The sequence below is a fragment of the Scyliorhinus canicula genome, chromosome 2, assembly GCF_902713615.1.
Source record: "Scyliorhinus canicula chromosome 2, sScyCan1.1, whole genome shotgun sequence".
NCBI classification, from domain to species: domain Eukaryota; kingdom Metazoa; phylum Chordata; class Chondrichthyes; order Carcharhiniformes; family Scyliorhinidae; genus Scyliorhinus; species Scyliorhinus canicula.
This window is the reverse complement of record NC_052147.1, coordinates 236,234,173-236,306,261: the sequence shown is the minus strand read 5'-3', so window position 1 is coordinate 236,306,261 and position 72,089 is coordinate 236,234,173.

Genomic DNA, 72,089 nt, shown 5'->3' with positions numbered 1-72,089 from the left:
CAGCTGCACTATATACATCCCCTCAAGAGGGCGGCGCCTGGGGAGGAGCCCACAAGGGCACCAACATGACATAAGCTGTGTAATACAGTACAATGGTCGATAGTTGGAGCCCATATGGGCAACAGCATAGTACAATGTAATACAGTGGTGAATGGTTACCATAATACGTTCACCACATTCACCCCCTATTAAAAAATTGAAGTCCAGCAGGGGTAATGGGCTCACAGGTTGAGTCTGCCCGGTGCCCTGATTGTGCGCGCTGCGATCGCCTGAGCTCTGGTTTCGCGGCGGGCATGGGTGTCGAACTCGTCGGTATGGGCACAGGTGTGGACATGGCAACAGCATAGTACAATGTAATACAGTGGTGAATGGTTACCATAATACATTCACCAGAATGGCATTAAGGGTAAAGCAGTAGCATGGATAGAGGATTGGTTAATTAATAGAAAGCAAAGAGTGGGGATTAATGGATGTTTCGCTGGTTTGCAATTAGTAGCTAGTGATTTCCCTCAGGGATCAGTGTTGGGTCCACAATTGTTCACAATTTACATAGATGATTTGGAGTTGGGGACCAAGTGCAATGTGTCCAAGTTTGCAGATGACACTAAGATGAGTGGTAAAACAAAAAGTGCAGAGGATACCGGAAGTCTCCAGAGGGATTTAGATAGGTTAAGTGAATGGGCTAGGGCCTGGCAGATTGAATACAATGTTGACAAATGGAGGTTATCCATTTTGGTCGGAATAACAGAAAAAGGGATTATTATTTAAATGATAAAATATTAAAACATGCTGCTGTGCAGAGAGACCTGGGTGTGCTAGTGCATGAGTCGCAAAACGTTGGTTTACAGGTGCAACAGATGATTAAGAAGGCAAATGGAGTTTTGTCCTTCATTGCTAGAGGGATGGAGTTTAAGACTAGGAGGTTATGCTTCAATTGTATAGTGTGTTAGTGAGGCCACACCTGGAGTATTGTGTCAGTTTTGGTCTCCTTACCTGGGAAAGGACATACTGGCACTGGAGGGTGTGCAGAGGAGGTTCACTAGGTTAGTTCCAAAGTTGAGGAGATTGGATTACGAGGAGAGGTTGAGTAGACTGGGACTAGACTCATTGGAATTTAGAAGGATGCGGGGGGGGATATTATAGAAACATATAAAATTATGAAGGGAATAGATAGGATAGATGTGGGCAGGTTGTTTCCACTGGTGGGTGAAAGCAGAACTAGGGGGCATAGCCTCAAAATAAGGGGAAGTAGATTTAGGACTGAGTTTAGGAGGAACTTCTTCACCCAAAGAGTTGTGAATCTATGTAATTCCTTGCCCAGTGAAGCAGTTGAGGCTCCTTCATTCAATGTTTTTAAGATAAAGATAGATAGTTTTTTGAAAGTGGAGCTGAGTCCACAAAAGATCAGCGATGATCTCATTGAATGGCGGAGCAGGCTCGAGGGGCCAGATGGCCTACTCCTGCTCCTAGTTCTTATGTTCTTATGAATACGGGCCACAGTCTCACCTATGCGGCCGTCGTGAAGCTCCCCGCCAAATGCTCCCAAAACCGGACTTTAATTTGAGTCTGCTGAATCACACCTGATATTTCTCTTCTCTGTGATCTCTGCGCCATGGATATTTTCATTTATTGTGTTAATTCAAAGGAGGCAATGTCATGACCCTACTCCCATGTATTCAGTGTGTGCAAATATACTTGATGACCAGCAATTCAGTTGAGACCGTTTGTACCAAAGAACAGTGGCTTTAATCAACTAGATGTGTGCCAACCTGTAGCTTCTCCCGCACCGAGAGCCTGTCTCAGATCGACCTGTTATATACCTCCTCAGAGGGGCGGAGCCAACAGCAGCATCGACACAACAATTCAACAGTAACAGCAACAACGGTAAGTATACACAATAGCCATACGTGGTTTACCACAATACTAACCCTTGAGTTCATCTCAAATTTGCATTGAGATTATTAATAAAAAATTGGTTCCCACCAAAGCTGGGGGTGGGGGGGGGGGGGGGGGGGGGGGGGGGGGGGGGTTGGGAAAAACGCCACAGCTTATAAAAGGAGAAGCAAATACACCTTTCTGTTCATGGATGGACGGTGGGAGAAGAAATTAACCCTCTCCTAGCTGCGAAACAAATCTTATGTTTCTGTAATTAGCTCATCGACCCCTTGAATGAGACAAATATAGAAATGTGCCTCCTAACAAAAAAGGTTGGAAGGCAATCTCATAGGCCCATTCAGGACTCTTCCATCCAACATGCTGAAATGGACACACATTTGCACAACACTGACACCAGCCTTTTGGTCCCTGATTTTCTTAATTGGACTGAATGTCCACACCCCACCCCCTCACGCACACATCCCCCCCACCCCCACCCCTACCCCCACCCCCGCTCCCCCTCCCACCCACCCCCCACCCACACACCGACCCCCCCCCCCACACCCACACGCCCACTCCCCCCCAGGACTCCAGACACTTCCCACTTCACTCCTCCATGCTCTTGACCCCTCTCCACAGCCCACTTCCTCACCACAAGCTGCCATTCTTCTCATCCTCTCCCCTGTGCCCGAGAGTTAAACAAAGAAAGCTGCTGACCTTACACGCAACTATACAAAGCTGACTGGTGTACGACACTTTAAACAATCATAAACCAGGTGCCACGAGATTCTCATGTGTGCTAACTTTATCTTGAGTGTGGAGCTTGAAAACTATTTCACTTTAATGAGTAATTCATGGTATGCAAATATATTGCAAGTATGAAGCTGCCACAGGCCAGTGTAATGCTTTACACTCTGCAAACACACTGCTGATTTTATCTCTGTAACTCAAGTCGCCATCGGGAAATTGAAATTTCACATACTACCTAATTAAGTCACCCATATGCCACATTTCCCGCTCTTGTGGGCTCCACAAAACACCCCTTCGCAATCAAACTAAAATAGTTACAAACCTCAATAAATTAGCAGAAGTGCAACTCAATAAATAATAAATGCAATTAGGTGACGAATGCAACACAGTATTAAAAAGAAAAAAACTAAATCAGACATGTCCTTCAATTATAAATGCTTTGGCTGTGATATCAATGCAAAAAATATGGGTTAAAAACGATTAAGCTTGTTAGAGGGTGGATGAATCACAATGTATTGTTACTTTATGCAAAGTTCATATGATGCTGGCAATATGTAAACTTCCTTCTGCCCCTTAATCACTGTGATTTGGTGTAAGCGGCTAATGTTATGACTGGTCCCCAGGCAAGGTTTTCCCAAGTTGTTATTCCTGGGTGAGGAGGGATGAACTGGCACCCCTTCTTTATTCAACCCCCTTGGTTGGTCAAACAAGGCCAATTTAAAATGAATCCCTTCCTTTCTGTATACATTTACTCAATCCAAATGGATTTATATTTTAAAAGGAGTCAATTCAACCAGGTTTTCCTGAGTTAAAGAAAAAGTGAATCTATTAGTTACTAAAATCTGAGGAAAAAAATAATAAAATGGGCCCAAAATGAAACCTACAAAAGATATATAAAAAATCCAAGGCTGAATTCTCCGCCATGGGGGTTCTCCATTTTGCTGCAGACTGGGTGCTTCCCGATGGCATGGGGCTGCCCCACAATGGGAAATCCCATTGACCAGCCAGCGAGATGGAGAATCCCAACGGTGTGCCAGGGACGGAGAAACTCGCCCCCAGTCTTTAGCTTGACCATGAGGGTTAGGTGGTGAAATGTTGCGGCCGTTAAGTTGGGTGATTCTGATAGTGCTGATTTCAGCAGTTGAGCAGTTGGTTTGGAGATTTTTGGCTCTGCAAGTTAACTGAAAGTGATTATCCTGTTTCCTTTTCAACTGTGGTTTTGCTGACCTGTTGACTTGCTTCCAGCGATCAGAGCGAGAAACTTTTTTACCTGCAAATTCAGGGAATACCTAGCAGATGTTCTTCAGCTGTGACTTTCACAGTGCATACCAGCACAGTAGAACTACATCACCAGACTAACACACAAGGCCAGGGTTGCAGTTGGCTTTTAACCCCATTTACTGTGTATTTCTGGAAGGGAAACAAAACATCTTTCGCACAAAATCTGCTTTCTTTCAACTCACATCATGTCCGCAGTCTGGTATGAAACTCACAGGAGATAGTTTCTGTGGATACGGTAATCAGCTTTCATTATCTCCGTAATCACAGGAGATTATAGTTCAGTTTTTGCATTGCATCTCTTCCTTTGAAATGTCTCTATCTGGAATTCTACTGGACTTCTTTGAGGATGTAACTGGTAGAATTGCTGAAGGGGAGCCAGTGGATGTGATGTATTTGGACTTTCATAAGGCTTTTGAAAAGACCCGGATAAAAAACTATTGTGTAAAATTAAAGCCCACGGGATTGGGGGTAGTGTATTATGATGGATAGAAAACTGGTTTGCAGACAGGAAAAAAAAAGTATGAATTAACATGCCTTTTTCAAATTGGTAGGAAGTGACTAGTGCGGTACTGCAGGGATTGGTACTAGGACGCCAGCTATTCACAATATCTATATTAATGATTTAGATGAGGGAACAAAATGTAATATCTTCAAATTTGCAGATGACATCAAGTTGGGTGGGAGGGTGAGCTGTGAGGAGGATGCAGAGATCCTTCAGTGGGATTTGGGCAAGTTGAGTGAGTGGGCAAATACATGGCAGATGCAGTATAATTTGGATAAATGCGAGGTTGTCCACTTTGTTAGCAAAAACAAGAATGCAGACTATTATCTGAATGGCCATAAAGTAGGAGAGGGGAAAGTGCAACGAGGCCTGGGTGTCCTCGTACACCAGTCACTGAAGATAAGCATGCAGATGCAGGAGGTGATAAAGAAGGCAAACGGTATGCTGGACTTCATTGCGAAAAGATTCGAGTAGAGGAGCAGGGATGTCTTGCTGCAATTATACAGGGTCTTGGTGAGGCCACACCTGGAATACTGTGTGCATAGAACATAGAACAATACAGCACAGAACAGGCCGTTCGGCCCTCGATGTTGTGCCGAGCCATCACCCTACTCAAACCCACGTAACCACCCTATACCCGTAACCCAATAACCCTCCCTTAACCTTACTTTTTAGAACACCACGGGCAATTTAGCATGGCCAACCCACCTAACCCGCACATCTTTGGACTGTGGGAGGAAACCGGAGCACCCGGAGGAAACCCACGCACACACGGGGAGGACGTGCAGACTCCGCACAGACAGTGACCCAGCCGGGAATCGAACCTGGGACCCTGGAGCTGTGAAGCATTTATGCTAACCACCATGCTACCGTGCTGCCCATACCGTGTGCAGTTTTTGTTTCCTTATCTGAGGAAGGATGTTCCAGCTATAGAGGGAGAGCAGCAAACGTTTATCAGACTGATTCCTGGGATGGCAGGACTGACGTATGAGGAGTGATTGAATCGGTTAGGATTGTATTCGCTGGAGTTCATAAGAATGAGGGAGGATCTCATAGAAATCTATAAAATTCAAACAGGACTGGGCAGGGTAGATGTAGGAAGGATGTTCCCGATGGTGGGCGTGTCCAGAACCAGGGGTCACAGTCTGAGGATAGGGGTAGATCCTTTAGGACAGAGATGAGGAGAAATTTCTTCACCCAGAGAGTGGTGAGCTTATGGAATTCATTACTACCGGAAGTAGTTCAAACTAAAACATTGTATGCTTTCAAGAAGCAGTTAGATAAAGCACTTAGGGCAAAGGGGATCAAAGGAAATGGGGGAAAGCGAGATTAGGCTATTGAATTGTATGATCAGCCATGACCATAAAGAATGGTGGAGCAGGCTTGAAGGGTTGAATGGTCTCCTCCTGCTCCTATTTTTTCTATGTCTGAAAAATGTGTGACATTCCCTTCGCTCTGGAACAGTTAGTCGATTGTAATCCGCATCGGAATTTTTCAGGAGATGGCTACTTTACTGTCTCAGCCAGTTTCTGCTTATGTGTCTTTTTAAAAAACACTTGAAAACACTGTCTTTCTTAGAAATTCAAAATATTCGTAAGTAATTCAAGGCTATTATTCATTGTCTTGACACTGCAGCTAAATGGCACTTTTCCAAAGACAACCTGCACCTCTTAAAGGGGCGGTGCATGCATCCTGCAGAAGTTGTTGAAATGAAAATCGCTTATTGTCACAAGTAGGCTTCAAATGAAGTTACTGTGAAAAGCCGCTAGTCGCCACATTCCGGCGCCTGTTCAGGGAGGCTGGTACGTGAATTGAACCATGTTGCTGGCCTGCCTTGGTCTGCTTTAAAAGCCAGCTATTTCGCTCAGTGTGCTCAACCAGCCCTTCCAAAAGTTGAAACGCTTTGTGAAAGACTTTCAGGAAAGGTAGAGGACTACCAAGGGAGCAACTGGCCAGGGAGACAGCTCCCGGATTCTCTGATGCTGCACCGGAGGCCTTAGATCAAGAAGCCAAATGGAAGAGGGAGGTGATGATTTTGCAGTGATTCAGGAGGCACTCATACCCTGAAAAGAGAAGGGGACTAGCTGCTCAGGAAGATGAATCTGGCCCCGAAGATCTGGCTGTGGTGCTGGAAAAAGTTGTTACCTCACATCAGTGGTTGGCGTCAGTCAATACACCTGCCAGTTCCATATCCTATCCTTTGCACCACCAACCTCACATACAACTCAATGCACCACAGCTCCATCACGCACCAATCAGCAAACAGGACTCATCCTGAACATTCAGAAGTTCCACTTCACCCTGACTCATTTACCAAGCTTCATACCTATATCATTTAGTTTCCGCATTGAAGTTAAAACTCACCACTATTCTTAGAATTCCCCCTATACCAAAAAAAAGGTTGATATTCTAAATGGTGAACAGGGATTCTCACTCCCTGACTCTGATGCAGGCTTCTGTGGGTGCTATTCAGGTCAAACTATCTTTTCAAGTTATCCCCCGGTATAACCCATACCTTCACCGAAGAATTTTACCTACTTACCCCTTAATAGCATTGATGTCCTGGGTCCTGCGTTATTAAGGAAGTGAAATAAGCTAATAACCACTTTTTCAGGTTGTTATTTTTATTATTATATTTTTTCTTTTAAAAGCTGCAAACACTTTCTTTACAGAAAGGAAAAAAGATCTTGCTTCTGGCTGCTGCTGGTTGGTTGTACAGACCTTCAGGGCCACCTTGTCAATCAATCTTCTTAAAATCTGGTCTTCTTGAGTTGTATTCGCTGGTGAACTCGGTTGCGGTGTCCTGTCTTTCCCATGCACCGAGCTGTGAGAGCTGGCTCTGGCTCTGCTCCTGTTTAAATTCTAGTCTTCCTTAGATGTATAACTGTTTAAACTCGGCTGCTTGCCTTGTCTTTCCCATGACCGAGCTCTCTCTCTCTCTCTGAGTTCTCCTCCCCTTCTCTCCTGTTGCTGGTTTCCTCTGTCCTCTGTCCTTGTTGCTGCTGCTCCCTGGGTTTATATTCTCTTTCTGAGAGTTATTAAGTTTTAACGACTTTATTGTAAATGAGCTTGTTTCACTTTGATAGTTTAAAAGTATCTTTGATGTAAACATCTTACTACAACTAATTATTCATTTTGGGCATATCGTCTCCTCTCAGATCTGATTAAAAAATGCTTTGGTTTCAATAGTTAACTTTTATTTCTGTGATTTCGAATCGTTTAATTTTCCAATTGTCCCCAGCTCATAACTTTGCCTTTGATTTTGACTTAAATGATGTTTCTCGTAGACAGGTCGTCTCCAATTTTCTTTTAATTGACTTGATGTTCGTAGAATTTTACACTTTAAAATTGACACCAAATTCGACTGAGCATCTTCCATCCTTTCCAGCTGTTTACTAAGAGAGTTTATTTCAATTAAGGTGTGAAACTTTGCTTTTAGCTGTATGCTAAAATTTAACTTGGTTATGACTTGAAAGACTTGCCTGTTTTAAACATTCGTCACTTAATGCAATTGAAACTCTCATCCATGCTTTTTCAGATGCTTCCTGAGATAGTTACATTCCATGAAGGTGTGAGCCATTGTTTTAGCTTACCACATGAAACCTGTGTTTGCTAAACCTGCTTGTGAGCAAGAATCTGCATTTTATAACCCTGCTCTTTGCAGCTGCTATTAACCTTTTGTGGGATCTTTCCCTGTATCCTCTCAAACCAGATATTGCCAGACTTCCATGTTTCAAATGACACATTTTTCTGTATTTTCAAGAACAGCATTCTCACAGTAATTCATCTATTATATGCACTTCACCGAAACATTCTCCCTGGCACCCTCCTTTCTATCTTGCAGGACAAGGCCACAACCAGAAGGCTGAAGGCACGTTGCATTTCCTGATTCCATAAGAAGAGATGGTGCTGTGCATGACAGGAACAGCAGTGGCTGAGGCTATACCTGATGCCTTCCTGCATTAGTCGACAAGGGCATTCAGGATGAAAGTGCCTTCCTGCATTAGTCACCTTCTCAATTCTACGTCGTCATTAAGTGCAAGCTGCAGATGGTACGACCATGGATTTTTGCTTTTCGAATAACCCCAGTAGCCTCTCCCAACCCCTCCCTCTGCATTTTTGTCTCAGACAACCACGTCCCGTTGCTTGGCCAGCCAGTCCAACAACACCATGAATAAGAGCATGCGTTTGATGAAGAAGCCCCATCACTTAGTGTGACAGTGACAGTCACGGCCACCAGTTCAAGAAATGGCCATTTTAGAAGCACAGAAGGAGACCATTCGGCCCATTTTGTCCATGCCAGCCCAAGGACACCCAGATGCCCTTACTAATCCCACCATCCTTCAACCGGTCCATAGCCCTGTAGCTTACAATACTTAAGATGCAGATAATTGTTTTGAAGAGTTTAGGGTCTCTGCCACTACTACCAACTCGGACAGCGAATTCCAGAAATCCACTACTCTCTGCGTAAAATGGTTCTTCCTCTGCACCTTCTGCCTCTTATCTTGAATCTATGTCCCCTGATTCTAGAATTCTCAACCAGGGAAACAATTTTATCCTGTCCACTGTATCTCTTCCCCTCATTAATTTGTCCATCTCAATTAAATTACGCCTCAGCCTTCTTTGTTCCAAGGAAAATAACCCCAACCTATCCAATCTCTCCTCGTAGCCACACTTTTCTAGCCCTGGCAACATTCTTGAAAACCTCCTCTGAACTCTCTCCAGAGCAATTATGTCCTTCCTGCAATGTGATGATCAGAAATGCACACAATATTCCAGTTGTAGCCTCAAAAGTGTTTTATACAATCCCAACATTATATCCTTACTTTTATATTCTATATTGAAGGAGAGCTTTCCATATGCTTTTTGTACAACCTTGTCTACTTGAACTGCTGCCTTTAGGGACCTGCAAACTTGTACACCAAGATTGGCCATGATAAATTGCCCTTAGTGCCCAAAATTGCCCTTAGTGGGGTTACTGGGTTATGGGGATAGGGTGGAGGTGTTAACCTTGGGTAAGGTGCTCTTTCCAGGAGCCGGTGTAGACTCGATGGGCCGAATGGCCTCCTTCTGCACTGTAAATTCTATGTATCTCTCACTTCATCCATTTAGTATATTCCCGTTTATTGTGTACTCCCTATAACTGTTTGACCTCCCTGAATGAATGACCTCATACTTCTCTGTGTTAAATTCCACCTGCCACTTTATCAACCACTCCACCAGCCCATCTATATCATTTTGGAGATTATAGCTATCCTCTACACTATCCATCACCCGGCCAATCTTTGTGCTGTCTGCAAATTTCCCAATCGTGCCCGACACGTTCACGTCCAAACTGTTAATATATAAACAGTAAGGCTCCTAACACCGAGCCCTGTGGAACACCACTTGAAACAACTTTCCATTTGCAAGGGCAGCCATCGACCATTACCTTTTGTTTCCTATTACTAAGCCAACTTTTGCTCCAGTTTGGTACATTGATCATTCCCATTTTGACCAATCTGCCATGTGGGACCTTGTCAAACACAACATACACTGCACTACCTTCATCGCCCTACTTGTCACTTCCTCAAAGAATTTAATCAAATTTGTGAGGCAAGATCTTCCTTTAACAAGTCCATGCTGATTATCCCTGACTGCAGTAAGAAGTATTACAACACCAGGTTAAAGTCCAACAGGTTTGTTTCAAATCTCTAGCTTTCGGAGCACTGCTCCTTCCTCAGGTGAATGAAGAGGTGGGTTACAGAAACATATGTACAGACAAAGATGCAAGACTATACGTCGAATGCGAGTCTTTTCAGGGAATTAAGTCTGCGGAACAAGTTGCTCTGTCTGGTCCTGTAAAGACTTAATTACCTGCAAAGATTCGCATTCAAAGTATAGTCTTGCATCTTTGACTTTGTCTACATATATGTTTCTGGAACCCACCTCTTAATTCACCTGAGGAAGGAGCAGTGCTCCGAAGGCATGCGATTCGAAAAAACACCAGTTGGACTATAACCTGGTGTTGCAAGACTTCTTACAGTGCTCACCCCAGTCCAATGCTGGCATCTCCACATCATATCCCTGACTAGTCCATGCCTTTCTATGTGACAGTTAATCCTATCTCTCAGGATTGATTCTACTAATTTTCCCACCACTGACATAAGACTAACTGGCCTATAATTGTTCGGCATTTCCTTCGATCCCTTTTTAAACAATGGAACCACGTTTGCATTTCTCCAGTCCTACAGCACCTCCCTGTATATAGGGAGAATCCTCCCTGACCTCCTTCAGTCGCCTCGGATACTATCCATCTGACCCTGGTGACTTATCAAATTTCAAGGATTCCAACCCTTCGAGTACTTCCTTTCTCTTTATGATTATACCATCCACTATGTCAAAGTATTCCTCCTGGACTACTATATCTGTATCATCCACTTCCTTTGTAAACAGGAAGACAAAATATTAATTTAAATTCCTTCCCACAGCCTCTGTATCTACCCACAATTTCCCTTCTTCATCTCTGCTAGGCCCCACTTTTTCCTTAACTAACCTTTTACCATTAATATATTGGTAAAACATCTTTGGGATTTCTTTAACTTTACTTGCTAACCTTTTTTCTTGGCCATTCTTTGATTTCCTTTTCTACTTCATCCTGCACTCCCTATAGTCTTTGTGACTATTGTATGCTTTTATCTATTTTAGACAGTAGAGACAGGGGAATCTGCATGTGGTGAGTCTCTGGGTCTGAGTGAGCTGAAGTCAGGCCAGGAGGAAAGCATAGAATGTGTGCCACCTCCCTCAAGGGTGAGGCCGCACATGAGTTCTGCTGCAGAGGACTCAGCTGAGGATTGCGATGGAGTGGCTCAGTGGTGAACACTGATGGGGTTGCACATAGAAATGCCTGGTGCATTGGAAGCCCTGTCAAAAATCCTAAGGCCCCTGTCAAGACACTTGGAGGAGTCTGGCTCCAACGTGTCACTGGGTTTCATGCAGAGCTTGGATCCGGTCCTTTCCAGCATGGAAGTGGTGGCCAACTCCATGACAACAATTGTGGACTCCAATGTGATGCAACATCTGGTAACTGATGTCTGAGCTTCTATTACGGCAGAGGCAGAAGCCACTGAGTGTCTGAGTGCTGCATGGAAGCTCAGATTGAAGTTATGCTTGTTGCCATGCAGGACTAACTTGTTGCCATGCAGGCTCAGACTTCTGCTATCATAGCTGTGGGGATCGTGCTCAAAGGGGCCTGCAGGGTTTCACAAAAGCCTGAAAATCTGTAGGATTGCTGAGGTGTTGGCCAGGGACAGTGGCGGCGGCTCCATGATGCACAAACTCTCTGCCTCTCTCAGGCAGGCAGTAGTCACCCTCCTGTCACCGTCACTCTGCCAGTGCTCTATATGGTGCCTTGCAGCCATGTAACCCACATTGTTGCTTTTCATGTGGAGGTGGGCCAGTCCGAAGCTGTGTTCTCAAAACCCAGAGTTGCTGAAGGGAATCCTGGAAGGCCATATGTACACTCCCCGACTGAAAATCAGCAGCATTCCCCCAGGCATGCTGTAGCCATTGGGATAGTACTGCATTGGAGCACTGGACCAGTGAAGGCAATTAAAAGGCAATGCACAAGGTTGAATAGTTAAATTTTATATATTATTGGAAGTGTTGTTGGATAAAGTTGTTTTGCAAAGCATTTTCTTGTTTTATTTTGCTTCAGGATTTTATCATGGTGATGCTGTGCTGGTCCATAGAAGAGTAATGGGAAGGTGGAAAATTTGTATGCATCAGTAATGTGAGAATGAGATTTCACTAGACCCAGCGTCTGATTATCCCCGCATGGATAGCCCCTTCCAGGATGTAAGGTGTCCAGGATGCTGCCTTCCTTTTTCCTCCCCCTCCTAGTAAGGTATTAATATGGGAAATGATAAACAGACTGTGACAGGAAGGGACATAGTAAATCAGTAGATAAGGCTAGATGCTTAAGGCTAGACTAGACAATAAAACGATGGCTGGCAGCTTCAAATTCCTTGGTGTAAACATCACCAACAATCTGTCTAGTCTACCCACATCGACGGTACACCAAGAAAGCACAACAGCATCTAAACGTCCTCAGCATTCAACACTGGTTGGCACGATGGCTAACACTGCTGCCTCACAGCGGCAGGGATCCGGGTTCAATTACAGCTTGGGTCACTATGTGTGTGGAGTTTGTACGTTCTCCCCATGTCTGCATGAGTTTCCTCCGGGTGCTCCAGTTTCCTCCCACAGGCCAAAGATGTGTAGATTGGCCGTACTAAATTGCCCCTTAGTATTCAAAGGGTTGGTGGGGTTATTGGGTTAGAGGGATAAAGTGTGTCATGGGCCTAGGTAGGGTGTTCTTTCAGAGGGGTGCTGCAGCCTCAATGGGCCAAATGGCCTCCTCTGCACTGTAGTGATTCTATGATTCTATGTCCACAAAGAGCCTTATCAATTTCTATAGATGTACCATAGAAAGCATCCTTTCTGGCTGTATCACATCCTGGTATGGCAACTGCTCAGCCCAAGACATTAAGAAACTACAGAGTCATGAACACAGCCCAGTCCATCCCAAGCCCGCCTCCCACTCATTGACTCTGGCTACACCCCCCGCTGACTTGGGAAAATGGGTGGCATAATTAAGGACCCCTCCCACCCGGGTCATTATCTCTTGCAACTTCTTCCTCCGGGCAGAGGATACAAAAGTTTGACAACACACACCAATAGATTCAAAAACAGCTTCATCCCTGCTGGTACCAGACTCCTGAATGGCGCTGTTTGGTGCTGGTCTCCACAAACGGGAACCAGATGGAACGGCACTCGTGGGGGTCTCCAAGGGGATTGGAAGACCCCAGCTGCATGCCCTCTAGGTTGGGTGGTGCCCTGTCACTGCTCGTGCCACCTGTGTACCCTGGCAGTGCCAGCTGGGTGCCATCCTTACACCGCCAATGTGCCAGCTGGCAGGGGCACTGCCAAGATGACAAGATGTCATTTTTTGCACACGCATGATTGGGCTGGTGTTGCCCACCATGGGTGTTGGGGGTGCGGGGTCCCGCCCATGTTGCGTTCGGGTGGGTGGGAGGTCGGGGTTATTTTTTTTGTGGGCCTCGGAGATCTGGACACCCAATGGCATCCCAATCTCTCGCTACAACAGGGAGCTTTGACAAGCGGTGCTTCCCGTTGTAAAAAACAGGGCTATGTGCAGCCTTGGCCATGCGTTTCCCGTTTAGGCCCCTTATTCAACACGGGTAGCAGCGTTGAATAGCCGCGTGTTTCTCGGCACTGCGAGTGCCTGCAAAAACATGGCTAAACATGCTCGCTAGGAACTTTGTTCCCTTTTGTGAAGATCACATCCGAAGTATTTATGCCGGAGCAGAATTCGTGGAGTTCTGGAAAACAGGAAAACTGGACTGATTCTGCGGAATCTAAGGTTTTGACAGGCGGATGTGGAGAGGATTTTCATTTAAGACAGAGGTGAGGAGAATTTTTTACCCTTGAGGGTTGTGAGTCTCTGGAATTCTCTTCCTCAAAAGGCAGTGGAAGCTGAGTCTTTGAATATTTTTATGGCAGAGCTGGATAGATTCTTGATTAACAAGGGGATGAAAGGTTATCGGGAGTAGGCAGGAATGTGAGGTTGAGGTTATTAACAGCTGAGCTATGGTCTTATTGAATGGCAGAGCAGGCTCAGGGAGACCAAATGGCCTACTTTTCCTGATTTGTATGCTGTAACAATCCCATTTCTCTCAACCCTAACTTTCTTTATCGCCTGATACTCTAACTCTGGCCTTCACTATTCCAGGCAAATCTTTGCTAGGGTAGGTTGGTTTGATTAAGGTTCTGTTTCTTCAGCCTGTTCTGAATTTGGAATGAGGCTCAAATGCTCGGCCAGCATCTTTATTACCTCGGGTCTCAGCACTTTATTAAATATATTAAATTTGGTCTGCCTCGCAGTGGCCTTTAGCTGTTTTATGTTTAGGAACTCTAGTTTTTTCCAGTTAAGCCCTTCTTCTGCATAAATACTTTCACATCAAAAGTAGCCATCTTACTGATATTGTTAGTAATCACCAGGTTTCCTGCTCTAATCCCTTGTGTTTTCTTCAACAATTTTGGCTTGATGATACTTTTCCCTCCTACTTCCAATTTCTTCAAATTCAGATTTTCCTAATTTGCAATTGATTAATCTTAGGCGAGCCCCCTGTTTTTCCCAGCAGGGTTTATTATGTTATTTATGCCTGTGATCAAGGTGCTTTTATGTGTGCAAATAGTGTGTTTCATACTTCAGAGTAGTTTCTCCCAATTTCAATGAATCCAGCGGCAAGCTTTTTGTGAATTTAAAAAGAAAGATTATTTATTAGCAAGCACTTGTCCCACAGTTTGAATAAGATGTGTCACATAGTATCACACACAAAAGATTAGAGACAGATGAGGAAAAAAAGCAATATGGCCAGAAGAAGTAATTATTTCAGTCCCTTTTGTGGTTGGCGTATAGTTTCTTAGATGAATTGACGCTTTGTCTGGAGTGGGAGCCAACCTGGCAATTCAACTACAAGAAGCCTTGCATCTTGCTGTAAATCTTCCGCTTCACAAGACCTCCACTCCAGCCAAAGCATTAATCCATTTAAAAATAACTACAGGCGTGCTATACATGAGACTGAAATAATTTATCCTTGCAATCATATTGCTCTTTTTCTTCATCGCTTTCCAATATTTGAGTGTGTGATACTGTGTGTGAATCATTGCATTAAACCTCTGGGGAAAATATGTGCAAATAAATAATCTTATTTACATTTAAATTAATAAAATAGTTTGTTGCTGGAATAATTTAAGTTAGGAGAAATCACTCTAACTAAACTAATCACACACATTAAAACACATTAGGATCATGAACAATAAGTCTGTGACACAACTTAAATGTATCATGTTGTAAATATTTCATAAATTATGGCACTGTAGAATCCCAGGTTTACATTTTCTTGCTGCTCAGCCTCTGCTGCAGAGTAACTCTGCAGTTAAGTCTCTCTGTGCAGAATATCCTACATACTCATTAAACCAAGCCTTGCTCAATTATCAGAGGGCAGTATGGTGACATAGTGGTTAACACTGTTGCCTCACAGCTCTAGGGTCCCGGGTTCAATTCCGGCCTTGGGTGACTATCTGTATAGAGTTTGCACTTTCTCCCTGTGTCTGTGTGGGTTTCCCCTCTCTGCTCCAGTTTCCTCCCACATTCCAAAGATGTGCCGGTTAGGTGCTAAATTGACCCATAGTGTTCAAAAGTTTAGGCGGGGTTACTGGGTTATGGGGATAGGGTGGAGGCATGGGCTTAAGTAGTGTGCTCTTTCCAAGGCAGATTCGATGGGCCGAATGGCCTCCTTCTGCACTGTAAATTCTATCTGGGCAGCACGGTAGCACAAGTGGCTAGCACTGTGGCACCAGGGTCCCAGATTCGATTCCCCGCTGGGTCACTATCTGTGCGGAGTCTGTGCATTCTCCCTGCGTCTGTGTGGGTTTCCTCCAGGTGTTCCGGTTTCCTCCCACAGTTCAAAGATGGTCATATTAGGTGGATTGGCCATGCTAAATTGCCCTTAGTGCCCAAAAAGGTTAGGAGGGGTTATTGGGTTACGGGGATAGGAGGGAAGTGAGGGCTTAAGTGGATCTGTGCAGACTCAATGGGCCGAATGGCCTCCTTCTGCACTATATGTTCTATGTACCTGCCCTCCAGGAAATCTATTTCAAGACCCTTGTCTATATCTTCAATCCAATTTTCAAATCCCTCCAAGGTCTTCAGGCACCTAGTTCAGAAAATCTTTTTCAGCCCCTTATCCCATACGCCTCTGTTCTTCCCACTCAGGATTTCGCAGTAGACTCTTGCTCTCATCAGTCCACAATCAGAGGAGGATCTCTCAGCTGTTAAGCATCCCAACATTTGAAATTTTCCTGTGAAAGCACCTCACTGACGTATCAATTTCTCTGCTTAACAGATTCAGAGAAGGAATATCTTTGTTAATGAAAGCTTGTACTTCGGAAAACCTAGTTTCAATCCTGATAACCTTCAATAAATTGAACTCTTCCCCTGCCTTCTGGATTTTCCTTATGGTGGACTGGCACCCTGATGTAGTTGGAGTCTACAGATGGCATGTCGGTGGCTTGGGGAAGGCAGGCCCAAAGGTACAACCTGCAAAGGAGAACAGCATCGATTTGCTTGGCTACAAGGACCACATCTATAACGACAGGCAACCTATTAAATGGGTCCCATTATGATGGCCTGGCACCTGCGGTCACAATATATTTTGTATCATTTATACGTCTTACAAGGGTCCGTTTTAAGGCAACCTCACGGTTTCCCACTTATAGCAGCAGCGTGCAACTTTCCTGTTGAGGTTGATGGCCTCCCAGAGTGACACTCCCATTGACCCTCCCGACAACAGAGGCCACCTGCCATTCTTAATTAGACCTTGCATCTGAAGTTGGCCAATTAATTGGCCCCTCCTCAAAAATCTCCTCACCAGGGCCTTACTCCAGCTACTTCCAGTTTCCTAATCTTCAATCCAAACCTATTGGGATCAAAAACCCTCAACTAAAATTAAGGCCACAGAAAGTGTAAAGTAGTTGGATGTACCCACTGAATATCCACTAAATTTGTCAGAAAAAGTTACGGTTTGCCCATTCTGTTATGAGTGTATTTTTAATGGTATGACATGTCTTAATTGCTGCCAAACCCTGGTCTTTGGCATTCAAAAATAACTTTTGTAAGTGTGGAGTTAATTATTGTTGGGGATTAAAATACATAAAAATGTGAATAAAACTCCTTGTCTAAAATTTATCATCCTGCCTCTTATATTTCACTTTTAATTCAATTTTCTTTCCATATCTATATTGTGCTCTTTACCTGATTTGACATTGAATTAACTATTCTAACTGACACATTCTTATGTGCTTAGAACCAAAATATTAGGCCTCTTGATTATTTGCCAATTCCCATTGTATTATAAGCCTGTTTAAGCATGGAGATGTCTAATAATCAAAATGAGAGGAACATTTAAATTTGATCATAGATATGGTCAATTGAATAGCTTTCTTCAATTTTTTTGTCAAAACACACAGTAATAGAAAATAGATTTTACATTATATCATAAATTCCTAAGGTACTTCTCATACTGTTGAAGTACCTAATCACACACAAAGCTCTAACAAGGGTTTTTGCAGTGTGTAATGTCATTGATATAGGCCCTAGATTTGAGGACATTTTACTGTGACTCATTAATGAGCTAATGAACCTTGAGACATATGTAGCAGAAGGCATATGGCTTGAGGTTCATTATTGCTAAGCATTCACGCTCAGGTTCAACCGTAGTAAGAATGGAGAAATAAAAGTTACCCATCAAGCATGACCTTTTCAGCGGCATGCACTTTTCATACTAAGTGCTGGTGCTATCTATTGTATATAATTCTGTACAAAATAGTGTAACCTTTACTGAAAAATACACACACATAGGGTAGTAAAAATAAAAGAAGTGTTTGAAAATGACAACTAGAAATACATAATATAAATTTCTTTGACCGTGATTAACTACTAATAGTGGCTGTAAAACCTAATGAGATTTTTATGTAGTTAACAATCATTCAACAAATCCATTGTTTTGCCTTATAGTTGAAAAATATTACATTGACAAAGATATTATTGAAACAAGGGCATTGGCTTCAGAAAATCCAGATAGTGAGATAAGAACATAAGAACTAGGAGCAGGAGTAGGCCATCTGGCCCCTCGAGCCTGCTCCGCCATTCAATGAGATCATGGCTGATCTTTTGTGGACTCAGCTCCACTTTCCGGCCCGAACACCATAACCCTTAATCCCTTTATTCTTCAAAACATTTAATGAATGAGCCTCAACTGCTTCATTGGGCAAGGAATTCCACAGATTCACAACCCTTTGGGTGAAGAAGTTCCTCCTAAACTCAGTCCTAAATCTACTTCCCCTTATTTTGAGGCTATGCCTCCTAGTTCTGCTGTCACCCGCCAGTGGAAACAACCTGCCCACATCTATCCTATCTATTCCCTTCATAATTTTAAATGTTTCTATAAGATCCCCCCTCATCTTTCTAAATTCCAAGGAGTACAGTCCCAGTCTACTCAACCTCTTCTCATAATCCAACTCCTTCAGCTCTGGGATTAACCTAGTGAATCTCCTCTGCACACCCTCCAGCGCCAGTATGTCCTTTCTCAAGTAAAGAGACCAAAACTGAACACAATACTCCAGGTGTGGCCTCACTAACACCTTATACAATTGCAATATAACCTCCCTAGTCTTAAACTCCATCCCTCTAGCAATGAAGGACAAAATTCCATTTGCCTTCTTAATCATCTGTTGCACCTGTAAACCAACTTTGTTACTCATGCACTAGCACACCCAGGTCTCTCTGCACAGCGGCATGCTTTAATATTTTATCGTTTAAGTAATAATCCCGTTTGCTGTTATTCCTACCAAAATGGATAACCTCACATTTGTCAACATTATATTCCATCTGCCAGACCCTAGCCCATTCACTTAAACTATCCAAATCACTCTGCAGGCTTCCAGTATCCACTGCACTTTTTGCTTTACCACTCATCTTAGTGTCATCTGCAAACTTGGACACATTGCCCTTGGTCCCCAACTCCAAATCATCTATGTAACTCCAAATCATCTATATATCATCTTGCATTATTGGCTTTGTCTATATATGCTATGTTTGTGTAACCTACCTCTTCACTCACTTGATGAAGGAGCTATGCTCCGAAAGCTCGTGGTACCAAATAAACCTGTTGGACTTTAACCTGGTGTTGTAAGGCTTCTTACTGTGCCCACCCCAGTCCAACGCCGGCATCTCCACATCATGTAGTCACATGGACAAAGAACAGTCTTGAAGAACCCTGTAAGCAGCTAGCCTACATGCTGGAAGCTACACCATGCAAGACCATACTTGGAACTTTAAATATTTAAAGGCTACCAATGAAGGTGCTTATTTTTGAACACTCCAGCCTCAAGAGCTCAACAATAAGTCACCATCATGGCAACTGGGCAGCACATTAGCACAGTGGTTAGCACTGCTGCTTGACAGCGCGAGAGACCCAGGTTCGATCTCTGCTTGGGTCACTGTCTTTGCGGAGTCTGCACATTGTTTCCATGTCTGCGTGGGTTTCCTCAATGTGCTCCGGTTTCCTCCCACAAGTCCCGAAAGACTTTGCAGATGTGTGTAAAAACAATAATCGGACAACTTTATTAGGTGATTTTAACTTTCCCAACATTAATTGAAATAGCCATTGTGTTAAGGGCTTAGAACATAGAACATAGAACACTACAGCGCAGTACGGGCCCTTCGGCCCTCGATGTTGCGCCGACCTGTGAAACCATCTGAAGCCTATCTGACCTACACTATTCCATTTTCATCCATCTGTCTATCCAGTGACCACTTAAATGCCCTTAAAGTTGGCGAGTCTACTACTATTGCAGGCAGGGCGTTCCACACCCCTACTACTCTCTGAGTAAAGAAACTGCCTCTGACATCTGTCCTATATCTATCACCCCTCAATTTAAAGCTATGTCCCCTCATGTTGGTCATGACCATCCGAGGAAAAAGACTCTCACTGTCCACCCTATCTAACCCTCTGAGTATCTTATATGTCTCTATTAAGTCACCTCTCAGCCTTCTCCTCTCTAACGAAAACAACCTCAATTCCCTGAGCCTTTCCTCGTAAGACCTTCCCTCCATACCAGGCAACATCCTAGTAAATCTCCTCTGAACCCTTTCCAAAGCATCCACATCCTTCCTATAATGTGGTGACCAGAACTGCACGCAGTACTCCAGGTGTGGCCGCACCAGAGTTATGTACAGCTGCAGCATGACCTTGTGGTTCCGAAACTCAATCCCCCTGCTTATAAAGGCTAGCACACCATATGCCTTCTTAACAGCCCTATTAACCTGTGTGGCAACTTTCAGGGATTTATGTACCTGGATGCCGAGATCTCTCTGTTCATCTACACTACCAAGAATCTTGCCATTAGCCCAGTACTCTGCATTCCTGTTACTCCTTCCAAAGTGAACCACCTCACACTTTTCCGCATTAAACTCCATCTGCCACCTCTCAGCCCAGCTCTGCAGCTTATCTATGTCCCTCTGTAACTTGTAACATCCTTCAGCACTATCCACAACTCCACCGACCTTCGTGTCATCTGCAAATTTACTAACCCATCCTTCTACACCCTCTTCCAGGTCATTTATAAAAATGACAAACAGCAGTGGCCCCAAAACAGATCCTTGCGGTACACCACTAGTAACTGAACTCCAGGATGAACATTTGCCATCAACCACCACCCTCTGTCTTCTTTCAGCTAGCCAATTACTGATCCAAACCGCTAAATCACCTTCAATTCCATACTTCCTTATTTTCTGCAATAGCCTACCGTGGGGAACCTTATCAAACGCCTTACTGAAATCCATATACACCACATCAACAGCTTTACCCTGATCCACCTGTTTGGTCACCTTCTCAAAAAACTCAATAAGGTTTGTGAGACATGACCTACCCTTCACAAAACCGTGTTGAGTATCGCTAATCAACTTGTTCTTTTCAAGATGATTATAAACCCTATCTCTTATAACCTTTTCCAACATTTTACCCACAACCGAAGTAAGGCTCACAGGTCTATAATTACCAGGGTTGTCTCTAATCCCCTTCTTGAACAAGGGGACAACATTTGCTATCCTCCAGTCTTCCGGCACTATTCCTGTCGACAAAGATGACATAAAGATCAAGGACAAAGGCTCTGCAATCTCCTCCCTGGCTTCCCAGAGAATCCTAGGATAAATCCCATCTGGCCCAGGGGACTTATCTATTTTGACATTTTCTAAAATTGCTAACACCTCCTCCTTTTGAACCTGAATTCCATCTAGCCTGGTCGACTGAACCCGAGTGTTCTCCTCGACAACATTGTCTTTCTCCAGTGTAAACACTGACGAAAAATATCCATTTAATGCTTCCCCTATCCCCTCTGATTCCACACACAACTTTCCACTACTATCCTTGATTGGCCCTAATCTTACTCTAGTCATTCTTTTGTTCCTGATATATCTATAGAAAGCCTTAGGGTTTTCCTTGATCCTATCCGCCAACGACTTTTCGTGTCCTCTCCTCGCTCTTCTTAACTCTCCCTTTAGGTCCTTCCTGGCTAACTTGTAACTCTCAAGTGCCCTAACTGAGCCTTCATGTCTCATCCTAACATAAGCCTTCTTCTTTCTCTTGACAAGTGCTTCAACTTCCTTAGTAAACCACGGTTCCCTTGCTCGACAACTTCCTCCCTGCCTGACAGGTACATACTTATCAAGGACACGCAGTAGCTGTTCCTTGAAAAAGCTCCACATTTCGATTGTACCCATCCCCTGCAGTTTCCTTCCCCATCCTATACATCCTAAATCTTGCCGAATAGCATCATAATTGCCTTTCCCCCAGCTATAATTCTTGCCTTGCGGTATATACCTATCCCTGCCCATAGCTAAAGTAAACATAACCGAGTTGTGATCACTATCACCAAAGTGCTCACCTACATCTAAATCTAACACCTGGCCGGGTTCATTACCCAGTACCAAATCCAATGTGGCCTCGCCCCTTGTTGGCCTGTCTACATACTGTGTCAGAAAACCCTCCTGCACACACTGCACAAAAACTGACCCATCTATAGTACTCGAACTATAGTATTTCCAGTCAATATTTGGAAAGTTAAAGTCCCCCATAACAACTACCCTGTTACTCTCGCTCCTGTCAAGAATCATCTTTGCAATCCTTTCCTCTACATCTCTGGAACTATTCGGAGGTCTATAGATAACTCCCAACAGGGTGACCTCTCCTCTACTGTTCCTCACCTCGGCCCATACTGCCTCAGTAGACGAGTCCTCAAGCGTCCTTTCTACCGCCGTAATACTTTCCTTGATTAACAATGCCACACCCCCCCCTCTTTTACCATCTTCTCTGTTCTTACTGAAACATCTAAATCCTGGAACCTGCAACAACCATTCCTGTCCCTGCTCTACCCATGTCTCTGAAATCGCCACAACATCGAGATCCCAGGTACCAACCCATGCTGCAAGCTCACCCACCTTATTCCGGATGCTCCTGGCGTTGAAGTAGACACACTTCAAACCAGCGTCCTGCTTGCCGGTGCCCTCTTTCGAACTTTTAACCCTATCCCTGACCTCACTACTCTCAACATCCTGTACACTGGGACTACAATTTAGGTTCCCATCCCCCTGCTGAATTAGTTTAAACCCCCCCGAAGATGGAGTGGAGTTCTGAAAATGTATTCAGACCCTTTTTGCTCAAGATGTAGAGGGTCCAACAAGGAACGGTGAAGTGCTGGACCTAATTCTGGGGAATGAAGCAGGGCAGGTGGTTGATCTGTTGTTGGGGAGCATTTGAGTGATAGCAACCACAATATGATACATTTTAAGTTTTGTACGGACAAAGCAATAGACAAGTTTTTTAAAAAAGGTATTGGATTAGGGGAGAGTGACTTTAGTAAAATAAGGCAGGATCTGGCCAGGTAGACTGGAAGGAGTTACTTGTGGGGAAATCTCCAGAAGAGCGGGGGGGGGGGGGGGGGGGGGGGGGGGGGGGGGGGGGGGGGGTTCACAAAGGAAATGAGGCGGGTACAGGCCCAACATGTTCCCACAAGAGTAATAGGAAGGAGTAACAAGCCCAGTGAACCATGGGTGACCAGAGATATTCAGGATACGATGAGAAGGAGAGAGGCTTTTCGCAAGTACAAGGGGAACAAATGAGAGAAGGCATCAGTGGAGTACAGAAAGTGTAGGGTGGAGTTTTTGAAAGCAATTGGGAGAGCAAAGAGGGGATATGAGAAAGCTCTGGCTGGTAAAAGTAGGGTAAATCCCAAGATATTCTATAAGTATATCAATTAGAAGAGGATAATCAAGGAACGAGTAATCGGGACCAAGGGGGAAACCTGTGGGTGGAACCAGAGGAAATTGGTAGGGTGTTGAATGAATACTCCACATCTGTTTTCACCTAAGAGAATGAAGAGGTAGATATGGAACCCAGGGAGAGAGACTTTGAAGTTCTTGAGAAAATTATTACAGGGAGTGACAAGATATTGGAGGTGTTGGTAGGCTTAGAAGTAGACAAATCTCTGGGTCTGGATGAATTGTGTCCCAGGATGCAGTGGGAGGCAAGGGAGGAGATTGCAGGGGTTCTGACCCAAATTTATAATTATGTCTGGCCACAGGGTAGGTGCCAGAGGACTAGAACAGCTAATGTGGTCCCAGTATTTAAGAAAGGTTATAGAGATAAGTGAGGGAGCTAGAGACCAGTGAGTCTCACATCAGTGGTCGGGATACTATTCAAGAAAACTCTGAAGGAGAGAATCTATCTCCACTTGGAGAGGAATAGTCAGCATGACTTTGTCAGAGGGAGGTCATGACAAACAAAGTTGATTTACTTTTTTGAGCATGTGACCATGTGTGGATGAGGGTAGTGCAGTTGATGTAGTTTACATGGATTTCAGTAACGCCTTTGACAAGGTCCCACATGGTGGCACAGTAGCACACTGAGTAGCACTGTTGCTTCACAGCTGCAGTGTCCTAGGTTCGATTCCCAGCTTGGGTCACTGTCTGCATGGAGTCTGCATGTTCTCCCTGTTTCTACATGGGTTTTCTCCACGTGTTCTGGTTTCCTCCCACAAGTCCCAAAAGACGTGCTGTTAGGTGAATTGGATATTCTGAATTATGCCTCTGCGTACCCAAACAGGTGCCGGAATGTGGCAACTAGGGGCTTTTCACAGTAACTTCATTGCAGTGTTAACGTAAGCCTATTTGTGACAATAAAGATTATTATTATTATAAAGAAGACAATTGCACATGGGATACAGGGTGGCTTGATAAGGTGGATTTGAAATTGGTTAGTTGTAGGAGACAGAGGATGATGACAGACGGCAGCTTTAGTGACTGGAAGCTAGTGTCCAGTGGCATACTGCAGGGATCTGTGCTGGGTCCCCTATTATTTGTCATTTATATAAACTAAATAGATGACTGTGTGGGGGAGAATCAGTAAATTTGCAGATGACACAAAGATTGGACGGGTGGTTAACAGTGAGGTTGAGTGTCTTGGATTACAGATATAGACAGAATGCTCATGCCAATGCTTATGTAGTTACATTGTATATCTTGTGTTGCCCTATTATGTATTCTCATGTATTTTCTTGAATTTAGTTTAATTCCCTTTTCTAATGATCTGTTGAGCTGCTTGCAGAAAAGTACTTTTCACTGTACCTCGGTACACGTGACAATAAACAAATCCAATCCAATCCAATCCAATCCGAATGGTCAAATGGGCAAAAAAGAGGGTGATGGAATTTCACCCTGAAATGTGAAAGGTGGTGCACTTTGAAAGGTGTAATGTGACAAGGCAGTTTCAATGAAGGACCTGTCACTGAGAAGTTTAGAGGAACAAAGGTACCTTGGCATGTTTCTCCATAGATCTCTGGAGGCAGAAGGACAGGTTAATAGGGTGGTGGAAAAGGCAGAAGGGATACTTGCCTTTATTATTTGGGGCATAGATTACAAAAACAGGGGGGTCATGTTGGAGTTGCATAGAACTTTGGTGAGGGAACAGCTGGAGTACTGTGTGCAATTCTGGTCGCCACATTATAGGAAGGATGTAATTACAATGGAGGGGTACAGAGGTGATTCATCAGGATGTTGCCTGGGATGGAAAAGGTTTCATTGGAGCAGAGAAGACACGATCGAGTTGTACAAAATTCTGAGGGGCATGAACAGGATGGATAGGGTGCAGCTGTTCCCCTTAGTTGAAGGGTTAGTTACAAGGTGACACAAGTTCAAAGTGAGAGGCAGGAGATTTAGCGGGGATTTGCAGAAGAACACTTTTACCCTGAGGGTGGTGACGGTCCGCAATGCACTGCCTGGGAGGGTCTTAGAGGCGGGCTGCCTCACATCTTTTAAGAATTACCTGGACGAGTACTTAGCACACCATAACATTCAAGGCCATAGGCCAAGTGCTGACAAGTGGGATTAGGTGGGAGATCAGGGGCGGGATTCTCCCCTACCCGGAGGGGCGCGGAGTCCCGGCGTAGCGCCAACCACTCCGGCGTCGGGCCTCCACAAAGGTGCGGAATTCTCCGCACCTTTGGGGGCCAAGCCCTCACATTGAGGGGCTAGACACGTGCCAGAGCGCTTGGCACCACGCCGACTGGCGCCAAAACTGGCACCAGTGGTCTTTGACATCTGTCGCCTGGGCTGGCCTAAAGGCCTTTGCCGGTTCGCACATGCTACCGCTGACGTCACCATCGGCGCATGCGCGCTGGGGGATTCTCTTCCGTGTCCGCCATGGTGGAGGCCGTGGCGGCGGCATAAGGGAAAGAGTGCCCCCACGGCACTGGCCTGCCCTCCGATCGGTGGGCCCCGATCGCGGGCCTGTCCACCGTGGAGGCACCCCCCGGGATCCGATCACCCCGCGCCCCCCCCAGGACCCGGGGGGCCCGCTCGCGCCGCCGATCCCGCCGCCACCAGAGGCGGTTCAAACCTCGGCGGCGGGAGAGGCCTTCCAGCAGCGGGACTTCGGCCCATCGCGGGCCGGAGAATCGCCGCAGGGGGCTTGCCCCTTGGTGCGGCGCGTTTCCCGCCCCCGCCAATTCCCGGGTGGCGAAGAATTTCTGCCACGGCGGGGGTGGAATTTTTGGCGGCCCCGGGCGATTCTCCGACCCTGCATGGGGTCGGAGAATTTCGCCCCAGATGTCTTTCATCTGTCGGTGCAGACTTGATGGGCTGAAGGGCCTCTTCTTCACTGTATTATTCTGTGATTCTGTGACAATTTCTTTGGTTTTCCCAAAATTTTGCTGAAACAAAATCTGCATCTCTGCTCGTTGGATAATTTAGAGATGATAAGCCTTGATTTCTTCATTCATTTCCTAAACTCCATCCTCCATAAGCGCCAAATCATTAGATTGCTGTCACTTACATTCTATTTTGTACCAAGTTATGAATATCTTAAAAGCTACCACATCAATTACACCTTTAGTCACTTGCTGGAACTTCCCCCTCCATCTCTGCTTGGTCTATAATTTTCCTTTAAATTATTTTGGGATATTTGTTACCTGAAAAGTGTTCTATAGGCTGTTGTGTTTGTCATTTAGAAGGAGCAATGCAGCTTGAAGTGAGAACAGTCAGTTTTATTTGGAATGAATAAGCACATACAAAGGCAGTAATTGCAAAACCCAGTAGCATCCGACAAATGTCATCACTGACTGCTCCATAGATGTTGTTAAACAGGATTTATTGATACTGCAGTTAAAATCCCCTTCTTCTATTTCATTGTACTGCACATGGTTAAAATAGAAAAACAAGCAAATTAATCGTAGTATTCACAGCTACTTCTTGAGAATAAAGTTTGCCATTGATATATGTACATAGAACATTACAGCGCAGTACAGGCCCTTCGGCCCTCGATGTTGCGCCGTCCTGTGAAACCTCTCTAAACTCCCTCTACATTATTCCCTTCTCGTCCATATGCCTATCCAATGACCATTTGAATGTGTTTAGTGTTGGCTAGTCCACTACTGTTGCAGGCAGGGCATTCCACGCCCTTACTACTCTCTGAGTAAAGAACCTACCTCTGACATCTGTCCTACATCTATCTCCCCTCAATTTAAAACTATGTCCCCTCGTGCTGGACATCACCATTCGAGGAAAAAGGCTCTCAATGTCCACCCTATCTAATCCTCTGATCATCTTGTATGCCTCAATTAAGTCACCTCTTAACCTTCTCTCTAACGAAAACAGCCTCAAGCCCTTCAGCCTTTCCTCAAATGATCTTCCCTCCATACCAGGCAACATCCTTGTAAATCTCCTCTGGACCCTTGCCAATGCTTCCACATCCTTCTTATAATGTGGCGACCAGAACTGCATGCAATACTCCAAATGCGGCCGCACCAGAGTTTTGGACAACTGCAACATGACCTCATGGCTCCGAAACTCAATTCCTCTACCAATAAAAGCTAACACACCGTACGCCTTCTTAACAACCCTCTCAACCTGGGTGGCAACTTTCAGGGATCTGTGGACATGGACACCGAGATCTCTGCTCATCCACACTACCAAGAATCTTACCATTAGCCCAGTACTCTGTCTTCCTGTTATTCCTTCCAAAATGAATCACCTCACACTTTTCTGCATTAAACTCCATTTGCCACGTGTCAGCCCAGCTCTGCAGCTTATCTATGTCCCTCTGTAACTTGTAACATCCTTCTGCACTGTCCACAACTCCACCGACTTTAGTGTCATCTGCAAATTTACTCACCCATCCTTCTACGCCCTCCTCCAGGTCATTTATAAAAATTACAAACAGCAGCGGGTCCAAAACAGATCCTTGTGGTACACCACTAGTAACTGGACACCAGTCAGAACATTTCCCATCAACCACCACCCTTCGTCTTCTATCAGCTAGCCAATTTCTGATCCAAACTGCTAAATCATCCTGAATCCCATGCCTCTGTATTTTCTGCAATAGCCTACCTTGGGGAACCTTATCAAACGCTTTACTGAAATCCATGTACACCACATCAACTGCTTTACCCTCATCCACCTGTTTGGTCACCTTCTCGAAGAACTCAATGAGGTTTGTGAGGCATGACCTACCCTTCACAAAACCATGTTGACTATCTCTAATCAAATTATTCCTTTCCAGATGATTATACATCCTATCTCTTATAAATCTTTCTAAGACTTTTCCCACAACAGAAGTAAGGCTCACTTGTCTATAGTTAGTGAAGTTATCTCTACTCCTCTTCTTGAACAATGGGACAACATTTGCTATCCTCCAGTCTTCTGGCACTATTCCTGTAGACAAAGATGACTTAAAGATCAAAGCCAAAGGCTCAGCAATCTCCTCCCTAGCTTCCCAGAGAACCCTAGGATAAATCCCATCCGGCACAGGGGACTTATCTATTTTCACACTTTCCAGAATCGCTAACACCTCCTCCTTATAAACCTCAAGCCCTTCTAGTCTAGTAGACTGTATCTCAGTATTCTCCTCGACAACTTTGTCTTTTTCCTGTGTGAATACAGACGAAAAATACTGTGGAAAGTTAAAGTCCCCCATAACAACTACCCTGTTACTTTCGCTCCTATCCAGAATCATCTTTGCAATCCTTTCCTCTACATCTCTGGAACTTTTCGGAGGCCTATAGAAAAGCCCTAACAGGGTGAACTCTCCTTTCCTGTTTCTTAACTCAGCTCATACTACCTCAGTATTCGGGTCTTCATCAAATGTCCTCTCAGCCACCGTACTACTGTCCTTGACTAACAATGCCACCCCTCCCCCTCTCTTAACACCTTCCCTGAGCTTACTGAAATATCTAAACCCCGGTACCTGCAACAACCATTCCTCGCCCTGCTCTATCCATGTCTCCGAAATGGCCACAACATCGAAGTCCCAGGTACTAACCCATGCCGCAAGCTCCCCCACCTTATCCCGGGCTCCTGGCATTGAAGTAGACGCACTTTAAACCACCTTCCTTCCTGCCGGTACACTCCTGCAACTTTGAAAACTTACTCATGACCTCACTACTCTCAGCTTCTTGTGTACTGGAGCTACAACTCAGGTTCCCAATCCCCTGCTGAACTAGTTTAAACCCTCCCGAAGAGCATTAGCAAACCTCCCCCTCAGGATATTAGTACCCCTCTGGTCCAGGTGTAGACCACCCCGTTTGTAGAGGTCCCACCTACCCCAGAATGAGCCCCAATTGTCCAGGAATCTGAAACCCTCCCTCCTGCACCACCCCTGCAGCCATGTGTTCAATTGCTCTCTCTCCCTATTCCTCGGCTCGCTAGCATGTGGCACAGGTAACAACCCAGAGATAATAACTCTGTTTGTCCTGAATCTAAGTTTCCACCCTAGCTCCCTGAATTCCTGCTTTACATCCCTATCCCTTTTCCTACCTATGTCATTGGTACTTATGTGGACCACGACTTGGGGCTGCTCCCTCTCCCCTTAAGGATCCCCGAAAACACGATCCGAGACATCGCAGACCCTGGCACCTGGGAGGCAACGCACCAACCGCGAGTCTCTCTCGTTCCCACAGAATCTCCTATCTATCCCCCTAACTATGGAGTCTCCAATGACTAATGTTCTTCTCCTCTCCCCCCTTCCCTTCTGAGCAACAGGGACAGACTCTGTGCCAGAGACCTGTACCCCATGGCTGACCCCTGGTAAGTCGTCCCACCCAACAGTATCCAAAGCGGTATACCTGTTACTAAGGGGAATGACCACAAGGGATCCCTGTACTGACTGCTTCCCCCCAACCCCTCTCACCATCACCCATCTATCTTTATTCTTTGGTGTAACTACCTCCCTGAAGCTTCTTTCTTATGACCACCTCTGCCTCCTAAATGATCCGAAGTTCATCCAGCTCCAGCTCCCTAACACGGTTTTTGAGGAGCTGGAGTTGGGTGCACTTCCCACAGATGAAATCAGCAGGGACACTGACGGCGTCCCTCACCTCAAACATTCTGCAGGAGGAGCATTGTTCTGCCATCCCTGCCATCCCCTCTAGATAAGGGGATTATCTAGTCAGTCTTATTGACTGACCTCATTAACACTACACCCTGTATGCTTCAACCGAAGCATTGGAGGCTACAGTAATGTAGTCAATTCAGATGACCTTTTCATCCTATTTAGGCAAAGATAACTATACTGAATGATGCGGATAGATTATGGTTGTTATTTGCGTTATATTCTCTTGTGTGTGGTACTTCAAGCAGCCTTTGCTCCTTGACCCTATCTCCAGATATGAATTAATATTTGAAATGCCTACCTTTAGTGGCGAGTTTCTCTTGACAGCAAATTAACATAAATGTGTTTTAACTGCAGTCAAGGCAAAATCTTGATCTAATTTTTTTAAATGAAATATTTCCTGTTCACATTGCAAACTACCTCTGAAACCTCTGGAGGAAGCTTGCAGTATGGCTTTTCAATAATTTTAAAGCAATATCCTTTAGGTTAAAATGTCAACTACATCAATAAGAATACAGACAACAAGTACATGCAGTATGGTTGGAGGATCATTGAATGCCTCTTTCAAAAATACTTAAGGTCACTTGCAGACACTGGCTCTGATCTGATGGTGGTAAGGGTTGTTTTTAATCCTATTAAGAGGTCAGCCTGTCACCTGCTGAGCCAGTGGAATGGGAAAGAGAAATTTGAAACAAAAACCAAACCCAGTCCATTTCAGCATTTTATCATTGAGATATGGATGGTAGTAGTGTCATTCTTATCAGCTTTACAAGCATTATCTTTAGATTTTGATAAAGTAGGAGATCGGACGTATGACCGGTGATGCATTTTGGGACCCATCGGACGTTCTGACGAACTGACTCCATGGGAATTTCCCGGGTTAAGGGGGGGTTGTTGGGTTGCGGGTATGGGGTGGATACGTGGGTTTGAGTAGGGTGATCATTGCTCGGCACAACATCGAGGGCCGAGGGGCCTGTTCTGTGCTGTACTGTTCTATGTTCTATGTTCTATGGTAGTTGGAAACGTCTGATGGTCAAATTTTCTGATCCTTGGGGCCCTCCGAAAAGATCTCTCCAACTTTGAGTTGTAGTCGGAGACTTTGGATGGTTCCAAATTACTCAATTACTTGGATAGTCACCCAGAAAAAGTTATAGACAGAAAAATCTCCTGGGGTGCAATTCTCTGGCGGTGTTGTGCTCTCCCTCGAACACAATGGGCGCAATTCTACGCACGCACGACGGTGCGGAGAATAGCGGGGGTCGTAAATTTTTACGGCCACGCTAGTCCGACGCCCTCCCGCTATTCTCCCCCTCCCCCACGCCCGACTCCCGACACGAATCGCTGCCGCCGTTTTTTTACGGCGAGCAGCGATTCTCAGTGGCCGATGGGCCGAAGTCCAAGCCTTTTACGGCCGTTTTTACGAACGGCAAACACACCTGGTCTGGCCGTTCGTAAAAACGGCCATAAAGTCCCGATCTTGGCAACCATGGCACCGATTGGCACGGCAGTACCACGGCCGTGCCAAGGGTGCCATGGGCCCGCGATCGGTGGGCACCGATTCCCGGGTCCGATTCCCGCGCACTCTTTGTCCTTCCGCCGCCCCGCTGTATCAATTCGCGGGGCAGCTGAGGGGCTTTCTGGCCCCTGTGCGGGTTTCGCGCAAATGCACGATGACGTCATCCGCACATGCGCGGGTTGGAGTCTTCTAATCCGCGCATGCGCGGCTGACGTCATGCGACGCGTCAGCCGTCGCAAACTCTGGCAAACGGGCTTAACGAAATTCGTTAAGCCCGCGATGCCGGAGTTCACGGCCGCGGCATGCTAGCCCCGACCAAAAACCCGCCCGTTTTTGACGCCAGCCTTACGATTTCTCCCTGTTTGGGAGAATCGCGCCCAATGTGGCTGGCAAAAGCCGGGAAAGGCTTCCAGCGAGCTCTCCGACAGTCATCCAAGATTCTCTGGAGTCCTGCAAGACGTCGGAGCCAGAACCCCACCCCAAATGGGTGGGACCAAAAGACGCATGCAGACGTAGGTCGTAAACCTACTTACGACCTACCTGTGCGCGATCCATTGGCCTCCTTCGATTCTCCGGCCTCCCCAGAGAGGCTGCAGCTGGGTGCCAATCAGTGCTGATTCACACAAACATGGACCAGGCTGAACGGCACCCGCGGGTTTTACCAGGCCACCCGAGGCGCCTGGGTAGTCAGGGTAAGTGCAGCATAGTCCACTGGTCCGGGGGGGGCGGGGGGGGGGGGGGGGGATTCCTTCCCATCCTAGTATTCATGCTTAGATCAAAGGTTGGAGCTTTTACTGCTGCAGGGAGGGGCTTACACTCTCCACCTCATTATTTATGCATGCACATGGTTTGCATTGAGTCTAGTGATGGGATGGGTCACATGTCAGGCTCCACGCTGCCATTCTGGGCAACGTACTTAAAAGGCATCTGGACAACACCTGACTAACAGCAACAGAATGCCACTACAGCATTGCATCCTTGGAGTATCTCCACAGGCTGCTCGGGAAAGGCAGGACGTCCTCTTCCTCAAGAATGGCAGCAAGAGGTCCACCTAACTGACCACACCAGCTTGGAAGGAGGTCAACAAGCTGCTCAGTATCCGTGGGATTCAGAGGAGGACTGCCCTTCAGTGTAGAATATGGATTAATTATCTCATCCGCGCTGTGAGGGTGAGTGCCCCTAATCATTTAGAGTTTCTGTTATATGATATGGACATGACTGGCAAGGCTGACATTCCTGTTGCCCATCCCTAAATGCCCTTAGAAGGTGGTGGGCTGCTACCTTATTGAACTCCTACAGTCCATGTGCTGTGCTGTTAGCGATGTTACAGCAGGATTTTCACCCAGTCACAGTGAAGGCACAGCCATGGGGTGGAGTGTGGAGTAACCTTGTCCTTCTAGCTGGTGGAGCTTGCAGATTGGAGGGTGCTATTGAAGGAGACTTTCTGCAATGCAACTTGTACATAAGCACACCCTGCTGACACTCTGCCTTCGTGCAGGAGTCTGTTCGCATGCTCTCTGATGTTCTGGCTTTGACATGAGCTCATAAATGTCTCCGTGAGGAGTTTGGCAGATGCCATGGAGAACTTGGTCCAGTAGAAGTCCCAGTTTCTACTCGGATGAGTACTTCATCGCTCCAGCCACGGGTCAGTTTCTGCAGTGTCTAAGCGAGAGGGGCTGGGGCACCTCGACCTCCCCCAGGTGCCCTCCTCCTCAAGGAATGGACACACCTGGAATCTCCCAATCCCCTATGCCTGTGACCCCATTAACTCCAGCTGCTCAGACCGAGAAGGGTGTACCTTCCCCTGAACAGCAGACCTTCAGCAGGCCGGGACCCACCAAGCCTTAGATCTCCAGAGGATCCCTCCAGATGCATAAATGTGGCAGACTGCTTCGACCTCTACTACAGGCGTTGGGGATGCACCCAGATGTAGCAGTAGAATTAGGAAAAGTAAGAAGCATTGAATTAACACCAGTGACATGGTGTACAGTTATTGTGTATGAGTTTGCATTTCTTTTCTTTTATAAATTTAGAGTACCCAATTAATTTTTTCCAATTAAGGGGCAATTTAGCATGGTTAATCCACCTACCCTGCACATCTTTGGTTTGTGGGGCGAAACACACGTAAACACGGGGAGAATGTGCAAACACCACAGGGACAATGACCTAGAGCTGGGATCGAACCTGGGACCTCGGTGCTGTGAGGGAGCAGTGCTAACCACTATGCCGCCATGCTGCCTTGAGTTTGTATCTCTAAGTATATATTAGCTTGCACTGATTGGACGTCTCTTGAATTAATTCTTGCTGCTAGTTTTAATTGTCACACAGACTCCACTCTTTCCAGGTGGACCAAGGATGGGTCTTACACCCCCTAATACATGGCTGTGCATGGAGACTTTGCTCATGTGATATCTGTCATATGTGAGACGCCTCTCAATCACACTATTCCGCTTGTTCCACTGCCCTTGAGACTCTATGGAGAGATCTTGGCACAATGGAAAGACAAACCACATGAGTCAGGCAGCTCCATTCCCCGGGGATGGAAGTTTGCAGTTGTGACTTGGCTCCCATTCACCTGCATACCCCTTGTAGGCAACCCCATCCCTCCTGGCCCCTCGAACTCTGCCTGTTGCCAAACCAGTGACTCAAAGTGAACTGCTGCCCAAAACCTTTCTGGGATCTCTTTGTAGTGAGGACCCTCTGAGCCAGACCCTCTGCTGTAATGTGGCCTTCACCAGACCGTGAGGATTTGCAAAACAAAAAGCTCTCATACAGTCTCCATATGATTATTAGAGTTTCTCTTTAGTTGTCCAGTTGTGAAGACCTTCAACTCCACCAACCTGAAAAGACCCTAACCTGCTTCTCAACGTTTTGCTGTTGGACATTGAGATTGTTGCCTTGGGCTGGAGATGCTTCTGCCTCAGGATTGTGTGTGTCTCGCTTCAGACTGTCTGCACCACCTTTTATCCTCCTCCTGTCACCCACAATGTATCCCCATCACCATCAACCCCCCCACTCATGTCATCTTTAGTCTCCACTCCCCCCCCCCCCCCCCCCCCCCCCCCCCCCCCTGCCCATTGCCCTGGACATATTCTCCCTCCATGCTGAGCCCACTTTAGTGTCACCATTCCTCTGCCCACCCCAATATTCCCCACTCCTGTAATCCATACCGCCGCCCTTGTCCCCTTCAATGACTTCCTGCATGAAAAGTATACCTGTCATATCCTAGACCTGACTCTTGAACCCTAGCTCCTCCCACTTCCCCCTCTCACAGTCATCGTCTGCTCTTATCACCAGCATCCCCAAATCTCCCGCAGGATTCCAATGTTGATTCAACTGACCACACACTCTGAAACGCTATGGCCCACTTGACCACCACCCCCCAACCCCGCCCCATTACCTCCTCCTTCCCCTTCATGTCTTCCTCTCTTACCCTTCTGCCTCATGATTTCCATCCCCCTCCTCACTCCACCCACATTCCCCCTTCTCAGTGGGACACGCCCTCCCACTTTCTATTTCCACTACCCTGTCTTTCTGGTCATTGCACACACCATACCTAAGATGAGTTTCAGTGGTGCAGCCAACTTCGATTGTAAGTATGAGCTCTAAAATTCTACCTCGCCAGATACACGGCACACATGTGCAGTTGGGCAACAGAATGGTGTAAATTCCCACTGGCAGAATGGGAGATTTGACAGGGGCGTACAATTCTGCTCTATTTCAGGTCTGTAACCTCTGAAGAAAGGTCAAAGACCTGAGCATTTAAGCCTTCACAGATACTCACTAACCTACTGAGGATTTCCATCATTTCCTGTTTCTATTTCCGATTTCCAGCACCCGCAGTATTTAGCTTTGGAATTACCTTTCATAATTGGGAACTCCTGGCCCAGCATTGGGAGGAGCCTTTTGAACATAGTTGAGATGTGCCCAAATTTGAAGTGGATTAAAGCCAAAACGGAAGAAAATTTTTATAACTGTAAACCCACTGTACATTGTAATAGGATGTGCGTCCATGCAAAGGTTGGTAGAAATCCACTCACATATTTTACGGTCAATTGTGCTGCTAACCATACCACTCATTGGTTTGTGGCATTTTTCGCCAGCCAAGGTTATGATCTTCACCAGTCAGTCAACTGATTAACTGGAAACTATTCTCCTTTCATGAAAATAACTGTCCTCTTTTTGGCCATTGAACTGACTCCTAGGTGACGTTAATGGTCATGAAATGCTACAACCAAGTTGACGCTCTGTAAGGCTTGGTAATCCCAAACCTAAAACTGGCATGTGCCCCTGTGCACATGTAGAAGACACCAAAGCCTTGGCTATTAGTGGCCTGTGCTTAAACTCTCTGGACTTAATTAAGTGGATTGAGTGCCATCAAGCAGAGAGTTTGCATTGCTAATCAGGCAAAGATGAACTCTACTGGTATGGATTTTACAGCAGTTTGATTTGGAAACCCATAATCATATTGATGGGCTGATATGGTTTGACCTTTGGTTCACTATATAAAAAACAATCTGACTGTTTATTATGGCGACAGGGTAGTCCAAAAATTATTCAATTTGCTGCATTAAAAGTGAATATCTGAATTTTAGCGTCTTCAAAGCCACTGTGCCCAAGAAAAATTGTTCTTGCAAAGTAAGTGGAAAATGTTAATTTGGATGAGCAATCAAATACATTTTTAGTCACTAAGGAAGTAAATCTGAAGTTATATGTATTGTTGCTTTCCCTTCTTGCCTAAACTCTCAGTACTTGCCGAACAATTCCTTAGTTTGAGAAACTGTAGGCTAAATTTCAACAAAGGCATTGCCAACTGAATCTGGAGCCCCCACCGATGTGCTTCAAGTGAAAAACACTGGCTATATTACATTCTCTTTCCCCTCAGATAGGCCAGATTAACCAAAACTGACAACATTGAAGAAGTGGTCCTGGAGTTTGAGCCTGTAGCTATTGCTTTTGAGAAAACGGAATACTAACACTGGGGTGACTTGGTTTTCACTTCAGTGAATCACAGAAGTTTCAAACTTATCACGGGGGATTGCAGTACAGTTTTAGTTTTTCAAGGTACAATCATTGAATATGAAGAAAGTAAAATATATACTTAATTGTAATCAAGAGAATTTGAGATTCCATTGAATTGATTTTGAAGTGTCGTCTTTTAGAACCCATTTTATTGTGTTCTATTTCATTGCAATGAATATTAAGGCATTTGAACCACTTCAGGGAGCTAACATTGGGTTAATCCCTTAATCCTTTGAAAACCAATTTTGTTCACATGAAAAGGAGACATTTAACTTCTTCTCATTAATTTTCTGCTTTGGAGATACTGTGATTCTGAAGATTACATTCATTGAAGGCACCCTATTGTCTACAAAGTGCTGGCTATGTCATGGCTACTGAATGATTACATGAGAATAGGGATGTTTTTAAGCAGATGTTAAGACACTCGACGGTTTATGCCCTAGATATTTAGCTTCTCCATTCTTATTTTCTAATTTTGTGAAATTAATTTTAGTGGCTCATTTTCAACATAAGGTATGTTTGAAATAGGCTACAATTATATGAACCCAAAGAAGAAACACATTTTTGCATTGTCAATTAGAGACAAAGCTCAAAGAGTAATTTTGCAATCATATAATTATGCATTCATTATAAATTAACTATAATCAAAGAGAAGGGCCTTGTTGCATTCATATTGCAATATTTTTATAGTTACTCTAAGTTCTATTTTACTGACAGTGAAATTTTCCTAAAACGAGCTTAAATGAAATGAAAATCACTTATTGTCACAAGTCGGCTTCAAATGAAGTTACTGTGTGAAGCCCCTAGTCGCCACATTCCGGCGCCTGTTCGGGGAGGCTAGTACGGGAATTGAACCGTGCTGCTGGCCTGCCTTGGTCTGCTAAACCAGCCCCTAAACAAGGGGATTTTAAATTATATTTAAATGCTTAGATTACAGTAGATCGCGGCATATATAAATTGACCTGACTTTGAAGAAAATCTCGTTGTTTTGGCGCCAAAACTCATCTTTTCACATGTACTTGACATATAAGTCGATCCCCTTTTCAGCTATGAAATGAAATGCTACGCTTGCATTAGTAGTCAGCATCAAGTTTTCACCACAGAAATGCTTGTTTTACTTATTTTATAAAATAAGCCGGCATATGGGGCCAAAGTGGGCTGTGTTAGATAAAATGTGCTGGAGTTTAAGACATGCCCACGCAGAGCAGATTGAACATGGTGAGTAACAAACGGAAATGCTTTCTCCAGCGAAATCAATGGAGTACGAAGCCGCTTTCAAGCTAAAGGCCATCAAAGTGCTAACTCGTCAAATAACTGTGCTGCAGTGAGGGAATTCAGTGTTAATGAAAAAAACTTGTGCATGAATGAAAGAAGAAAGAATCCACCATGAAGGCAACGCGCAAGACCAGATGCTAGATCAGAACAGGGAACAACTGCTGATCTCGATGTTCAAAAGCATGAAACAAAATGGGTCATCAAAAATCATCAGAGTGCTTACCTTGTCACCAGAAATGCAATTCATGCACACACAATTAAGTGGACCAAATCAAACCCTGAGTCCTGCAACGATTCCAGACCTTCAGCTAGTTGGTGGAGCTACTTTAAAGAATGTAACGGCTTAGAGTTGTGGGTAAAGACCAACGTCACTCAGACTACCGAAGGACCTTAATGCCAAAATTACCAATCTCCAGCAATTCATCATCAGACAGGGGCAACACACACAAGTATCCAATGGGCGCGATCTTCTGGAAAAATCTCCCAAGTGTTGGAGCGAGTGGGAATTGCCACGGGTTTCCCACCGCTTGGCCCAGCAAAACTGGCAGCGCAATCCAACATTAATTGGTCCACTTAAGGAGGCCTAACGAGTTTCTCACCGCCAATAACGCCTCACCAGCTGATTCGCCGGGACCGCGCTGGCCAGCGTTTCCCCCGCCCCCAGCTAAATAGGTTGATTAGCACTTAAAGTGCACTTGCACGAACAACCCCAGCCAGTTCTCAATAATTCTGTCGAGGAGACCGGCCCTAAGATTCAGGGATGCTTACCTGAGAAGGCTTCTGGACGAGGTGGAGGCCAGGGGGGATATCCTGTTGTTCTGGGGGTTTCGGAGGGTAAGCCACAAGACAGCCAGTGCTGCCTGGGACAAAGTGGTGGCGGCAGTCAGCTCCAAAGGTGTGACCAAGAGGACTGGGCAACAGTGCAGGAAGAAGGTCAACGACCTACACCATGCTGCATGGGTGAGTAGACACCAATACCCCCTCTCTCACCACTGAACCACGTATGTGCTACCTCAGAAAAAGCTCTCCCACAATCGGCAGGAGAGGGCCCCAGACAGGCGGAGGGATGCCGGGCTTGAAAATCCTCGAGGTGCGAGCCCTGGAGGTGACCGGAGTGGCCGAGGACAGGTCAGTCACCAACGCGGAGGCTTGCGGGGCCGCAGAGGTGAGGAGCCACCCGGAGGACCTGTCAAACGTGAGTAGTGATTCCTTACTGACCGACCCATCCCTCCCACTGACCACGTGTCCATTCTCCTGCAGATCCTTCAGCCAATGTTGCTGGCCCATCCTGGGCGGCCCCCTCTCCTGACTCCAAAGAGAACACCTTGGTGGAAAGCTCTGAGGATGCAACCATTATAGTCGTGGCACAGCTGTCATCCCCACCCTCCACCATTGCAGATACACACACCTCAGTAGGACACGTTCGTGGATAGGCTTCTGGGGCATAATCTGGTGAGCACCACACAGCTGCTAATGTACATCAGGAGGAGGCAGGAACCCCCAGACGAGACAGCAGTTGGAGCTCTGCTGGATCTCAGGACCCAGCTGGGTCCCAGCCTGATGTTGAGCCTCAGGAAGTGGGTTATCCGGAGCTGATGCAGACGCTAGGAAGTGGCTGTGACATTCAGAGGGAGATATCAACGTCACTCCAGCTGGTCCAAAGCCACTTGAAGGAGTCCCAGAGACTACGGGTGCAGATGATGGCGCTTGCAATGAGTGGCACCGAGGCAAACTGCTAGGGTGGAGAGCCTGGTGCATGATGTCAGCACCATGCGTGAAGGTGTCCAAGGTGTTGCGCAGTCAATGACGGCCATGACTGATGGTCTCAGCAGTATGTCTGCCTCGCTGGGGGAGGCCACCCCGCACCAGGCTAACCTTGATGAGGTTCTGCGGAGCTTGTCCCAGTCACAGGTGGGCATTGCTGAAACACTGCAGACCATGTCCCAGTCACTGAGATCATTGCCAAGGGCATCGACACCAAGTTTGTACCATGAGGGCTCGCCTGGACTGGCAGAGTCAGACGATGTAGGAGCAGCCGGGCTCGAACCAGCTGCCTCTTCATCCTAAGGTGAACCCCACCGATTGGAAGGCTGGATGCCAACCCGGACCCGTCTCAATGAGTGGGGATGGTGGCCACCAACTCATCCGAATTCCACCCCTCTGATGAGGCCACGTCTCGCAAACAGGACAAGGGGACACGGCTGTGCATGTGCTGCCGGCAAGTAAGCTGGGCCCTCCGGCCCCAGAGCCCACAGACAACGCCCGGCAGGGGCATCGAGGGCCACGCGACGAGGTAAGCAGCTGGCTGCCTCCAGCTCGGATGTGCATCCTGGGAGAACACCAAGCCGTACTGGTAGGGCTAGGAGGGCCAGGCACATTGAGGATCACTGACGGTAGGGCTTGGGGGGTGGGGGTGCGGGGGTTCGGTAGGGGGGGTGGGGGTGCGGGGGTTAGGTAGGAGGTGGAGAGGGGGTGGAATTGGCACCTAGGGGCTTAGGGGGACGGCATCATTGGGAATGGGGTATTGTACAGCACATTAAACAACTTTTTGCACAACCATTATGATGCCTCTGTCACTTTCTTCCGCAATCGGGCTAATCCCTGGAACCTTTGTCCATCTCTCGAGGCAACACCCACTTCCCGTGGCACCCACACACCCTCCAACGGTGTTCACGTCCCCGGAGCCCCTGGGTGTTCGGATGTTGGCTGCTGCATGTGTGTGTTGCCTCCCATAAGGTCCAGGCATTAAGGTGTAGTTGGAATGCTAGGCAATGACTCCCACATGCTCCATGGCCGCCTACCTACGGGTATCCACTTGGCATGTGTCAAGTGCTCACTTAACCACGATTGCCAATTTCCTATCAGCAATAGCCTTCAACTGTGCAGCCAGAATCCTCAGCAGTCGATGGGTGTTATGGGTGGAGCAGACGGGCAGGGACAAGATTTGTCCCAGAATGGGGTTAGGGACCAGGGGTTGATATGGTGGTGCCGTGAGCGATTTGCCCTCTCAAGCACCACCCTCTCTACCCTCCCAAGTTGACTCACCCCTGCGGAGGGTCCCACCAAGCACTAGGGTGGAAAGCCCAGCACCACCCGGGCTCTTTGCCTGTGAGCAAAGATGACTATTTACCTCATCGGCTCCCCGCGGAAGCACTTCCGCAGGTTCATGTTTTTAAAAAGGAATACTAATCGGCACCAGAGTGAGCACTGGCTGGGGAGACCGATGAATGACGGGAGGCCGGTGAATATGGGGTCGGGCTCGTTGATTGTAAGGAAATGGGGCTTAAGTGGTGATAATTGGTTTCTTGCCACGCTACGGCGAGATCCCTATTTCGCCTACGGGAGTGGGCCGGTTTGCCACCTGACGCAGTTTCCGTTTTTGGCCTCTCCCACTATGCACTGGTCTCGTTGCACTTGAGCGCGAGTGTAACAAGGCCTGTAGATCATGCCCAATGTGCCACACAGGTGAAATTCCATGAGTTTAATATGATCAGCAGCAAAACTGCAGAGTGAAAAGGTCCAAAGTTTATAATTTAGTCTTTATTATTGTCACAAGTAGGCTTACATTAAGACTGCAATGAAGTTGCAGTGAACATGTCTGTCGAGAAAATGGATTTGAGTAGACAAGGTTCACAGTGATACTAGCCTGCATGGACAATTGAACCAAAATTAAAACCGTTGGTAACTTCCAAATGTAAAACCACATTGAACATTAAGTTCCCTGCAGGAAATCGTGTGCACATCCATGATGGGTGGATGGTGATGGAGATGGGTGAGGTTGAAGTGAAGTTACGGATCAAATATATGTGGAATAGTTGTCCTGATGCTTCCAAGACGGCGCTGGGGCGTGGCGACTCTCGACGAGCTCTCCCAAACAGATCCTCTTCTAACATCTCCTATAACCGTACTAATCTCTTAAAATTTAATTCTAATACTACACTATCACTAACCTTTCTCTTTTATCTTCCCTTGCAGGTTTGAAGATCCTCCAAAACCCGTGGAGTGGATCTTTTGACATTGTGTACCTTGTGTTGCCCTATTATGTATTTTCTTTTCTTTCCATGTACTAAATGATCTGTTTGAGCTGCACGCAGAAAAATACTTTTCACTGTACCTTGGTACACGTGGCAATAAACAAATCCAATCAAGTCCTGGTGGCCCACGTAACGAATGCAGCTTAACATGGGACATGTTCAGATCCATCTGGTGAGATCTTATGTAACTGATTAGATCAAGAGATTTCTGTGAATAAATAACACCCACAGTATAGTTAGATCAGAGGATCTAGTGTTTGGAGTTCTTTTGGATGCGTGACTCAACAGCCGTTCAAGTATCATGTTTTAACTGATTGCAATAGAACATAGAATATACAGTGCAGAAGGAGGCCATTTGGACCATCGAGTCTGCACCGACCCACTTAAGCCCCCACTTCCACCCTATCCCCGTAACCCAACAACCCCATCAAACATTTTTGGTCCCTAAGGGCAATTTATCATGGCCAATCCACCTAACCTGCACGTCTTTGGACTGTGGGAGGAAACCAGAGCACCCGGAGTAAACTCACGGAGACACGGGGAGAACGTGCAGACTCCGCACAGACAGTGACCCAGTGTGGAATCAAACCTGGGACCCTGGTGCAGTGAAGCCACAGTGCTATCCACTTGTGCTACCGTGCTGCCCCTAAGGTGGACGGTGGACAGAGAGCAAGCCTTCACAAAGATTGGAAATATGTGAAATAGTGGAAATATTGATATTTGAGTGGTTTTATTACACAATCATTGAACACTGTTAGTGCTCAAAGAGTCATCAGATCATTCAAAAAATGTGGAATATCCAATTCATGGATGGAAGGGTTCCATTGTTGTAGAGCAGGGGTGGGCAAACTTTTCCGTGCAAGGGCCACATTCAGAAATTCACAATTTTAAAAGGCCTCATAGTATTAATAGTCCCGGTTGTAACCAATTAGCGTGCGGCATATACCTCAGCGCTTCCCCCCGCGGCATCCTGCCTTTAGCCCTCTTTATCTCTACTTTTCAAAAATGGCGCTTCACCCGGTTATGATTCTGGGCGCCTCATATAGAACACAGAACATAGAACAGTACAGCACAGAACAGGCCCTTCGGCCCTCGATGTTGTGCCGAGCAATGATCACCCTACTCAAACCCACGTATCCACCCAATACCAGTAACCCAACAGCCCCCCCCCATTAACCTTATAAAAAAAAATTTTAAAAAATAAAAATAAATTTTTTTTTTTTATGACTTGATCTTGGTGGGCCGCATAAAGACCTTTGGCGGGCCGCATGCAGCCCGTGGGCCGTAGTTTGCCCACCCCTGTTGTAGAGCAATGTTCTTCGAACTTTTTTTCCGGCGACCCATTTTTATCAACCAGCCGTCCTTCGCGACCCATGCCGGCCGACCTTCGCGACCCATGCCGGCCGACCTTTGCGACCCACGCCGGCCGACCTGTGTGACCCACCATTTTCTCTTACCTTGTTTTCTGCTGTCAAAAATGGAGAAAATGGTTTTGGGTCCCTTTGGCTCTCGTACCTGTTCCTCCAATGGAACCTGTTGGATGAAGGTGAATCCTTCCGGTGACGGAAAGTATGGAGTCTCCATCTGTCCAAAGTTCTGCATTTTCTGCCTGTAAAATTTTATCAAATAAAACACCCCCCAAACTTGCAAAAACAAATAAAAATAAAATGAATGAAATAAATGAAAAAAGAAATTAAATGAATAAAATAAATTGAATAAACACCCCCCCCGAACTTGTAAAACAAAAAGCTGCGACCGTTTAATAAAAGAACGGCTGCACCGTGCATGCGTGCCCGATCATTGGTGCGCATGTTTTAATTTTGATAGAGTTTTAAAATGCTTTAATTGTTGTTAAAGATAGATTTAATTAATTCAATAAACTGGGCCTCATGAATTTAATATGAATTACCGCTGTTATATTTCTTTACACGTTTCAAAATGGTGACCACCCACACTGGCAATTTATGTTTTACCTTGACGTATATACCTTCAAGATCAACTTGTATGCCGCGATCTACGGTGTTAAAATTGCATTCTTGTGCAAAGGTTTACTTGCAGACTGCCTTTTTCCAATTTATTTGTGCAAATCCTATTGGGTCATTAAATACTAACATGGTTAGTTACAGGATGATGTTATTGGTTGAATCTATGAGCAATGATGGAGTGTGTAAATTATGAATACATTATGAAAAATATGAATGATGTGGCCGGCATAATGGAGATGCCATTAATGAATATTTACTTCTGAATTTGTGCAGGTTATTACAAGTGCATGAAATCAAATAAATATTCACCAGAAAACAATTTCTGCTTTATATTTTTCATGTTCCTTTCTGATTTGACTTGTACTCTCAATTTCTACTGGTTTCTTGCAAATTTTAAAAATTCATTTTTGGTTTAGGCCTTCATTGGCTGGGCCAACATTTGTTGTCCATTCCTAATTGCCCTTGAGAAGGTGGTGGGGAGCTGCCTTCTTGAACTGCTGCAGACCATGTGGTGTAGGTACACCCATAGATGTTAGGGGAGGGTGTACCAGGATGTTTAACCAAAATTAATATTACATTAAAATGAATAAATTATATTTTTGTCTTTTCCAGTAAGCGTCCCACTTTCTCCTTTCCAAATGTAACTATCTTGCTAGCATTATTATTTCTCCTCATACCTTGGATCTTTTGGTTATTTTCAATCCTATTCCAAGCATATCTGCTGTTCACATACATTTCTCATTGCCCGCTTCTTACAGTTTTGCTTTTTATAATCATTATTGTATAAATGCATCTTAAACTCAGAGTCAAGGTAGCGAGCACACATGATACAAAGGTGGTGGTCACACATAATCTGAACATTTCGGGAGTGGAATCCCTTCCTGTTAATAAAGGGCATTCCCTGGTGCTCGCAAGGAGACATGTGTACCATCTATTGCCCATGGACCTGGGGCATCCCAGCAATGGCGGAGAATCCAGTTGCCCAGACATCTTGGTGAGCTTGGTTCAGCTTGAAGGTGATGTAGTATTCCTGGGTGTACACGACATCCGTGACCTCTCGGATGCATCTGTGGGCTGTAGCTTATGAAAAGCTGCACAGGTTCACGCTCGAGCCCTGGAATAAGCCGGTTACATAAACTTTCAGAGCTGAGGTGACCTTCACGGCCACAAGGAGCAGGTGCCCTCCTCCTCCATGGGGGTTTCAGGTGCGTGAGGATGTTGCCCAAGTGCCGCACTGGCTCTTTGTTGAGATGGAGTCTCCTGTGGCACATGCTATCAGCCATCTTCTTGAAAGACCAATGACGCCTGGACACCTTGGGCTGCCGCTGGCCTCCCCCTCTGGAATCCTCCTCGGCCCGTTGGGTGGCTTGGTATTTAGGGTTCCCTCCAGCCTGCGCCATCAATGCTGCCTTCTCTGGCGTCCGGCCATCTGGGCTTCCACCAGCAATGCAATGGCAGCCGCTGCAGGTCCTGAATCACCATCCATTTTGATACCTGTAAGAAATTGGAGGCGATAGACCGACGATCAGTTAGGGCTTCCATCACAAGACCCTCAAATTCCCAACCTCCCCCAGCCTTACGTGCCCCACCTTCTCTCAGAGTGCCATTTATGCTAGCAAACCTTTCTCTGCGCACTCACTCCTAGCCACATCAGGAGTTCCTAGACCCCTGACCTCTACGGGGAACATTAGGGAGGCCATCTATTTCATAGAATTTCATAGGATTCTAGAACCCCTACAGTGCAGAAGAAGGCCATTTGGCCGATCGAGTCTGCACCCACCCTTCGAAAGACCATCCTACCTAAGCCCAATTCCCCCTCCTATTCCTGCAACCCCACCCGAAGGAACAATTTAACATGACCAATCCACCTAATCTTCACATCTTTGGACCATGAGAAGAAACTGGAGCACCTGAAGGAAAACCATGCAGACACGGGAGAAAGTGCAAACTCCACACAGACAGTCACCCGAGTTCGGAATCGAACCAGGGTCCCTGGGTTGTGAGGCGGCAGTGATAACCATTTTGCTGTATTTGCTGATGTTTAAACCAATAAGTCAAAATTTGACTGACGTTTTCCACAGCTGCAACCGTCAGAGAATGGATGCAAAATTTGACTCCTGAGTGCCCATTTCCTCAGAGCTATTAGTTTTGTGAATTGGTTATGCTGGATGCCATTTTGACTATTAGTGCACATGCACCGAGAATTCTCCAGAAGTATGCAGATCACGCTGTTAATCAGCATGTAATGTTGATTTAACACCAACATCACCATTTTGGAGCTCAATGCTCCAGGTGACACCACCTCTTTACCTCGTACATGTATTCAGCAGCAGAAAGGAAGCCACACATGTATTGCTGAAAGAAATCATCAGGTTTGTTGCTATGATTGTAGAAGTGCTTTGAGGTTTCTAGGGTTCTTCACAGTTGGTAAAATCTACAAAGAACGGTGCAACATGTGCTGAAGGATTTTGTGCTGATTGCAAGGATTCTGGCCAAACCGCTTGATCTCAGACATTGGTGCAGTAGTTTGCAGTTCCCTTGAACTGCAGCATGACAGAGAAAATGAGCAACGGCAAAACCCAACCTCCCACAGTTCAAAGATGTGTGGGTTAGGTGGATTGGCCATGCTAAATTGCCCGTAGTGTCCTAAAAAGTAAGGTTAAAGGGGGGGTTGTTGGGTTACGGGCATAGGGTGGATACGTGGGTTTGAGTAGGGTGATCATTGCTCGGCACAACATTGAGGGCCAAAGGGCCTGTTCTGTGCTGTACTGTTCTATCTATCTACAACAGATCAAACTTCTGCAAGAGACAGGAGTCAAAGAAAGGCTCTTGGAAGGAGGGAGTAATTTTCCTACTTTAACCTCAGATAGAAGCATTATCCAGAATTTCGAGGACTCAGGGACCATGCTGGTAGGGGGAAGGGGATGTGAAATCATGTGGGAAAGCTGGGAGTTGCGTATCCATCATCCTGCTCCCACTGCCACTGATTATTTATCAGCAGTGGGGAAGATGACAGACGGCCTGCCCGTCTTTAGGCCAATTCAAGCCCTTAAGTGGTCAATTAAATGATTTTTACTCACTGCTTCCTGTTTGCTGACCAGTCTTTAATGAATGGTAATATATTAAACGCTGTCAATTTCCCTTTCACAAAACCATTTTGACTCTGCCTGCTCCCAATTTCCTTATGACAGGTATTCGGCTAACTGGCCTGTAGTTTCCTGCTTTTTGTCTCCCTCATTTTTTCATTAAAGGTGTTACATTTGCCACATTTCAATCTGCAGGGGAACTTCCAGAATTCACAGAATTTTGTATGATTACAACCAAAGTCTCTACTATCTCTGCAGCCACTCCTTCTGAGACCTGAGGATGCAGTCCCTCTGGTCCTGGGGACTGTCATAATATCCACTCATGTACATCATGAGATGCAGACAGGCAGTGATTGACCCACTTGTACATAGTTAAGCATGCATATACAGCCATGTTCCAAAATTTATTTTAAAAGGGGGAGATGTCATAATATCCACTCATGTATATCATGAGTTGCAGACAGGCAGTGATTGACACACAGGATAACCAATGAATGCACACGACACAGAACAACCAATCACCAGGCAGGACACCACCACTATAAAGCCCACAGGGCATTAAGGCTCTCCCTCTCTCACAGGATACGGTTAGGGAGATAGTCGCAATGCACAGGCCAATGAACATCATCACCATGTGATACAGAGCTAGTCTGGTCAAGCCAGTAGGAGGTTATCAGTTAGGTTAATAGAGTGTCAACCCACAGCAGATTATGTACAGCAATCAACAGGTTCAGTAAAAGTGTTGGACCATCTCCTGTGTCGGAAGCCTGTTTCTCCTTTTACTGCATCCAGTTGCAGTCGATGTTAGACCAACACAGATAAAATACATCAGGGACTTGTCAGCCTTTAGGTCTGGTAGTTTCCCCAGTAACATTTCCCTGGTGATAGTGATTGTTTTAAGTTCCTCCCTCCCTTTTACTTCACGATTTTCAAGTAACTTTTCAAAGATTTTTAAGTCTTCTGCAGTTGAGACAGATACACAATATCTGTTCAACGCTTCCGGCATCTCTTAGTTTTCTCCAGACTCACTCTCTACAGTAAGAAGTTTTACAACACCAGGTTAAAATCCAACAGGGTTTGTTTCAAACACTAGCATTCGGAGCACTGCTCCTTCCTCAGGTGGATTCACCTGATGAAGGAGCTGCACTCTGAAAGCCAGTGATTTGCCAGTCCAACAAACCTGTTGGACTTTAACCTGGTGTTGTAAGACTTCTTACTGTGCTCACCCCAGTCCAATGCCGGAATCTCCATATCATCACTCTCTACAGAACCAACACTCACTGTCATTACTCTTTTCATTTTTAAATGTTTTTGGAAACTATTAGCGTGGGTGATTTTCCAGCCGTTCATGCTGATGGGATCTTCTGGTCCTGCCAAAAGTGCACCCCCCCCCCCCCCCCCCCCCCCCCCCCCCCCCCCCCCCCCCCCCCCCCCCCCCCCCCCCCCCGTGGGTTTCCCGGCAGTGAGCGGTGCATTCAACGGGAAACCCCATTGACAATGGCGGGACTGGAATATCCCACCACTGGCCAATGATAGGACCACCTCCTGCTGCTGCGAAACATGCAGCGGTTTGCTCAGTAAATCCCAAGCTTTCTCACTAATTTATTCTCATGCTCTAATTTTCCCCTCATTTTGTTTGACATTTTTTGCTAATCTGTCCAATATCCTCACAGAATTGTGTTACTTTCAATTTGATTCTATCCTTAACTTCCTTCTTCAGCTATTGGAAATTCATTCTTCTCAATGTGTCTTCTTTTCTCACTGGGATAAATCTTTGCTGAGAGTTACTAAATATCTCCTCAAAGTTCTGCCACTGTAGCTCTGCTGTCTAACTTTTTAACCTAGTTTCTAAGTTTACTTTAGCCAACTTTGCCTTCATACGCTTCTAATTACCCTTATTTAAGTTTAAAACATTAGTCTTAGGCCGACTTATTTTTATTCTTTCAAGGGCATGGGCACAGTGGCTAGGCCAGCATTTATTTTTAATCGCTAATTGTGCTTGAGGAAGGAGCAGTACTCTGAAAGCTAGTGTTTGAAACAAACCTGTTGGACTTTAACGTGGTGTTGTAAGACTTCTTACTGTGCGCTTGAGAAGGTAAATTAGGGATGGGCGATAAGTGGTGGACGAGCCAGTGAAACCCAAATTCCTTCAATGAATAAAAACGTGTATAGGTGTAAGACTACTGTTTTAAACCTAATATTTTTCACCTTCAAACTAAATACGAATTTCTCTCATGTTATGCCTGCTAACACCTAGAGGCTCTTTTACTATGAGGTTATTGAATAATCTTGTCTCAAGGCACATTAGCAGGTCTAGAATAGCATGATCCCGAGTTGATTCTCGCATGTACTGCTCTAAGAAATTGTTCCGATATGAATTCATTTTTCCCAATCTGATTTGCCAACCTACATGTGGATTAAAGTCACTCATAATTATTGCAGTATCTTTCTTATGCATCCAATTTATTTCTTCCTGTGTACTTTTTAATGTCTACCATGCATTGCAGAAGGTTGAGTTTCCACGGTAGCACGCAGATGTTGGTTGGCTTCGACTTGTGCTGTTATGGAAGCTGACATCAGCCAACAGATTCTGCATTATGGTTGGATTCACAAGAGTGCCAATGGAATTAACCGACTCTTGCACCCTGGAAAGGATGAGCTCTGTTCAAGGCCCTGTGTCCAATTATTGCTGGATCCTTGCAAGTTTCTTGATATTCAACACTAGCTTTCCAGCAATCCCGGAAATGCATCAAGCATTTCATTCAGCATACTCATCAGTTGTCTTCTCGATCTTACCGCGTTGAAATGCTGAACTAAGTCCTTTGCAGCAGAACCCAAGTGCAGCCTTGCATTCTGAGAAGATGGCACCTCTTCTACACCCCTCTCCTAATAGCAGGCGCTGCTGGCCTAGTTCTGCATCACAAACCAGCTGTCTAGCCCACTGAGCTAAACCAGCCTAGGATGGGTATAGAGGGATACAGCATAAGGAAGTGCTGAGGGTTTGACAAATGCTAGTATCATGATCGGTACAGGCTTGGAGAGCTGAAGGGCCTGTTCCTGTGCTGTATTGTTCTTTGTTCTTTGTACATGCAGTGTCAGTATCTAAGCTGGTTTCTGGTAGTGTGAGAATGGGTTATGTTATAAAACCATGCTTTATATCGAAATTTTGTTTTTGAGTGGGCTGAAACTGCAGAATACGTTTTAAGTTGACAACAGCATTTAAAGTGAACTGAACAGCAGTTTTTAAGAGGGCTGAACATTTGCACAGCTTTTGAAGCTACCAGAAAGGAGCTGGGCTATCTGTAAATATTCCATCAGCTCCAATGTATATGACCCATCAACCGTAAACAACAATCCAGCCATAAGCTGTTATTCAGGTGGGTGCGGACCAAGCCATTAGACTCAATCATTTTGGCAATAGACTCCAGCTGAGAAGGCAACTTCACCAACCATGTAATCTAACCACTGTGAACAACAGACCTGGAATGAGGGTTTCTCAACGAGATGTTTGCCAATTCGTGATTGGATATCATATAATGAACAAGCTAACAATTTATGTTTTAAAAAACTGCCTTTCTAGGGCCCGACAGAACAGAAAGATCTTGAATGGCAAGAAGAGGACTGGCAGTCCCTCTCTCTCCCCAGCCATTCTGCAAGCCTGTACCCTGCCTGGATCTGACCAGCCAAACACAACAGGCAGCACCTTCAATGTAAACCATGCAGTTGCTGACTCCAGAAGGTTTTGTCCGCCAAGTCTTTAAATGATCTCAACACAGAATCAGGAAAACAATCACCAAATAAATTCAAATCTAAATCCACCCAACACATCAACCTGCAAGATCTGTCTTTGATTGACTTACTTTGGGACAAGCTGAGTCAATTTAATCTACCTTCCCTCCTTGTAAGCTACTCCTGTGTGCTTAAGAATTGCGTGAATACATGTGTGAATGTGAGTTTTATTATTTTTACACATTGGATGTTAGCAAATACTGGGCTGGATTCGCCATTTTGGGGATCATGTTCTCCCACTGGAGCTGAATCACTTATGATTTGCACTGGTGCTAGGTGTGGCACCCACAAGTGAGTAACTCACTCTCCCTAGCCATGCAGATTTATGCGGTTCTGTTGCAAATCCCACTATCAGGCTATCATTTGAGTGGGCAGCCCGATAGCGAGGTCCAGTGGCTGGCCTGCCTCTCCCCTGAAAAGCAAATCCCTCTCCCTCCCCGCTAATAGGTAGGGACATCCACCCCTGGCAGGGACCCATAACAGAGACTCTCCCATCAGTCACCCCTGCCTGGAAACTAAAGAGCAAACCAGGCAGAAACAGTGGAAAAACGCATTGTTTTTTACTCACCTTTCCCTTCCACCTGCCACCTTAGAAAAACGTCTAGAAATCAGCAGCTGTTACTTCATAGAAAGCCTGAACCACATGGCATGGCTTTAAAGATCTTTTGATCTGCAAGGCTTCTATTGACTTCAAAGATAAATAGCTTTTAATAGGCTGTAATTGACAGCTTCCAGACAGCCAGATGCCTGGATTGCTTATATTCATTTCCTTTCATGCTTGAACGGATCTCAAGTAGATTGCTGTGAGCCTAACTGCAGTGTTTATAAACATCTAGCTACGATTTCCAGCACCTCACCACATCAAAAGCAGTTAAGTGCTTTCTGCTGAGAAAAAGAGAAAATTAAAGCACTTAATACCGCGATGTTTATAAACATTGCGGTTCGGTACAAAGTTCTGATATAGGGGATGATTTAGCACAGTGGGCTAAACAGCTGGCTTGTAATGCAGAACAAGGCAGCAGCGCGGGTTCAATTCCTGTACTGGCCTCCCCGAACAGGCACCGGAATGTGGCGACTAGGGGCTTTTCACAGTAACTTCATTGAAGCCTACTTATGACAATAAGCAAGTATGTATTTATTTATTTTATATGGGGGGCCTCTGATGGGGGTTCTGGTGGCAGGGTCTGATGGGGGTTTCTAATGGGGGGTTTGATGTGTGGGCAGGGTGTTTGGGGGTGGCAGGATTTGTATTGTGGGAGGGAGCGGCCTTCTGATGGACTTTGTGGGCACCTACCTTAAATACGTACCCCCTTGGCCCACTGCGAGGTCCACGCGTCAGGGCCACACTGGCAAATACTTGCACCAATCCAAGCCCATGTGAGCCCTGGCCCAGAGGGCCTGAGCATCATGGAGGCATGGAGAATCCAGTGTCCAGCCCATTAGTAGGATGCAAATGGGTCACTTTGACCCATTTGCATCCTCCCATGGTGTGGGGCACGAACTTTGATGCCACCACCAATGGGGGAACCGGAGCATTGCACTGGTGCTGATCCATTTTTTATCTGACACAGGATTCTCCGTCGCATCGGGAACTCAGCTACTGACATTGGACGGCTGAGAATCCCCCCAACTATTTCCTTTTCCTTTAAAACATACAAGAATATCTACCTGTGTGTGTCTTTTACAGATACAGCACTTAAATACTGAGACACTGAGTATCAAGTGGGTCAGCCAATTCTTTTGCCAACAGTTGCTGGACTTAACCAATAGTTGGAAAGACAGGGAAGCTATTATGCCACTTCTCACCTGCTGCAACAGTTATCACTATCTTCCTGTTACCAGTACTTGGCCATGCTGGAGTTCTTGGGGTGGGGGTGGGAGGGGTGGTGGGGGCTGATGGCTGGTGACGTGGGTTGTGGCAGGAGGATTAGGAACAAAGATATTGTCACCTTTGACCATTTCAGCCCAGCCAGGGCCACAGACTCAGTAATGGTTGCTTCAGTGCTGGTAATGGCTGACTTCTCCATGGGATTAAAACATGCAGCCATGCCTGCCCCACACCTACTCGTTCAATCCTGTTGCTTTTGTTTATGCACTAACATTGCATGCAAGAGAGACGGACGTGGCAGTGAATGTGAGGCAATGTGCTTGGGCGATGCAGCTGCTAAGGTTGAACAGCTGGCAGTTTGCATGCTTTTCTTTAGCGTATCTTCACAGCCACACTGGTTTTTCCCATTGGGGAATAGGGGAGAAGTTGTGAAAGGATTCCCACTGTGTGATGTGGGTGTGAGCTTTGCAGCAGTGTGTCAGTGTGATGTGAATCTTTTAGTGTCAGATCTGAATCAAATTTGCTAGAGATTGTTGGTAGATGGGTGTTGAGGGTATGGTGCATTAAGCAGCTTGTGAGGCGTGTGGTGCAGTTGGTGTGACATTACATTAGAAGATACATTCACTGACCTTGATCACTTGCGCTAACTCCTGACATTTTTGTGGCACTGCATCCAGCTCCTCAGAGCTCGACTGATGACATTGATTATCATGTGTGGGCTTAAGTAGGGTGCTCTTTCCAAGGGCCGATGCAGGCTCAATGGGCCAGATGGCCTCCTTCTGCACTGCAATGTTTTTGACATGGTGATCCCACTGCCCACTGGAATTTGCTACTGGAATTTCGAAGAGTACAAGGCAACTTGATCAAAATCTTTAAGATCCCGAGGGTTATTGATAGGGTTGATGTGGAAACGATCAGGCATGATTTAACTGGACAAATACAAAGTCCCGTTTTGAGCACATTTAGCACGGTGTTTCTCGGTGTCTGCAGTGCCGAGAAAGAACCCGCTATTTAAAGGCACTTCTCCTTTTCCTTGACCTTGGTGAGGAACGTCCATTGAGGCTGCACTTACATGATTTCCTGCACTGGAGAGCTCAGTGTCCGAATCCCGCCCCGCTGCTCCGACGCCAGCCGCAATATTCTCCAGCATCCAAAAATTCGTGCCGACAGGAATCGCGCAGCGCTCCTGGCAGAATAGCGAGGGCCAGCGCGGCGATGTGGACCCCGGGGCTGCTCCAATCTTTGGGCCAGATGGGCCGAAGACCCGCCGGTGTGACCCATGGTAAATTAAACAACCTCTTTAACGGTGTCAACCAGTTGTGCTGGTTGACGCCGGCAAGTGCGGAGGTAGGGGTTGGCGTGGGGCGGCTGCTGGAGAAGTGGCCGTAGGTGGGGGGGGGGGTGGTCACGGGTGCCGATGGAGGGCGCATGCTGGTGATCGTGCGTGGTCGGTGCCGGGCATGGGGGGTAAGTTCCGGTGCGGGGTGTGGGGCCGGGGAGGGGGGGGGGGGAAGAGGGTGAGTGTCGGGAAGAGTGAGTGCCGGTGATCGTGGTCGGTGCCGGGGCTGGGCGTTGAGTGCCGGGAGGGGATGGGGGGGGGGGGGGGGGGGGGGGTGAGTGCCGGGGGAGGAGGCTGGAGAGGGTGAGTGACAGGGGGGGTTTGCCTGGCCAGGTGCCAGGTGCTAACAGTCGCTACCATGCAGTCCATGGCACCTGGCTGTGGAGGGGAGTATGTACAATGATGATATATCATCCATTCCCCACCCCCCACTCCCTGCAGACCGTAATGTTTGGGCATCACCCAGCGATGTTGGCTGCCATGGTGGGAGCTGCTCCTCTACATGTTACCCTGTGGGAGCTGGAGCAGGAGCGTGCCAGGGAGGCGGCGGAGACTGCCGCAGAGGAGCATGCCGCAGAGAGGCAGGTGACAGCCGCCCAGGCTGGAGGGCCGTCCGCCTGACAGGACGGGGAGGAGGAGGAGGAGGAAGTGGTGGTGCCACGGCGACGGAGACGCCCGATGAGGCCCTGTGTGTACTGGCGCCGCACGTCGTACCAGGACCTGATGGCCCGGGCATGCAGGAGGCGACGCAGGATGAGCCGGGAAACCGTCGCCTATATCTGCTATCTCATGGCACCACTGGCACCGCATGGCACTGGGGGAGGACACCTTCTGCCGGTGGCAATCAAGGTTATGGTGGCCCTGAACCTCTACACGACGGGGTCATTCCCGTCACCAAGTGGGGACCTATCCGGCATCTCGCAGGCATCAGTGAATCTGTGCAGTGACGTACGCCCTGTATGCCATCGCGGATCGCTACATCCAGTTCCCTGTGGACTGGGCCAGCCAGGATGCCTGGGCAGCGGGCTTCGCTGCCCTGGTCAGGATGCCCATGGTGCAGGGAGTGGCCGATGGGATGCATGTCGCCATTCGGCCACCAGCTGATAACAGGGCTGTGTTGACAAATAGGAAGGGGACCTACTCCATGAACATTCAGGTGGTCTGCGACCACCGCATGAGGATCCTGCACGTCTGCACCCAGTACCCGGGCAGTGTACATGACTCATTCGTATTGGCTCAATCGTTCATCCCCGCAATGTTCGAGGGATGCCATCCCAGGCTGAGGGGCTGGTTGCTGGGCGACAAGGGTTGCCCATTGCAGTCGTGGCTGATGACGCCTCTATGGAGGCCACACACTGACACGGAGAACCGTTACAACAATGCCCATGTAGTGACCAGGGGTGTGATAGAGAGGTGCGTTGGGCAGCTGAAGATGCGTTTCAGGTGCCTGGACCGCTCTGGAGGGGCCCTCCAGTACCCGTCAGATAGGGTCGGCCGCATCGTTGTGGTCTGCTGCGTCCTACACAACATAGTCCAGCAGAGGGGCGATGTGCTGGAGGAGGAGGAGGGGGAGGGAGAGGGGGAGGAGCAACACGATGAAGGGCAGGCCTCCCCAGATGAGGAGGATGATGGAAATGTACAGGACAGATGGGCTGGACATGGATGGGAGGCTGCCCACCGTTACCGGCTGGGCCAGCGGGCACAGGACGGGTTGATAGCCGCCCGGTTCACAGATTAGGGGGGTGTGTGAATCACCGGGTATGGGCATAGGCTGCACAGTATGGCACCAGCCTACCACTTTCACCCCACCCACCCACCACCAACCACCCTCACATCACCTGCATGCACACCACCCCTCCATTGCACATCCACCTGCGGCACAACGGGCCGAGCTCACACGGTCACCAGTGGAAGAGTGTCTATTGCAGGCCATGGAGGATGATGACAACCCGCCCTGCGATGAGCTCCGGGCTCGACATTGTTAGACAATGTCTGATTCATGGCCACAGTACCACCCTCCACCTGGACCATCCCTGCATGCGGCCTTGACACTGCAGTGCACTGTCCCATCGTCTGCCCGGGGGCGGGGATGGCGAGGGCGGTCCGGGGAGTGGGGGCACACTCACCTGAGGCCGACATCCTATCATCCCCCTCACACACACTGGCGCTCACCTCACACTACCTCCCCACACGCATCGCACAGAGAACAGAGGCAGCATCTGTAGGTGTGAAAGTGATTTTATGATAAACAGTTCATACATTTGCCCTCGCACCTATAACTTATTTGTGCCCTGTACCCGTGCCAACTTACTCAGTGTCTAATTTTATGGCCTTACGGCAGCTGCCGCAAGCTGGCTGCCACCCCCTTTGATTGTCCCTGGGTCTGTGACTGCATTGGGTCAATGGGTGGGTGGGTAACTCCAGGAACCCGGGACCCGTCTGGGCGGCAGATGGTTGCTTGCGCCGGGCTGCACTCCGACCGTCCGGCCCCTCGGCTGCTCCTACCTCCACCTGCTGTACTGGGATGGCTGTGTTGTGCGCACGCGTTAATGTACCAGAGGCCTCATCGCTAAAGTGCCCAACCGAGGAAAGTGTCTCTGCGATGGAGGCGGGTGTAGGAGAAAGCAGTGGCATAATGCTGAGGTCCTCATCGGATCCAAAGTCCTGGGTCCTGAGTGGAGTTTCCTGTCTGTCCGTCTCCTGTGTCTGGGTGTCCTGGGGGATTGTGTCCTGTGTGTGGGGGTCCTGCGCGTCAGTGTCATGTTTGTCAGTGTCCTGTGCGTCAGTGTCTTGCATGTCAGTGTCCTGTGTGTGGCTGTCCTGTGTGTCAGTGTCATGTTTGTCAGTGTCCTGTGCGTCAGTGTCTTGCATGTCAGTGTCCTGGGCGTGTGTGTCCTGGGTGGGTGTGTCCTGTATTTGGTCTCCTGGTGCTTGTGTCATGTGTGTCAGTGTCTGGGTCAACTGGGACGGGGGCCAGTTTCTGTGGCTGCCGTCCTCATTGCTGGGTGTAGCCCACAGGCGTCATCGCACTGGCACTAGATGGGGGCTGCGTATGCCTGACGCTCCGGGTCTATCCCTGTCCCGTGGGCGCCCTGGCACTGGGTGGGGGCATTGTATGCCTGCGCTCCGGGTCTTTCCCTGGCTCGCGGGCGCCCTGGCACTGAGTGGGGGCGTCGTATGCCCGTGTCAGGTCTATCCCTGTCTCGTGGGTGCCCTGGCACATCCAGGGGGCGGTCAGCATCTGCAGGGACAGGTGGGTCAACGTTTGGTCCTGCAAAACAGCATGCATGGTTAGACACACAGATGAGGATGGGGGATGGGGAATGGGGAAGGGGGATGGGGAAGGGGGGATGGGGAAGGGGGAAAGGGGGGATGGGGGAAGGGGGAAAGGGGGTCAGGCGGTGGGGGGGGGGGTCTCACTTGGTGGTGCGGCCCCGACTTCTGCATCCGCAAACTCCCGGTCCTTGGGTCCGCCTGCAAGGTTTAGGGCCCTCTCTTCATGAACGGTGAGGGGGCGCAATTCAGGTGGACCCCCTCCGGTCCTCTCACACTCCCGGTTGTTATGAGTGTGTTTCTCCTGCACTCTTCCTGTTTACTCAGTCAAACAAAAAATCACTCTGGCCTCCGATTCACACTCGGTCCAGATCAGAGGGTGCTGCATAGCGGACCTCACGGTCCAGGGGAGGGAGTTTAAAAATTACAAGCTCTTCGTCCTTCCTCACCTCTGCGCGGCAACACTCCTGGGGTTAGATTTCCAGTGCAACTTCCAGAGCTTAACATTCAAATTCGGCGGCCCTATTCCCCCCCTTACTGTCTGCAGCCTCGCATCCCTCAAGGTCGACCCCCCTTCCTTGTTTGCAAACCTCACCCCTGATTGCAAAGCCGTCGCCACCAGGAGCAGACGGTACCGTGCCCAGGACCGGACCTTCATCAGGTCCGAGGTCCAACGGCTTCTGAAGGAAGGGGTCAACGAGGCTAGCAACAGCCCCTGGTGAGCAAAAGTGCTGGTGGTAAAGACCGGGGAGAAAAATGGGATGGTCATAGACTACAGTCAGACCATCAACAGGTTTACGCAGTGAGGCACTCTCAATTTTAACGCGAGAGCGAGGTCAGTTAATCAAAGGCTTTATTATACAGAGAACAGGACTGCATTCGAGAGAAGTGTGCTCGCAACATGGAGCCTTATCCTATATACTGTTTCCTGGGGGCATAGCCAGAGGTGGAGTCCCCCAGGGTTCCAAGCCTCTTAAAGGGGCAGGGTATTAAAGGTTAATACTGATCATCACATTCACTCCCTGTTTAAAAAAAACCACATAGTCCGTCGGGGGTGAAGTGTTTTAAATTATAAGTTCAGTATTTGTGGTGCTCTGATCGTCCGTGCTGACTTTTGCTGCTCCGGTAGTGGCGCCGTGGATGCAGTCGGTTCCAATGGTGGTCTATCCGGGAGCACGGTTGACTGAGCCTTTGCCCGCCTTGGAGGGGGGGGTATCAGGGGTGATTAGGGTGGTCGGTGCCGGCGCCGGCTGGGGGGGCAGGGGGTGCTATGGGGGAGGCGCTGTCGGAGTCGGCGGTCGGTGCGGAGCGGGGGGGCGTCGGTAGAAGGGGGGGGGGGGTCGGTGGGGAAAACGTCGGGGTCGGTGGGAGTCGGTGGGGTCGGTGAGAGAGCCAGTGGGTGCCAGGTCTCGCAGGGAGACAGTATCCTGCCTGCCGTCGGGGTGCTCGACGTAGGCATATTGAGGGTTTGCGTGCAGCAGGTGGACCTTCTCGACTATTGGATCCGTTTTATGGCTCCTCACGTGCCTCCGGAGTAGGACTGGACCCGGAGTTGTCAGCCAGAGTGGAAGCGAGACCCCAGAGGTGGACTTGCTGGGGAAGACAAACAAACGATTGTGAGGGGTCTCGTTCGTGGCCGTACAGAGGAGCGACCTAATGGAGTGCAGGGCATCGGGTAGGACCTCCTGCCAGCGGGCGATTGGGAGACTCCTTGACCGTAGGGTTAGGAGGACAGCCTTCCAAACCGTCGCGTTCTCCCTCTCCACTTGCCCGTTTCCCCGCGGGTTATAGCTCGTCGTCCTGCTCGAGGCGATGCCCTTGCTGAGCAGGTACCGACGCAGCTCATCGCTCATGAACGATGTACCCCGGTCGCTGTGAATATAAGCGGGGAAACCAAACAGAGCGAAGATGCTGCGCAGTGCCTTGATCACGGAGGTGGAGGTCGTATCGGGGCAGGTGACAGCAAAAGGGAAGCGGGAGAATTCGTCGATGACGGTGAGGAAATAGATGTTGCGGTTGGTGGACGGGAGAGGCCCTTTGAAGTCCACGCTTAGTCGCTCAAAGGGCCCAGAGGCCTTTATCTCGAATTGCGGTTTGCATTCCGGACAGATCTGGCATGCCTTAGTCATGGCCTTGACCTCTCCTGTGGAGTAGGGAAGGTTGCGGGACTTGATGAAGTGGGCAAGCCGGGTGACCCCCGGGTGGCAGAGGGTGGCCATCGTGGATGGATCTCAGGCGGTCTAATTGCGCGTTGGCGCACGTGCTGCGAGACAGGGCATTTGGGGACTCGTTGAGCTTCCCCGGGCGATATTTAATATCATACATATAGGTGGAGAGCTCTATTCTCCACCTCAGAATCTTGTCGTTCTTTATTTTGCCCTGTTGTGCGTTATCGAATATAAAGGTGACCAACCGTTGGTCGGTGACGAGGGTGAGCCTCCTACCGGCTAGGTAGTGCCTCCAGTGTCACACGGCCTCCACTATGGCTTGTGCCTCCTTCTCGACTGCAGAGTGCCGAATTTCCGAGGCGGTCAGGGTTCGGGAGAAGAACGCTACTGGTCTGCTCGCTTGGTTGAGGGTAGCATCGCTTTCTATTTGGAAGGGAATGGCTCTGTCCACCGCGTGCATGGCGGCCTTGATGATGCCGGCCCTGATACGGTTGAAAGCCGACTGGGCCTCATCCGTCAGGGGAAAAACCGTGGTCTTAATGAGTGGCCAGGCTTTGTCCCCATATCTGGGGACCCACTGGGCGTAATAGGATAAAAGCCCCAAGCACCGTTTGAGTGCCTTGAGGCTACGGGGGAGGGGGAGTTCATTAAGGGGACGCATGCAGTCGGGGTCTGGGCCTAGGACCCCATTTTCCACGACGTAGCTGAGGATGGCTAGCCGGGTTGTGTGGAACACGCATTTCTCTTTGTTGTACGTCAGGTTGAGGGCCCGGGCAGTCTGGAGGAACTTCCTCAGGTTTGCGTTGTGGTCCTGCTGGTTATGGCCGCAGATGGTGACGTTGTCCAAGTACGGGAAGGTAGCCCATAAGCCGTACTGGTCCACCATTTGATCCATCGCCCTCTGGAAAACGGAGACTCCGTTTGTAACACCAAAGGGCACCCCGAGGAAGTGAAACAGCCGACCGGCTGCTTCAAAAGCCGTGTAGGGGCGGTCCTCTGAGTGAATAGGGAGTTGATGATAGGCCGATTTGAGGTCAACCGTGGAAAATACTCGATACTGGGCGATTTGAGTGACCATTTCAGCTATGCGGGGAAGTGGGTAAGCATCGAGTTGTGTAAAGCGGTTTATGGTCTGGCTGTAATCCACTTCCATTCGTTGTTTTTCTCCGGAGCGGACTACCAATAGTTGAGCCCTCCAAGGGCTGTTGCTGGTCTCTATGACCCCCTCTTTTAGTAGCCGCTGAACCTCTGACTTGATAAAAGTCAAGTCTTGGGTACTGTACCGGCGGCTCTTGGTGGCGATGGGCTTACAGTCGGGAGTGAGGTTCACGAAGAGGCGGGGTGGTTTAACTTTGAGTGTCGCCAGGCTGCATACTGTGAGTGGGGGCAGGGGTCCGCCGAACTTCAGTGTCAGACTCCGGTGGCTGCACTGAAAGTCCAGGCCGAGCAGCAGGGGGGCGCAGAGTTGAGGAAAGATGTAAAGTTTAAAACGGGAGTATTTAGCGCCTTGAATTGCGAGGTCAGCGACACAATACCCCATGATTTGAACCAAATGGGACCCTGAGGCGAGGTCGATAGTTTGGGAGGCGGGGTGGGTGCGCAGGGAGCAGCGCCTTACCGTGTCTGGATGGATAAAGCTCTCCGTGCTCCCGGAGTCGAATAGGCAGGGAGTGTCGTGGCCGTTGATTCGCACCCGCATCATTGAGTTTCGCAGGTGTTTCTGCCGCGATTGATCGAGTGTGATCGCTCCTAGTTGCGGGCCGTCAGAGTCGAACTCACAAAATGGCCGCCCGGAGTCATAAGATGGCCGCCGGTCGAACGTGTCAGGTTTCGAAGATGGCCACCGCCAAGATGGTCATAAAAGGTCGATGACGCGTCGGAAGTGGGTGTGCCTGGCCGCAGCGCGGCCACGTTGCGGGGTCTGTGAGACCGGGAGCTTGATTTCTGGGCCTGATGAGGGCTTTGTTTGTGGCCTTTGGGCCCAGCCAGGCAGACTTTCGCGAAGTGCCCTTTCTTCCTGCAGTCGTTGCAGATTGCAGATCGGGCCGGGCAACGCTGACATGGGTGCTGGCCTTGCCCACAGAAATAGCATGGGGAACCCCCGGAGTAGTGGATCGTCGCGTGGCACAGGCCTGTAGCGTGGCCGAGTCTGGAGGGGATCGAGAGGGGTTCGCAAGGTCCGCGGAGTATGTACGGAGGTTACGGTGGGCCGTTTTGAGAGAAGAGGCGAGCGTTACCATGCCCTGGAGATCCTTTGCCCCGCCTTCTAGGAGCCGCTGCCGGATGTACGAGGACCTGATACCAGACACAAGGGCGTCGCGGATATGTAAGTTCCTGTGTTCTTCTGCCGTCACTGCTTTGTGGTCGCAGTTCCTCGCGAGCGCATTGAGTCTTTCCACGAACTCGTCCAGTGTTTTTCCGGAACGCTGGCTGCAGGATGAGAGCAAATGTCTGGCGTGTACCTCGTTAGTAGGTTTTATGAAGCGTTTCTTCAGTATTGCGACCGCCGCCTCATAGGTCGTAGCGTTCGCGATCACGGCGGAGAGTCGGTGGTCCACACGGCCATGTAGTAAGTGCAGCCTGCGAGTGCTATTGACATCAGTCGTTGAGGAATCCAGATAGTCCTCGAAACACCGGAGCCAATATTTAAAAATTTCCGGGGCTTCCGGCCACCTGGCGTCCAGGTTGAATTTCTCCGGTTTTAGAGCGCTGTCCATCTTGATGTGTCTGTAGATTAAATTGAGGCACTCTCAATTATGACGCGAGAGCGAGGTCGGTAATCAAAGGCTTTAATATACAGAGAACAGGACAGCATTCGAGAGAAGTGTGCTCGCAACATGGGGCCATATCCTATATACTGTTTCCTGGGGGCGTAGCCAGAGGCGGAGTCTCCCAGGGTTCTAAGCCTCTTAAAGGGGCAGGGTATTAAAGGTAAACACCGATCATCACACGCAGCTGGACGCGTACCCTCTCCCAAGTATCTCCGACCTGGTCAACAGGATCGCGCAGTACAAGGTCTTCTCCACGGTGGACCTCAAGTCCGCCTACCATCAGCTCCCCATCTGCGCAAGTGACCGAAAGTACACTGCATTCAAAGCAGATGGGCGACTCTACCACTTTTTAAGGGTTTCCTTCGGTGTCACAAAAGGGGTCTCGGTCTTCCAACGGGAGATGGACCGAATGGTCGACCAATACGGTTTACGGGCAACCTTCCCGTATCTCGATAATGTGATCATCTGCGGCCATGATCGGCAGGACCACGATACCAACCTCTGCAAATTCCTCCAAACCGCAAAGCTCCTGAAACTGACCTACAACAGGACCGACCGTGTTTAGCACCGACTGTTTAGCCATTATCGGCTACGTAGTGCGTAGCGAAGTAATAGGCCCGACCCTGAACGCTTGCGCCCCCAGATGGAGCTTCCCCTCCCCCACTCCCTCAAAGCCCTCAAGCGCTGTTTGGGCTTCTTTTCATATTACGCCCAGTGGGTCCCCAATTACGCCGACAAAGCCCGTCCACTCATCCAATCAGCCACGTTCCCCCTGCCGATGGAGACCCGCCAGGCCTTTAGCCGCATCAAAGCAGACATTGCAAAGGCCACGATGCGAGCTATCGACGAGTCCCTCCCCTTCCAGGTCGAGAGCGACGCGTCCGATGGAGCTCTGGCAGCAACCCTCAATCAAACGGGCAGACCCGTGGCCTTCTTCTCCCGGACCCTCCACGCTTCCGAAGTCCGCCACTCTTCGGTCGAGAAGGAAGCACAGGCCATAGTAGAAGCTGTGCGACACTGGAAGCACTATCTGGCCGGCAGGAGGTTCACCCTCCTCACAGACCAACAGTCAGTGGCCTTTATGTTCGACAACGCACAGAGGGGCAAGATAAAGAACGACAAGATCTTGCGGTGTAGGATAGAACTGTCCACCTACAACTATGACATTTTGTATCGTCCTGGGAAGCTAAACGAGCCTCCCGATGCCCTGTCCCGCGGCACCTGTGCCAACGCACAAGTGGACCGCGTCCGAACCCTCCACGCGGACCTCTGCCACCCGGGGGTCACCCGCTTTTTCCACTTTATAAAGACCCACAACCTGCCCTACTCCATCGAGGAGGTCAGGACAGTGACCAGGGAATGCCACATCTGCGCGGAGTGCAAGCCGCACTTCTACCGCCCCGAACAAGTGCATCTCATAAAGGCTTCCCGCCCCTTTGAAGTCTCAGTATGGACTTCAAAGGTCCCCTCCCCTCCAACAACTGCAACACGTACTTCCTCAACGTGATTGACGAGTACTCCAGCTTCCCTTTCGCCATCCCCTGTCCTGACATGACCACATCTACCATCATTAAAGCCCTACACCCATTTTCTCCCTGTTCGGATTCCCCGCTTACATTCATAGCAATAGGGGGTCCTCCTTTATGAGTGACGAGCTGCGTCAATTCCTGCTCAGCAGGGGCATCGCCTCCAGCAGGACGACCAGATACAACCCCAGGGGTAACGGACAGGTCGAGAGGGAGAACGGTATGGTCTGGAAGACCATCCTGCTGGCCCTGCGGTCCAGAAATCTCCCAGTCTCCCGCTGGCAAGAGGTCCTCCCAGATGCCCTCCACTCAGTCCGGTCACTCCTCTGTACCTCCACTAACCAAACGCCTCACGAACGCCTTCTTGTTTTTCCCAGGAAGTCTTCCTCAGGGACCCCGCTCCCGACCTGGCTGGCTACCCCCGGGCCCATCCTGCTCCGGAAACACTTGCGGGTGCACAAGTCGGACCCGCTGGTCGAAAGAGTCCAGCTACTCCACGCGAATCCGCAATACGCGTATGTGGAGTATCCCGACGGCCGACAGGACACGGTCTCCCTTCAGGGCCTGGCACCCATCGGATCCTGGCCACCCCCCCGGCGCCAGCACCCCCCAACCCCCCCCCCCCAACCCCAACTGCCCCCGGCAGGCGCCCCCTCCCTGGCCCCACCGACAACTACACACATGATGCCCAGTGGACAGGACGACCCTCTCCCGGCCTGGCCCTCGCTAGCTCCAACTAGGGATACGGACGCAAGAACAGGATCATCGCTCCCGGAGTCACGGACGACCACCGCTCCAACGTCGCCGGCACAGCTACGCAGTTCGCACAGGACATCCAAGGCACCCAATCGGCTGATCGAATCCATGTGAACTGCTGATGGACTCTTATTTTTGCTTGTTCTCCATTTTTTTTCTCCTCCCCCCATTTTCCCCAAACATGTACATAGTTACTGTTCTGTATTTTGTAAATAGTTGCGGGCCAGTGGGCAGCCAACAATGCAATGGTACGATCTAACATCTCTAGTCATACTACCAGTCTCTCACGTACTCACGGGACATGCACCCCCCCCCCCCCCCCACACCGCCCCCCTCCGCATTCCCCGTACACCACCACTCAGGGTTAATTGTTCACTGTGATCACCTTGCCTGTTTTCTGAATCACGTTTTGGGGTAAATTTTCCGATCCCGCCTGCCGCGGAATCATCGTGGTGGGACGGAAAATTAGACTGACCTTTGGAGTTTCTGGTTTCAGGGTGGGATTGACTGCAAAATTCCTCCCTACTGTCTTAATTGTTTTATGCTCCATCCTCAAACTTTATTTGCCTGAATTTCTTTACATAAGCAACCTTATGGTTCACTTAATTAATGCCAAAATTTAAGAGTTTGGTTGATTATTTCCCAAATAAAAATTCTTGGACGGGATTCTCCTTTAGCCGACGCAGAAATCGGGGCGTGCGATAAGGCGGAGTATAGCTCCCGATGCCAAAATCGCGGCAGGTGCCACTTTGACGCCGAAACGCGATGCTCCGTCTCCTCGCAAACGGTATCAATGTGACGTACGACGCACATAGTATAAATACCGTTTCCATATCATTAGTGAGCCCACCCACGATTCTCCGCCTCCAATGGACCGAGTTCCCAACGGCACTGTCACGTGTGCTGTCAAACATCGTGAACCTGGCATGGTGGCTGCTGAGAGAGGGAGAGGGCATACGTACAGTGTCCAGCACCGTCATACTTTGTCGACAGTCATGCCGCTGGCTGGCGGCTTCTGCCAGAGCTGGGGGGGGAGTAGTGGGGGTTAGCCAGGAGGTGGGCTGTGGGGTCAGGGTGGATGGGTACGCAACACCAGTATTGCAGCTGACAAGGCAGCCATGCGGCTGTGCCTGTTGCTGACAGCCGCTTTAAACCTGGTGCTTGGGTTGTAGAGGTGACCCTGCCGGGGCACCCCTCTGGGTGCCCTCTGGCCCCAGCCGACCCATCAGCTGTATGGGCGCTCCAGCACAACCTGTCCCATCTTTTCGGCCTTGATCAGTGTGTGTGGGGGGAGTGTATTGTTTAAGCGCAGCTGCAGCTTATCAGCCCTGCGAGAGTTTATCACAGACCCGGTGAATCCCGCACCGTTTTTTCATGGGATTCAATGGTGTTCCACACGGCGCCGGTGCTAGCCCCTCACCGGTGGTGGAATCGGTGCAGGTGTGGCGCCGATTTTCCTGTCGTAGAAGTCTACAGATTCTCCGTTGGCGCCAACACTTAGCTGCAGAAACATGGAATCTGGCCCATTGTTCTTATACTTCTGAGATATAAATATAAACTGAGAAGGTTTCATAAGGAAAATAAACTCAGTTCTCTCCAGTTTGATAATCTTTCTTGGTTGGAAACAGTTCCTAATTTTCTTTAACTGTTTATTTCTCAATTTTGCACTTGAAAAATTAAGACGTTAAAATTCTCAGTGATACATCAAACATTTTACAGCAAAGCTACTATGTTAAGGGGAAAATTATGGTATATGTCTGGGCTGTGAACGGTAAACCAAAGGATAGGGTTAGAGTTGAGGGCCATGAATGTGTTCAAAGTGACAGCTTGGTTATGTGTATTATGGAGTCAGAGTTTTACAGCACAGAAAGAGGCCCTTCAGCCCATCATGTCTGTGCCAGCCACCAAACCCCAATCTATTCTAATCCCATTTTCCAGCACTTGGTCTGTAGCCTTGTGTGCTATGGCATTTCATTTGCTCATCTAAATGCTTCTTAAATGTTGGGAGGGTTCCCGCCTGATGCACTATCAATTACTACGAGATGAGAGTAGAGAATAATGAGGCTTTATTAAGCAGAGATGTGTGGCCTCCTGCAGCTGCTACCAGAATGGGAGCAGCTCGGGTGTGCACACACATTTATACTCCGCCTACTGGGCGGTGCCAGCAGGCAGGGATTTACCCCCGTACCGATAGTACAGGAGACTTACTTTAATACATCTAATAATCATCATTACAACCACTATACAATCAGTGGTGACTACCACATTCACCCCCTGTTAAAAAAAGAGTCCAGCGGGGGTTGTGGAAAAATTTACAGTTTGGTTGAAAAATTTACAGTTCAGGCGACATTTACAAGTTCAGCCGGTCGAGTGCTTTGATCCTCCGTTGTGATCGCCTCGGTCCCGGTGGTGATGCAGGCGCCGGCTTGGTCGCCTGTGACTCCGGGAGCGTGTTGTCCTCATCTTCGTCCCCAGGTAGAACCAGTGGGAGGACAGATCGTCCTGGGGCGGGGGCTGTAGTGAGGTGCGCTGGGGGGAGGGTGAGTGGCACCGGGCCAATCGGAGGGGGGGTGTCGGGGGGTGGGCTGTGGGTGGGGATCCAGCTGGTGCCAGGACCCGGAGGGAGACTGTGTCCTGGCGCCCGTCGGGGTACGCCACATAGGCGTACTGCGAGTTCGCATGCAGTAGTTGTATCCTTTCGACCAACGAGTCCACCTTGTGGATCCGCATGTGTTTGCGGAGGAGGACGGGTCTAGGAGCTGCCAGCCACGTTGGGAGTGAAACCCCGGAGGTGGATTTCCTGGGGAAGGCTAGGAGACGTTCATGGGGCGTTTCATTAGTTGCAGTGCAGAGTAGTGTTCGGATGGAGTGGAGCACGTCGGGGAGGACCTCTTGCCAGCGGGAGACTGGGAAAATTTTAGACCACAGGGTCAGCAAGACGGCCTTCCAGACCGTCCCATTCTCCCTTTCCACCTGCCCGTTTCCCCGGGGGTTGTAGCTGGTCGTCCTGCTCGAGGAAATGCCCTTGCTGAGCAGGAACTGATGAAGCTCATCACTCATAAAGTGAGGATCCCCGGTCGCTGTGGACATAAGCGGGGAAACCAAACAGGGCAAAGATGCTGTTGAGTGCTTTAATGACCGTGGCAGACGTCATATCGGGGCATGGGATGGCGAAGGGAAACCGGGAGTACTCATCGACCACGTTCAGGAAGTACATGTTTCGGTCAATGGAGGGGAGGGGACCTTTGAAGTCCATGCTGAGGCGTTCAAAGGGGCGGGAGGCCTTCACCAGGTGCGCTCTGTCTGGCCGGTAGAAGTGCGGTTTGCGCAGACCTGGCAGTCTCTGGTGATAGCCCTGACCTCCGCAATGGAGTAGGGCAGGTTGCGGGCCTTTATGAAGTGAAAAGCCGGGTGATCCCCGGGTGACAGAGGCCATCGTGTAGGGCCCGGAGTCGGTCCACTTGTGCGCTGGCACATGTACCTCGGGATAGAGCATCGGGGGCTCGTTGAACTTCCTGGGACGATATAATATCTCGTAATTGTAGGCGGTGAGCTCGATCCTCCACCTTAAGATTTTATCATTTTTGATCTTACCCCGCTGCGTATTGTTAAACATGAAGGCAGCCGACCGTTGGTCAGTGAGGAGAGTGAATCTTCTGCCAGCCAGGTAATGCCTCCAATACCGCAAAGCTTCCACGATGGCTTGGGCCTCCTTTTCGACTGAGGAGTGCCGAATTTCGGAGGCAGGGAGAGTGCGGGAAAAGAATGCCATGGGTCTGCCTGCCTGGTTGAGGGTGGCGGCTAGAGCGACGTCCGATGCATCGTTCTCGACCTGAAAAGGGAGGGACTCATCGACTGCATGCATCGTAGCCTTGGCGATGTCTGCCTTGATGCTGTTGAAGACCTGGCGGGCCTCAGCCGTCAGGGGGAAAACTGTGGAGTGGATGAGTGGCGGGCCTTGTCTGCATAGTTAGGGACCCACTGGACATAATAGGAGCAAAACCCAGGCATTGTTTCAGGGCCTTGGGCAGTGGGGGAGGGGGAGTTCCATAACGGGGTGCATGCGGTCATGGTCGGGCCCTAGAACTCAGTTTTCCACAACATAGCCAAGGGTGGCTAAGCGGTTGGTGCAGAACGCGCACCTCTCCTTATTGTACGTGAAATTAAGGAGTTTGGCAGTGTGGAGAAATTTGCGACGGTTAGCGTCGTGGTCCTGCTGGTCATGGCCGCAGATGGTGATGTTATCCAGGTATGGGAAGGTGGCCCGCTGTCCGTACCGGTCAACCATTCGGTCCATCTCATGTTGGAAGACCGAGACCTTGTTAGTGACGCCGTAAGGAACCTGAAGGAAATGGTAAAGGCGGCCACCTGCTTCGAACGCAGTGTATGGGCGATCCGGCTTGCTAATTGGGAGCTGGTGGTAGGCAGATTTCAGGTCCACTGTAGAAAAGACCCAGTACTGTGCAATCTGATTGACCATATCAGATATGCGTGGGAGGGGGTATGCGTCGAGCTGCGTGTACCAATTGATGGTCTGACTGTCGTCAATGACCATCCTGTGTTTCTCCCCAGTCTTCACAACTACCACTTGGGCTCTCCTGGGGCTGTTGCTGACCTTAATGATGCCTTCCCGCAGTAGCCGCTGGACCTCCGACCTGATAAAGGTCCTGTCCTGGGCGCTGTACCGTCTGTTCCTGGTGGCGATGGGTTTGCAATCCGGGGTGAGGTTTGCAAACAAGGAACGTGGGTCGACCTTAAGGTGGGGGTGGTAGGGGTCCGCCGAATTTTAGAGTTAGGCTTTGGAGGTTGCACTGGAAGTCCAGGCCAAGTAACAGGGCAGCGCAGATGTTGGGGAGGACGTAGAGTCGGAAGTTTGTGAACTCTATGTCTAGACAGTGAGGGTGGTGATGCAGTACCCCCGGATTTCCACGAATGGATCCGGAGGCCAGGGAGATTCTCTTGGGAACGGGGTTTACCGCAAGGGAGCAGCGTCTTACCATAGAGGGGTGGATGAAGCTTTCTGTGCTCCCGGAAGTCAGGAAGTCTTGTGCCCATCGACTTTCACCGTCGTCGTCACGGTTGCGAGGTTGTGAGGCCGGGACTAGTCGAGCGTGATCGAGGCGAGCTGCGGCTTGTGCTGGTAGGCCCCGGGCTGGTCGGCAGTGGTGGCAGGCGATGAATGGCCAGACGAAGTTCCCAACGAGCAGTGGTCCTGAGGCGCCGTCCAAAATGGCGCCGAAGATGGCGGCGCCCACGGGGCGCACATAGTGGGCTGCATTAAAGATGGCGGCACCCACGGGCCGCACGTGGCCTGCTGTGAGGAAGATGGCGGAGCCCACGGGCCGCACGTGGTCTGTGGGGATGGAAATTGCAGCGTCCACGGGTCGCACATGGGGGGTGTAGGAACGCTGAGCCTAGAAACTGCAGCGATCGACCAGGCCTGGCACACAGCGGCAAAATATCCCTTCTTTCCGCAGGTCTTTGAGAGGTGGCAAATGGAGTTTAATGTGGAGAAGTGTGAGGTGATTCACTTTGGAAAGAATAACAGGAATGCGGAATATTTGGCTAATGGTAAAATTCTTGGTAGTGTAGATGAGCAGAGGGATCTCGGTGTCCATGTACATAGATCCCTGAAAGTTGCCACCCAGGTTGATAGGGTTGTGAAGAAGGCCTATGGTGTGTTGGCCTTTATTGGTAGAGGGATTGAGTTCCGAAGCCATGAGGTCATGTTGCAGTTGTACAAAACTCTAGTACGGCCGCATTTGGAGTATTGCGTACAGTTCTGGTCGCCTCATTATAGGAAGGACGTGGAAGCTTTGGAACGGGTGCAGAGGAGATTTACCAGGATGTTGCCTGGTATGGAGGGAAAATCTTATGAGGAAAGGCTGATGGACTTGAGGTTGTTTTCGTTAGAGAGAAGAAGGTTAAGAGGTGACTTAATAGAGGCATACAAAATGATCAGAGGGTTAGATAGGGTGGACAGCGAGAGCCTTCTCCCGCGGATGGGGGTGGCTAGCACGAGGGGACATAGCCTTAAATTGAGGGGTAATAGATATAGGACAGAGGTCAGAGGTGGGTTTTTTACGCAAAGAGTGGTGAGGCCGTGGAATGCCCTACCTGCAACAGTAGTGAACTCGCCAACATTGAGGGCATTTAAAAGTTTATTGGATAAGCATATGGATGATAAGGGCATAGTGTAGATTAGATGGCCTTTAGTTTTTTTTTTCCATGTCGGTGCAACATCGAGGGCCGAAGGGCCTGTACTGCGCTGTATCGTTCTATGTTCTATGTTCTATGTCTTGCAGGTTACACTCTGCGCCGGGCAGCGCTGCTGGGGGTGTTTGGTCTGCCCGCAGAAGTACCATTTGGGCCCCCGGGGTTGGCTGGCTGCCACGGGGTGCAGGCCTGGGGTGGGCTGGGGGAGGTAGCCGGTGGGGCCCACGATGTCCAAGAGGGTGCCATGTGGTCGGGGGCGAACGACTATACGTTACGGGAGGCTACTGTTAGCGTGTTCGCGAGCTGCCTGGTTGCCGTACGGTCGAGCGTACCCCCTTCTAATAGGTGCTGGCGGATGTACGCCGACCCCATGCCCGTAACAAAAGTGTCCCTGATTAAAAGTTCCGTATGTTCGACTGCCGAAACTGCCTAGCAGTCACAGTTCCTCGCCAGGATGTGCAGGGCACGCCAGAAATCGTCTAATGACTCACCGGGGAGTTGCTGTCTCGTGGATAGGAGGTGCCTGGCGTAGTTTGTTGATCGGCTGAATATAATGTCCTTTCAGGAGCTCCATTGCTTCAGTGTAAGTGGGCACATCCCGGATAAGGGGAAAAATATCGGAGCTCACCCGTGAGTACATGACCTGGAGCCTCTGTGCGTCCGAGGGTTGTTCAGTCGATGATCTGAGGTAGCTTTTGAAGCAAGCTAGCCAGTGGTCGAAGGCCGACGTGGCATTGGCCGCTTGACGGTGGACCTGTAGGCGATCAGGTTTGATATGAAGTTCCATCGCTGTAATATCTCTGCTTAATAAATTGATGCACTATCAATTACTACGAGAATAGAGAATATTCTCGGAGGAAACCCACGCACACAGGGGGAGGACGTGCAGACTCCACACAGACTGACCCAGCCGGGAATCGAACCTGGGACCCTGGAGCTGTGAAGCATTGATGCTAACCACCATGCTACCGTGAGGCCCCTTCTCGAAGGTCAACCCACGGAAACCCACTGGCCCTGATGGGGTACCCGGATGAGCACTCAGGTCTTGCGCGGATCAGCTGGCGGGGGTATTCGCAGACACCTTCAACCTCTCTTTACAATAATGTCCCTATCTGCTTCAAGAAGACGACCATCATCCCTGTCCCAAAAAAAAGTCAAGCAGCGTTCCTTAATGACTATCGTCCAGTGGCTCTGACATCCATCATCATGAAATGTTTCGAAAGGTTAGTCATGGCACGAATCAACTCTAGCCTCCCAGATTGCCTTGATCCACTACAGTTTGCCTACCGCTGCAACAGGTCCACAGCAGACTCCATCTCCATGGCCCTGCACTCTACCCTGGAACACCTAGATAACAAAGACACCGATGTCAGACTCCTATTTATCGACTACAACTCAGCCTTCAACACCATCATTCCTACGAAACTCATCTCCAAACTCCGTGGCCTTGGCCTCGGCTCCTCCCTCTGCAACTGGATCCTGAACTTCCTAACTCACAGACCATAATCAGTAAAGATAGGCAACAACACCTC